The 72,089-nt window shown below is 40.0% G+C and overlaps 1 protein-coding gene across 1 annotated transcript; it reads left to right on the top strand.

Annotated features, from left to right (window-relative positions):
• Positions 1-17,095: 17,095 nt before the first annotated feature.
• ankrd50 (ankyrin repeat domain 50) lies at positions 17,096-57,817 on the top strand. The gene is made up of 5 exons (XM_086258946.1): positions 17,096-17,353; positions 18,640-19,753; positions 36,271-36,503; positions 52,244-55,788; positions 56,077-57,817. The coding sequence occupies exons 2-4, from the start codon at positions 19,248-19,250 to the stop codon at positions 55,783-55,785; spliced, it is 4,281 nt and encodes a 1,426-aa protein (XP_086115072.1). The 5' UTR covers positions 17,096-17,353; positions 18,640-19,247; the 3' UTR covers positions 55,786-55,788; positions 56,077-57,817.
• The last annotated feature ends 14,272 nt before the right edge of the window (positions 57,818-72,089 follow it).

Genomic DNA, 72,089 nt, shown 5'->3' on the forward strand with positions numbered 1-72,089 from the left:
TTTTGTTTGTCTAAATGTTTTTTTAATTTCCTAGCGTGACTTGCACTCTCTGAAAATAATTGTAGAAGGGTAATTGTACCTGTAAGGATTCAGGAACTAGTCCCTCAGGTAACCCTCTAACGTATTGTGATTGTACTGTTTAGGGAGTGAAACTTATTTGTGGTTTGTAAAAAACTTTAAGCTCTCTGGTGATAATTTTGTAATGGAAAAAAATCAATCATGTTTTTAAATGTGTAAAATGAGGTTTGCATTTGATTTATTTTGTATATTATAATCACTAGTCATTCATACGTCTCAAGGGGGACTGACATTTATATAGCATATTTATAGCCACACTGATGACTCAGAGCTTTAGCTGTTTAACATTGCCAGCAGTGCCTAACTTACCAGTTACTCTAAAATGCAAATCTTTGGACTGTTTGAAAGAGGCCCCACAAAGTTTTGACTTTTTTGCTGTGAGTTAAGCGTGCTAACTGAGTAAATCTCAAAAAAAAATGGTGCTAACATGTTCCTCCTGCTGCTCGGAAACATCTTATTGTTCCTCAAGGATGTACACATAATTACTTTGAGGTTCACTCGTAAGTCCTATGCGCTACGTTCATTTGCACTGCTCTTGGAACTAAAAGTTTATTGTATTGTGACTTTAAAGGTGGAATTAGCATAACAATGAACCGTTTATGATAAAGTGAGGTGTATTGCCAATAGAAAACACATTATTCACAAAAAACTGCAGGGCAACCAGGAATGATCAAAGTGTTGTGAGAAAAAGATCAGAAGAAATCGTGAAAGAGAGACAGGCCGGGGGGATTTTTTTAACAGCAACTGCATTTGTGATTGATTTTCATTTCACGTTCCATCTCACACTCTCTTCTTGCAGGACTTTTGAAAGAGATTTTGGTTTACCCACAGTTTGATGACAGTCGTCACTGTCCCTGACTGTCACAGAATAAAGACCAGCTTCCATATAAAGAAGTCCTCGTTTCACCCAAGCTTTCTTTTCTATTTTCTTTTTCAAGCGGTGAGCATTTATGATGCATTTTATGGCTTCTATACACTTATTCATTTATGAGAAGTTTTACTGCAGCACCACTTTTAGCTTTATGCAAGTCAACTCTTTCTGCAAGGCACTGGTCATTAAGTCACCAAATTAGTCCATGTGGAAGAGAGAGAAGAAAAGTTCAGAGCCTCTGCTCAGAGTGCAGTGACCTTTGAACCTTGGCCATTGCACACTTGAGTGAGTGTGACTGTGTGTGACAGCGCGGGGTTAACCAGAGAATGCATGAAGTCTGCTGGTACCTTGGATAATTGAGCCATTTGTTGCAAGGTCACTGCAGAGCATATGCCCCTCCCACCAAAAAAAACAACCATGTGTTATTTGTAGCCATGACCAAAGCAACCAAGCCAGGGTTTGATGGCATGTGTACAAAAATGATTTGTTTAAGTTATTTTTCATCTTTGACACAGAGTAAAAAAATTTTTGGAACAACACAGATGTTTTATATTTGTAGTGAAAGATTTATTGTCAACTTAGAATTATCATTTGGCCTAACATGCATACCTTTGACCGCAGGCCCAGGACCGTCTGGCTGTGAGACAACAGTGCTAACCACTGTGACACCACGAATGCTTTTCATTCAATTTTAATAAATGAGGAAACAGTAAAACCTCAAAATTCAGGAGTAAAATTCCTATTTTACCTTACTCTGTTTTGTATTTGATGACATATAGACTCTCCACTGTTTTCTGGAAGAAAACCCACTATAGCTAGATATATATTTATTATAAGAAATATATATAGGAAATGTTACTTTTACAAATACACTTACCTACAGTTTGTTGTAGAAATCAAATAATCCCTTTTAATCTTATCAAAATGGGCACATTTGTAGTCACACAACCTTAAAAATGTGTTTTGTTTTGTTTTTTAGTGTCCTGTCCTTACATTGCAGGACTGATCTCTAGGCCTCTGTGACCGACATCCTAGTCACAGTTTTCATATTCCTGTGTCACACCCCTCTCCACTTTAGATTCATCTATTTAAAGATGTGTTCTGCAGTTATGTAAAAGATCAGACAAACAGGAAAGTGTAAAGAGGAAAGCCTAGAGAAGCTTTGCTGTAATTGTCTTTATGGCGTCTGCAAACATAAACTGCATTTTGAACAACCACTGTTAGGGTCATAAAATCCCACAGCGCAGCTCCTCTCTAAATACAGAAGGAAACTCTGAGTGAAAGTCAACAAATCCAAGGCAAACTTTGTTTAATTTCTTTAATTTCACAAAATCCTTTTTAATTAAGCTTTTTTTCCCCCAATTGACAGTCACAAACAAACAAACTGCGCTGTCTGTTTGCATTTACTTACAAAGGAATACAGTTTGCGCACAGATTTGGGCGTAAAGTGCCCATTGCACAAACCTGGCTCGTGTATTTGTCCGACTCGCAACTGCTCTCCAAGACTGCACCTAATGGCATTGAAGAAAGCTGCAGGAAACACCCAACAACGCGGTTTTCTGTTAAAACTGTTCAGTTTTGCTGCTGTAGAGCCTCTGTGCTTCATTAGGTTTCCCCTTTTTGTAAACATCCTCAATCGCTGGAGCGAGTATTTCTCCGATATCTGCAACGTGGAGTTCCCTCACCAGCCAATCCACAGTGCCCCGCCCGTCCCAGGACCTGTCCCGCCAATCACCATCAAGGAAGTGGAAACAGCCGTTAAAAATATGAAGAATGGCAAAGCGACCGGACCAGACGACATACCAGCCGAAGTCTGGAAGCTGCTCGGGCGCCAAGGCGCCTTAGTCCTCGCCAGCCTGTTCAATAGCATCATCAGAGACGGGACCGTCCCAGCAGCCTGGTCAACCAGCATAACGGTGCCCATCTGGAAAGGGAAAGGCGATGTGGCTGAATGCTCCAACTACCGCCCGATCCGACTCCTAAGCCATACCATGAAGGTTTTCGAACGGATCATCGACGCCAGGATGCGAGAAATCGTCAACTTAACGCCCAACCAATGTGGCTTCATCAGGGGGCGTGGCACGACGGACGCCATCCATGCTGCCCGCCTGCTTTTGGAGAAGCACCGAGAGAAGTCCAAGACCATCCACATGGCCTTCCTCGACTTGGAAAAGGCGTTTGACCGTGTCCCACACGACCTCATCTGGCACTCCCTGTGATCACATGGAGTTCCTGAAGCCTGCGTCAACTGGACAAAGCTCCTCTACCGACAAGTCACCAGCGTGGTCAGAAGCCCAGTGGGAACATCGCCGCCCTTTAACATCAATGTGGGCGTCCACCAAGGCTCGGCACTCTCCCCGCTGCTCTTCATCCTTTGCATGGACACTGCGACGGCGGATCTCCAGTCACCCCATCCCTGGACACTTCTCTACGCCGACGATGTCTTCCTGGCCGATGAATCGCGAATAGAACTGCAATACCAAACGCAGCAGTGGAAGACTCGCCTAGCTGACTTCGGCCTGAGGCTCAACACCAACAAGACCGAATACTTAGAGGCTGGCCCCCAGACCGACGGCACGATCAGCGTCGATGGAGAAGATCTGGCGAAAGTACCTCATTTCAAATACCTCGGATCGATGATCAGCAATGACGGCGATATCCTACTAGATGTACGAGCCAGGATCAACGCAGCGTGGATGAAATGGCGCCAAGTCACCGGCGTCCTGTGTGACCGAAGAATCCCCAATCGCCTCAAGTCAAAGATCTACAAGAGTGTAGTGCGCCCCGTCGCCCTCTATGGATCCGAGTGCTGGCCAGCCACCGCAAAGCACGAACAAGCCCTTCACACGATGGAAATGCGGATGCTGCGATGGTGCCTAGGCCTGACACGATGGGACCACGTCATGAACACCGACGTTAGAAAGAGGATGGGAATCGCGCCAATCACAGATTAGATGCAAGAAGCGAGGCTGCGGTGGTACTGACATGTGGTACGGAGCGATGGGAACTCAGTAGTGAGAACAGCACTGCGGCTCAGCCCCCAAGGACGTCGACCTAGAGGCAGACCAAAGCGGAGATGGATGGACCGAATCAAGGACGACGTGAAGAAGATCGAAGCCGATCTGACCGACGCCCTTGACCGACCCAAGTGGAGACGACTTTGCAGAAAAGCGGACCCTGCAACCGAGCGGGAAAAACGCTAGGAGGAAGAAAAAGTAAACATGATGGTATTCTAACCACCACTGAAATAAATATCAAATATCAAAAGTAAGCGTTTGAAATTAACATTTTACATTTCCACCATTTTTTTTTACGCAGCCTCTTAATTTGAAGTCTTCTTTTGTGTTTCCTGGCATGACTGCAAAAAGAGGAAACAAATAGGCATTTCATTACTCAGGGCTGCATTGGATTCAGCTACTTGTTAACATAAACACTACAGCAATGACACTTCTGAGACCACATTGCTCCGAGCTCTCCTTAAGGAATGGGTAGACACTATGGAGTTTAATTTGAATGCCTCCTGTTCCATCTGCAGGGAGAAAACTGCCATTCTAGAGGAATGCAATCTCAAGCAGCATGACTCCACTAAATATGCAGTGAAGAAACGATGGAATGACTTCAATGTCTTCAGTATATTTGAGTCATTTATTCTATTTTCTACTCATATTTTGTACATAAAAAAAACATTTATTATTAAATGAATCATTTAATAACCGTCTTTAGCTCACCGAGTGCTCGGCGGTCATATTTAGAGCTAACGCCTCAGAATTCAGAACTGAGGAGGGGAAAAAAAGGATGGCTGTTGCTGTGGTAGTGGTTATGTAACAGAAGCACAACCAGATGATATTTTTAAACCCAGTCCTGTGCAGAGGTAGAGAAACAAACATCACACAGCTCACCCACCTCTATTGTCTCCTTCATCATATTTGTCATTAATGATGCACAAACTGTATGAGCTGTTTTACAGTGTTCGCAAGTCGATTTCCATGTCCCAGATTTCAGGAAATAACATGTAGGTACGTATTCCTGTTGTTTTGGAATAAATTAAGAATGAGGAGTTATGAATTTACAATGAAACGGAAACTGCAGTAATATCATCACCTCAGAGCAGCCAAGGTCCTTTTGGCAGGTTGGTGAAGACGGCGGTTAAATTAATTTATTCATTTTGATTAGCACCCTCCTTCTTTATATAATTAAATTGATTGGCTTCGTCATTTAGTTGTTTTGTTTAATTATTTGTTAGCATCATCCCAAATAGTCACAATAAGGCATAACAAACACAACATTAGAGATGACTTTATAAGGAAGCATTGCATGGTGCTCTTAGCTGCTATTATGCTAGCATGCTAACATGCTTCCAGTGGCAATGTTAAACACCTCTAATGTTTATCATGGTAATTACTCACATTTAATGTCACCACACCATTGTTTTCCATTTAAAGCTTCAAAAGGTCATGGTTTGGAATGAAATTCCCCCTAGTTTTCAATGAATCAAAGATTTTAGCCTGCTGGCAATTAGGGGATCAACAGAGTTATTACAGCTTGTGCATTTTCTGGAAACAATAAACATCAACAGAATAATATTTGGTGCTAATGTATATTTCCAGTCTGTGTTTACTGAATCACTCGAGCTGCTAATTATAAGCATCATTCAGACCTTACAAATTGATATCCATGTTAAGCTCTTCTGTACTAACATCACCTGTCGTGTCAGATTTCTTGTCTATTGTGGGATTTTTCAGGGCCTTTAATTCTTACAAAGTGGATCTGGTAATCAGAGCCAAACTGCTTGTGTTTCTAGGTCAACTGTGAAGCATTGTTGAAGAAGCTATGTTCAGATAGCAGCCATCATTCTGGAGAATTTGATGAAAATTATATACTAATATGGAAATATCTAAAAAAAAAAAAAAAAAAAAAGTAACAAAAGAAAAAACTTCCGAATGCATTTTGTTTTTCTTATTTAAAATAACCCCTAAACTACAAACACTAAAGGTTTTTTTTGAATGCCTGTGACAAAATGGTATAAGGACTGATTTATGTACCTGACAACCTTAATAACTGTGTGAATTTGAGGTAATGCTGACAGTGACAAAGAAGGAAACAGCCTGCAGGCAAAGGGAAAAAACAAGGAAAAACCTTTTCTTTTATGCAGGGTACACAGAGCTGGGAAGTTTATTGTGCCACTTCTAAACACACACACACACAGACCCACACAGACACACACACACCCTTAGATAGTCTCTGGAGACATAAATATTTCAGAGAGTTGTTGTTAGTTTCAGTCTGCTGGGCTGGACAAGCCCGTAGCAAAGGAGCATAAACCAGAGTAGATGCACACGAGTTCATGACCCATATAGATGAAATAAAGTCAATAAAAGCAATCTGGCTTAATGGTTTTATGTTTTCTTGCATCAAAGGGAAGTCTTTTGGTGTAATGTTAAAATTTAGAAAATAAACACGAAAGCTTAATATATCAGGACAGGTTGGTTTCTTTGCGTGCCAACTTTTCCTTTTGCTATCTTCTGTGCTGAAGGTAGATTTTTCTCAGCTCTGCTTCAGTTTGACCTTTGACTCCAATTAAATCAATTAGCTTCATTAGCTTGGTGAAGATGCCAGATGTTCAGTCACAACAGCTTCAGTAATTATTCAGCTCAGTCTGTCCTTTACTTAAATACATTTTGCAGTAATTATTTTATCTTGGGGTTTTTTTCTTATAAAAGCATATCCTTCTCATTGTTGTATGGTGTGAATATAAACTGAGGTTAAAAAACTTTCCACAAAATGTCAAAAATTTAATGCGAAGAACAAGAAAGATTTTAAGATGAGCTTAATAAATGTAAGATGGATGTTTCTGCAATGCAATCTGCAAGCCCTAAAGCATTACAACTGGAAAAGATTCAAAAGATGACATTTTAATTTTGATCTCCTCTTCTTAGCAGACATACCGCAATTTCCACCTCAAAAAAATACCTAAGTATGCTACCAAGCTACTGACATATTTATCACCATATCCCTCTGATCTGAGGAACGCTGTGCTGTGAAACATAACATAATTTTCCGCTTTCAAATGTCATGCAGCTCAGTAGCCTTGAAACTGCTATGTGTGCTCTCTCGTTTTCTGAGGGGTCACTCATCTGAATCATGCAGTTTGCCTGTCAGCTGTTTGTGTATAAGCCTGAGGACAGTGAGCATGGACGACTTGTCCAATCTGACAGAGAAAAAAGAAAAACTATATTCACCCCAAAAAGCTTTGGGCTCTTCTTTTTGTAATGTACCATCTTCACCATGTTTGCAGCAACCAAAGCAAGACACAAAGAACATGTTGGATTTACTTAATTCAATAGTGGACAGTGGTGCACACAATTGTTTTGCTTTGGCAGGAAATTAATCAACTGAGTAAAATCAACACAACTTATTCATATTCAATAAACCTGTGCATTTCAATAAAACATGATTGAAACATGTTTAGATGAAGTAAGCTGAGCTCTTGGAATATTTTAGTCCTACACGAATGTGTCACTTTAGTCCAACACTATTCAATAACTTTTACCCCAAAACTACTTGGTCACTTAAATACTACATGTTGTCTACATATTACATAATGTTCAACAAGTCTAGAGTCTGGTTAACATAAAAATTGAATGGATTTACAACAACTTCCATCCTCATATTTTTATCTGGCTCGCAGGGGGGTTGGGGCAAAACCAAGAAGTGATAGGGTAAGAAGCACGGTACACCCTGGACAGCTCACCAGTCTATCACATAGAGACAAACAACCATTTACACTTATGGGTAATTTAGACTCACCAATTAACCTAACTTTAATAACTGCATGACTTTTAACTGTAGAAGGAAACCAGAGTACTCAGGGGAACCCACTGCAAACTAGCCAGATTGTGGATTTGAACCCAGGACTTTGTTGCTGTGTGTGTGTAGTTGTCTGCCTCTTATAACTCCAGTGATTTTCCTACAGTTTGAAATCTCGTCTGATCGTGGGAATTTCATGAGTCCAGGCAACTAACCACTCTTACTAGATCCTATTATGTCATCTCAACAAGAACAAATTAAGTTGTTGAATTTCATACAATGTAACAACCACCCAATTTCTTTTTTTCAGTGTGAATCCATTATTTGAAAGCAAGAACGTAGTCTGATAAAAAAAAAAAAACTTTTTTTGGAGGCTAAAAGCAGCAAAACTAAAAGAAAAAAGAGTTATTACATCTTATGCATTTTCTGGAAACAACAAACATCAACAGTATCAGATTTGGTGCTAATGCATAAGCATATTTCCAGTCTGTGTTTGCTATATCACTCAAGCTGCTAATTATCAACATCATTCAGACCTTACAAACGGATATCCATGTTAAGCTCTTCTGTACTAACATTACCTGTCGGTGTCAGATTTCTTGTCTATTGTGAGATTATTCAGGGCCTTTCAGGGAAACTCACCTTTTGGATTTATTTCTTGCAAAGTGGATGTAGCAGCACACCTGTGCTGGTGGTTACTATTAATGTAATAGTACTGCAGTAATGTACTGTATTAAAGTCAGTTATTTCATTACAGTCACAGTTATGCTCTTAGTTCTTACAATGGTTCTTCAGTTATCTCGACACTGTGCACATAGCTGCTTGTTTTCACTTTGTGTGCCAGGAAGAGGAAAATTGTGGCTTTGTACATCACTTCTGACGAGTGGAGATATGAACATTATTGATGGTTTTTTGTGCACAGACACACAGGAAGCCTAAATATGTTTTCCGATTCTGTTCATAATTTTTATGGATAGAATTTCTGGGCGTAGCCAAGTGACGGAGTGGAAGAGTCTAAGTATCTCTGGGTCTTGTTCATGAGTGAGGGGAGATCAACAGATGGATTGTTGCTGCTGCTGCAGTGATGCCGGACGTTGTAACAGTCCGTTGTGGTGAAGAGAGAGCTGAGCGTAAAACCACAGCTGTCGATTCACTGGTCGATCTATGTCCCTACCCTGAGCTATTGTCATGAGTTTTCGGTAGTGAACGAAAGAACGAGATCGTACAAGCAAAAGAAACGAGCTTTCTCCGAAGGGTGGTTGGCCTTTCCCTTATAGATAAGGTGAGGAGTTGTTCCATCCAGGACCAGCTCAGAGTAGAGCTGCTACTGCTCCACATTGCCAGTTGATGAGCCAGTTGAGGTTGTTTGGGCATCTCACAAGGATGCCTGCACAGTGCCTCCTAGGTAAGGTGTCCGGGAATGTCTCACTCATGGACAATCTGGAGGAAGTGGCTGGGGAGAGGGAGGTCTGGGCTTAAGCTGCTGTCTCCACGACACAGCCCTAGATAAACGGAAGGAAAGGGATGGAACAATAACAATAACAATAATAATAATAATAATAATAATAATAATAATAATAATAATAATAATAATAATAATAATAATAATAATAACACCTCAATTGGCCAGGTGGATGAGTTAAACAAACATCACATTCAGAGTTGTTATGAAGAGGGAAACTGTCTATAGAGAACAACCATTTTGTCACAGGGTTTATATATACTTTTTAATTACGCAGACTTGGTATTTTAACCCTTTCATGCATGAATTATGACAACCTAAATCTGGGTTTTTTCTCAAGTGTTTTTATTCATCTTTAGCATGAAAAAAAAACATTTGAACTTTTAAAACATGTACTTTTCAAAGAGTTTTTTTTACATGTCCACTTAGGTGGACAGCTGGCTGACCAGTGGGTGGCAGGGTATGGAGTGACACATCAGTGTCCAGTGTAGTGGTTTATGTGCAACACTGACACAAATACAAGAAAACAGCTTTTGAATAGTGTGTGAAAGGGTTGACAAGGAGTCTACGTGGACTGATTCACTTTTGGAGCCAACCCAAGTGTACAATAGAGGAACTGCAGGTATTTTCACATACGTGTCAGCTTCATTTTCCAGCTTTGAAGGATGTTCCTTGTCTTTGACCTGCAGAGGGAAGATGGTAACAGACTGATATCAAATGCTGTTTGCTAGATGCTGCATCAGGTAATTCAAGTGACTGAAATAAACCTCTCAACCCAATTGTGATGTTGGTACAGCATTTGTAATAACATTATTTGACAAATAACACAGGTTACTGTGCAGTTTTTTATTCTGAAAGCTGCATTTTGAAGAGTATCATTTGGGGTTTTTTTAGCTTGGTGTAATATTTTGTATCTGTAGCATTTTGCTTGGCGCTAACTAGCAGGGACTGTCCCTGCTAGTTAGCGCTAGCGGTTTATCTGATAACTTTGGACTCCATCATCTTTTCCAAAGTTTGGTGTGTTTTGGATGAATTTTCAAGCAAATGAGTGATCTTCTCAAACTAAACAAGATATCAACAGGAATTGGCAAAACAATCCAGTGAACACATGTTGAAACAACTTTTGGATGTAACACAAACCAGATGTAACACAATGCTGGAGCTTTGTGAAAAACAGAATCCGACATGCAATAATTGCAAAATGCATTTAGAACACATTTCAGTGAATGTATGATGAATTTGTATTTCTCCTCCAAACAGCCTGCTGATCTGAGGTCAGTAAGGCAAGTCTATATTCAAAAACAATTCTAAAACCTTTTTGTACCCACAGTCTTACACTTAATAGCCCTGTTAGTGTGTATGTATCTTAACTTATTTATTTGTACAAATTAATCTTGTACTTCATATTAATTTAAGTCACATTTTTATGTTTTTATCTTTTAAGTTAAGCACATTCAGTTTACGTGAACTATAAAAATAAAATTGCCACTGAGGGCCGATATCAAAGACTGACAAAGGATTCTTTTTTTGTCAAAGTTGAGGCGAGCTGAGAATAATGCTGTTTCTTTTCTTCTTTTCACTCTTTATCGATAAGCCATTTTAGGGACTCGTATTACCAACAAAAATGGTTTAAGTTAGATTGATTTTTCCCACTGAATTTTCTTGTCTGGTGCTACACAAAGACGTATTGTATAAAAGGAAAGATGAACACTCTTTTATGAATCGAGTGTGTGCCACCACCAATCATTTAAATGAAATATTATTCTATAAATAAATGGACACACTAATTGGCTGCGAATGCTACCAAGGTACATGCCAGGTTTAATCTTTCCTCGTACAGCTTATTATCGCTCAAAGTAACAGAAATTGATCATGCATTCAAATTATTTCAGCAGTTTGTGACTCATGAGCACACACACACAAACGCACACACCCCGAATACTCTTGGAGTACCAGCGTTGCCCCATTCTGTGATTGCAAATTAGCGCTTACAGGCCTGTAGCTTCGGGTTCCATGATTGCCAATTATGTTTTACTCAGCCTCTATTCAGAGACTGAGTGGAGTGCTGTTGCATGAGTTATCACGGTCAGCATCCTCATTGTTCATTATTGCCACATTATCATTCTGGGTGGTGAAGTATTGATTTTGCTTGTCATTGTGTAGAAATCATGGCCATAAATATTACACAGTATTTGTTCTGCAGGGACGTGTACGGGCATTTTTAAAAAGGGCCCCCTGCCCCAGTAGTAATTTCTATTGTCCTCATTGCGGTGTCAGTTATAAGTCAGCAAACAAAATACCCTGCCAGGGCACACACATTTATCTCTCATATGTATGCACACACACATTCGCATTTTTCTGCTGTAGTACTGATGTATTTAAATATTTTACACTGCAGACATTTTGTAATTGTGATGCTTACATTTTCAGGCACATCTGGTGGAGTTTTTCTCTCTGTTTAACATTGTTTAATATTTAAAGAATCATTAAATAGCCTTTAACCTGCCTGTTCCCTAGTATAGAATCCAATTGTGTGTATTCAGGGCTAGTGAGTGGTTAAACCAAAGAGAGCATTGCTATTTCCATTAGTGAGAACCCATTTGAATTGGATAATCTCCTGTTGTGTACCGCATATGAGAAAGGACAGGTTCTGACAATATCTAGGCCAGATTCTCCTGACATCCTCCCCCTGACACCATTTCGGTCAAACATGCAAAACACCACAATAACCAGAATTTATAGATAAGTTGTTTCTCCAGAGAGGAAAAGACACAAAAACAGAAAATCAACGGACCACTCCAACTCAATTTTCTAAAGCAAACCTAACGCTCTCTAGCCAAGCCCCAATCACCAAACATGCGTCATCGTGTTCTTAATAACAAGGTGGAGAATAATCGTGAGTATACACAAAAGTGGGAACAATTATGGCAGCTCAAGTTGGTCTGGCCTCCTGAGGACTATGACTTGGACTGGTTGATATTTAGTTGACAGAAAGACAAAAAATAGCCGTAATTATCTGAATTTGGCAGATTGGGGAGTGTGGATAGGAGCACAGTGTGAAAAAAAAACTGAATAAACGGCATGCAGCTTTGCAGTTTTCCTAAGGGTAGGAGTGAGCTTGTAACTTGGCTCCTGCTGATCCTGGAATGGCAGGCAGATTGGAGAGTACTAGTGTTTTGCACTCTTAGAACTACACACATTATCCTGACACTCACTGTGCATAAGAAAATATGTCTAAGCTACTTCAGGGCTAAGGTTTACTTTGTAATATCTAAGGTGTGTAACAAATTCTAGTGCCAGGTGACAATATGCATTCCAAATTTTGACACAAACAAGTCTCTAGCTTTGAGGTACATCCTAAAGTTAGCATGCTAAAATATTCACAATGACAATGTCCTGTTGATATTTAGTGCATAATGTTAACCATTGTCACTATCTAACATGATGTTGTTGGCTTCATCATTCTGTCAAAGTATTAAAGGCGTAGATTGTGCACAATTGGCACCTATTGTACTTTTGTGTTTTTCTCAGGGCATCAAGTTGTTCATATACTTTATTCTTCCAAGCTGTGTTTTTTTTCTTTGTTTTTTCAGACTCGTAGAGGAGCCCCCTGTCCACTGTCACTCTCAAGCTGAGATGAATCAGATCTTTCAGTATGACATTACAGGAGTTGATGTGGAACGCGTCCCAGTCAGCTTGGCTTTATTTGCAGCTTTATAATCTACAGGGTGTTTCACAATATCCAGTTCACCTGCTTTTGCTGTACAGTATTTTATACAAGAATCCATTTAATATATAAGTGACCTTAAAGAATATGACAAATGTTTGGTGCTTCAGTATACATAAATATAAGATATATCTTTAACCTACTTTAGTGTGTGTAATTAAACTTTTTATAATCATGCTAAACTGCTGATTATTGTCATGCAAGAGTTTTGCATGTACATTATAATGCAACCACATGCAGAGTTATTAAAACCAAAGCAGAGATTTACTGAGTGCTGAATTTCAATTCCAATGAATTTCAGGTTGAAAAAATAATTAATTGTTTCATTTTTCTTTTGAAAAAAAGTGAAAACGGGTCTCACAGACCCGAACACCATACAAGGGTTAAATGATTTTTCCTTGGAATTAACAACTTAAAAGAAGCGGTGAACAAAAAGACTTAAAAGAAAAAGATAAATGGGCCGGAGTTCAGAAAAAATACAGCTTTTCTGTTATGCAACAACAAAAAAGGTTTTTACTATGGATTATAGCCGTTGTGCTGAACAATTCTGATGAAATATTTATTTAATTACTGTGTTTGAAGTGACTACCTTTGAATTTTGGACAGTGATGAACAATTTTTTTTTTTAAAAAGTTGTTTATAGATTAATGGAAAGCATCATTAGTTTCAGCCCTATAATCGCCCAAAGTAAGATGTAAAATGGAAAACCTGAGTCATTTATCTGCCTCCTGTCTTCTTCTTGTTTATTTGCTGAGGGGCAGCATTAGCAGACTGAGTATCATGTAAGGTAGATGAGTGTTTGTGATTACTCTGGAGGGGAGTTCAATATATGGATTTGCTTATCTCCTCTCTGCATCCAAAGGGGGCACGTCCATGTTTCCTGCTCTGGGTGGTAACACCAACAACAGGCTATCTGAAAGAACAAAAAACTGAAGCAGCTGGTAGATGTAGAGAAAGTGTTTTGTTTCTCTAAAGATGGGATATTTCCTATACTTGTTAAGTATTTTTTTCCAAAACTGCCTTTATCTGGATGGAATAATCATTTTGTGTAAGAGATAAAGCTATGACAAAGATCATTTTCCAACAATATTCCAGTGGATGCAGCTAATGTATTTGTGGAACTTTGTGCTTTGTAGTTTTAGAGAACCTTTTCAGAGTTAAGCCTATTAATGTTTTTAGTTATTCTTTAATAGTATACCTTCTAAGATGCTATCCATATGGCATCATGATCTCATCACTCTGTTTGTGTGCAATGTAGTCTGTTCAGATTAATCATTAATTCATCTGATTAATTAATTATTAGTTAATCATTCACTTTTTTGGTTTTTGTTGGGAGAAAGCAATTGTTAAGACATTAAAGCCTTGAACCTGCAAAGCCCAAGCGGTGTCACTGTGAGAATAGCACAGGTATACTCAGTGGATTCACAATGTCATGCCTCCTGCATTCACTAGTGAGTACAGTATTTCCAGTAGTGACAACAGAATTATTACCTATTTTGCGCATCATTTGAAAACTGTCAAGTGTGAACAATGTCCTGACTTGATTGCCCCAACATCGTTTGGAGTTTCCCATCATACTGAGTCTACAGTTTTGACATCATCGCACGAATCATCAGTCCTCTTCTGCTTATCTGGTTCAGGGTTGCAAGGGTGCTGGAGCCTATGTTAGCTGCCACTGGGCAGCGCATAGCTTAGACAGGTCGCCCTAATTCACTAGAAGTCAGCCAAAATGCACGTCTTTGGACTGCAGGAGGAAACCAGCATTTCCGGAGAGAAACTGCACAGGAAGAACATGCTAACTCCACACAGGCAGATGGACTTAAACCCAGGAACTTCTGGGTTACACTGGGTTACCTAGAACCAGGTAACACTGGTGACCACCAAACCACTGTGCTGCTGTGCCACCCACATCATCACACTTTGCTTAATTTAATTATATAAGGTTTGGGACAGTGTAGAGGTTACACCTTTCAAACTTTTTCTATTATTGCGTATCCTCAGACTTTTTTTTAATTTTTACTTGTTTTGTGTCTGAATCTATATCATGTCTTGTTTTGCTTTATTTTAACCACCAATCCTAGCTCCTGTCTTTTTCTTCCTGTCTGTCTTGAACCCAGCCTTGAGCCTATCCCCAAGCAATCATTTCTGTAATACCTTACCATGAAGAAAAAGGCTGTTATGCGAGTATAGAAAATTTGATCTGAAGTGGAACTTCACTTTAGCACAAGACTGAATTATCTTCATTTGAGCACAGTCAGCTTCAGCCGGCAACACACTGTCAGCTATTACAACCTACTGCAGCTACACCTCACAGTAAAAGTCCCTGAAGTTATTCTTCAGGGAGTGATAAATAAGTTGTGAGATCAGCAGCCTCCAGTTAGATGAAAAAGTATCAGCGTGAAAGCCCCGTGTGCATCCCTGCTGGAAGGAAGAAAAAAAACTTTTGGGAAACTCATTTCTGCTGCATCTTGATCGCTTACGGATTTCATTTCTAAAGTGGCTTATGTAACAAACAGAATTTCTTTGTGCAGCTTTGGTCGAAACACACACAAATCAGCTGGTGTTGCTCATCAGTGAATTTCTCATGAATTATAAAACACATGCAGCCATTTAGTTGGTTTGTTCACAAATCAAAAACAATCACTCAGAGACTAAAATGGGGAAGGTCTGCACACAGGTGAACTACAATTTAATCATCGGAGAATTCAGTCATTAAATTGTTTATTGTGTAGCCCTTTTCCATTTTGTCACATGCAGTGACTGAATATTTTGTCTTTGGTGTGAGCACACTCAGTCTTTTTTCCTGTCATTACTCTGGTGCTGCCAAATTTAGATGCCTCATCAGAGTCAAAAGGAAGACCTAATTCTAAAGCACGCACCTGCCTTCTGCTCTCTAACAATGACAGCATCTGGTGTGTCAGCCATGAAGCAGGAAGTACATCACAGTTAATAGCTTTCTAATGAAAGGAAAAACCTGAGATTGATTATATATAGACGGTATAATGTAATTATAAAGACATTCTCATATACTCCCCAGATAAAGACCTTGGAGCCATAATTCAGCCAGGTATAAGGCATCGTTGATTTACTGTGAGTTCACAGCTAATCTTCTGCTCAACATCAGTGGCTGCACTTCATTCATAAAAAGTATGCAAATGTTGCAGTGTCCTTAATTAAAAAGCCTTAGGCAGAATCAAAGCAGGGCCATTTTTCTCATGTTCAAGTAATGAAATATTTTCAGACATCATCATGTGCATGTACAACTTTGCTGCTATCGGTTGCAATGGTGATAGTGTGAGTGAAAAGCAAACTATAAATCTTAGTCAATGTTATGTCATTCATGATTGACAGTTCCTCCATCCCATGCATCTATCTATCTATCTATCTATCTATCTATCTATCTATCTATCTATCTATCTATCTATCTATCTATCTATCTATCTATCTATCTATCTATCTATCTATCTATGTACAAACAAAATTCAGTTATTCATTTTTTTCAAGTAAGGTGCATATTTTATCTCTTTATAATTAAAACAACTTGGTGATCAACACAGTTAAATAAAAGTACCACAGGCACTCGGTGAGGGCCTTATACAATGTGAGAGATTTTTTTTATATTTAAAACAATGATTAAAAACAAATAAAAGTAAACACTAAAGTTAGTTAAAAACAGTAAATGTAAGATTGACATTGTGTAAGAGAAGAGATAAGTGGAGATTGAATGAACAAATAAGATATAAACTATAAATCAAAGAAAAACATTGGGATCTTAACCTGACAGGTGTGCTCACCTGTCATAAAATGAAAGTGTTCATACCTGTCTAGTATAATTAGCATCTCCACAACAGGAAGTACATTATATTGAAAAACTGGATTGGATATGAGCAGAACCAGTCTTTGTAATGACATTATTGTACCGGTTTGTACCGTTCGTTTTGGCCCCCGGGCCACATGTTTGACACCCTGGCTTTAAAGCGAAATAACTGTTCCATGAGAAAATAATTCATCTGCAGTTGTTATTCCGCTTTTATATTGAACCACCTGTTTGTACACAATGAAGAGCGACCAAAGGTTGAAAACTACAAATCCCAAAAAGCTTTGCGCCACTCATTAGCGTGTGTTCTGCATGCAGTGGGGAGAAATGTAGAGTGTTAGGAGGCGGAGAGTCAGTCTGCTCACTGTGGAGCTGTGTAGGGGCAGCAGGAGGAGCCGACACCGACAGAAAGGAGCGATTCAAAGAAAGACGTAAACGTTGCTCAAATGCACAAAATTGGGCTTTGAATTACGCCGGGAGCAACGGTCGTGTGGTTTATTCGGAGCCTTTGGTTTGGACAGAAAGGGTGTAGACTACGGACACGGCAATCCCCTTTACCCCCCCTAAAACAGCGAGAGGAATCGGAAAGAGGTGAGAGGAAAACCGTTTGGGACTGTGAGACATTTAAAACTAGCGAAGACAGAGAAACGCTCCACAATTGGCTCAATTGAAGTTGAAGGAACAGTTCTGGTGGGCTGTAGGAACATGACCGTCTTCAGTTAGCCTTTATATGATTTTTTTCCTTCTTAATAAATGCAGTTGTTCGCCGGTCTAGTCATTTTTTAAAAGCCCCCATAGGTGTAAATTGTATCCCATTAGAAATGGGTGAGGTTTGTCTGCTATACAAAAGACTTGCGCTTCCTTTCCAGTCAGCTGAAGTGAATTTATGTCGTTTTCTCTGATGGATGTATTTTTTGTTTGTTTTTTTGGTCGCCTTCCGTCTTAAGACAGCTAAGGTTTGATTTATTGAACACTTATTTGGAAGGCTTTGTGTTGACGGCGGGGAGCGCCTTAGAAAAACAGAAATGTGGAAATGCATAGCAGCCCGTGTAAACCCTTGTTATTTGGCAGTGTTACAAAGTAACCAGCAAGACTACGTGTGTGCGCGCGCACGTGTGCGTGTAAGCCTCTGGGTGTGTGTAAGCGTGTGATTTCTTGGCTGGGGAGACTGGGGAATATTTGCATTTGGTCCAGTATAGAAACAACAGCGATGATGAACAACTAAATAGGAAGATGGTTAAAGTGCAGCTGACCACCAAAGTGCCAGAATCTTCTCGGTGAGAGCTTCAATGGGCCTTTTTGCCCTCTAAAGTTTAATCATTGCTGCAAAACCTTAGAAAAAAGCGGTTATGTTACATTTACGCCCATGTTAACGACCTTTGTACGTGCAGGAAAGGGGGTCCTGTTACTTGGACTTTATTCCCCCTCACAGTTCAGGACGGATGTGGACTGTTTGGGATTTAAAGCCACATAGGAAGGAAGAGGGGATCAGTGGATAGACTAGAGAAACTGGACGAACCCCTGCCAAGAATTTAGTTGCAGGGCAGGCAGGCAGTGATGTGGGATGTGGAGGATGAAAGCACCGAAAAACCAGCTTGCCCACCTCTTGTAGCTCACTAAATAGAGTTCACTCTTCTTTGTAGGCTGGAAAATATCTGTAAAAGTACTGTGCATGATGATAAATGGTGTCAAACTGCTTCAGCTTATATGGAGACTCTTTAGGGCAGTAGATGTGTAAATAAATTACGCACTTGTGTTTTCCACTGCCTGCTTCTAGGAGAGTAAACTATGTCTCATCAACTGCTTACTTGACCAATTAGGACATATTGATGATTTTTTTTAAATTTGTGTCTTCTCATTTTGTTTCTGTTTTCCAGGGAAGGAGGCAGGCTTAGTGTGTTATTGGAGAAAGCCATTCAGCACTGGCAGTCTATTCCATGTTAATGTAATGGAAACACCCTTTTGGTCGGTGGCATCTGAAATGCATCAGTGGAAATATATCAGTAACTTCCATGGCTAATTCTATCAAGCAGCGGTGGCTTGAGTTTGCCAGTGGATGCACTCAAGAGCCGAGTGCCCTGCCATGCCCAGCGCCATGCTAAGGCAACACATTCATAATAACAAGGAGCACTTAGTTCAACCAGTGGGGAAGCTATGGAAAAAGTTGGTGGAAAATCTATGGTTTAAACCTCAATTTTAAACTTCCTTTTTTCAGTTTGACCTACATTTTCTCTAACGCTTCATAGCTCAGTTGCTTTTCCTGCCATCCACAGCGACTCTGCTTTTTTCTCTACTTTTCACCCAGCTTGCCTTCACTCTCGCTGCTTCTTAAAACCAAGGACATCTAAAGTGCATCCTTCTTTTGCACCTGACAAAATGGATGTTCGAATTTAAAGCCAGCCTTTGTTGGAGATGAAAATGTGAAGGGGCGTAATGAAGGGAACCTGAAGAGGAGGAATAGGTGGAACAGCAGCACTAGATCAAAATGGCCCAAACCAGTTTGCTGAAAGGGAAGCGCTTTTACTGCCGGGAGTGGGTATTCCATAAGATCCAGCATTGCCTCCAGGAGAAAACCAACAACCTCAGTGGAGTAATCAGCACTCCCAGTAAACAGCCCCCGTTGGCACCTGGTGGTAGTGCGTCCAACCCTGGCACCCTCACAGCAGGATCTGCAAAGTCGGGTAGCTCCTGGGGTGTGTTGCTGGTGGGAGGGCCAGGGAGTGGGAAAACTGCACTGTGTACAGAGCTGTTATGGCCCACATCAGCCCAGGGAACCCACCGCGGTCTACACCAGCAAAGCCTGGCTTTCCACTTCTGCCGGGCAGATGACTCGGACACGCTGTGCGTCGGCGGTTTCATCCGAGGTCTGGTGGCTCAGATTTGCTGCAGCGGGCTACTGCCAGGATATGAGGAAAAGGTGCGCGATCCGGCTGTGCAGAACACTTTGCAGCCTGGAGAGTGCGAGAGGAACCCCACAGAGGCTTTCAAGAGGTAAAGACACACACACTCACACAGTTAAAGTATGACTGCAAGCAGATGATTTCACAGATTAGCACCTCTTTATAGTGAGACGGATAACTAATCCATGTCGACAGGACCTCATTCTTTGCTTAATCAATTAGTCAACATTGATAATAAAAGGAAATTTTGCAGCTTGCCCAATGTGACTATTATCTGTTTTTGTCAGCTTTTATCTCATTGTTAAATACTGGATGATTAGACATGTACACCACCATCCTGTTTTTCAGTCTCTATCAGTTTTTTCCTGTTGATTCATTAAAAAAAATAAACTGATGCAGTTATATATCTTACTGAAACAGCTACCTATTGCAGCACTGCACAAAATTACCTGAATTATGATTCCTTTTTGGAAAATATAAATCTGCCTATTAAGTGTTTCTTCATATCTTCTTGCAACTTTAAGTTTAAAAAAAAAAGAAATGGTTAAAAAAACGGTGTTTCAGGTAGTAACGGAAATCTAGGAATTTGGTTTGACTAGAAATGTAAAGTGCAGTCAGCCCATCCCCCCCAAACCTACCCTCTCCACCTCCTGACCCTGATGCACCTCCCCCCGTTTATTTTTTTTTCCCTGCACACACTCATGACATAGCTCCGCCCCAGTAGCCTCTCCAGTTATTTCTTGTCATGGTTTTGTCTGTCCCCCCCGTGCGACATGCTGGGTGGGACTGTCCCTGCTTGGCTTCGGATTCAGGAAAGGTCAGATATTTTTAAGTTGTAGCTTAGCTCACGAGGTGAGAGACTCATGAGAAAGAAGCTTTGAAGTAGCACTGACTCACTGACCTGGGTGAACTGAACTGTGATTGTTAGGTTCACCTGGGTCAGTCCAACACTGTGCAAGATGATGAAGTGCACATGTAAGGCTGAAGTACAGTAGGCTTGTGGGATTCGAGCACCCTGCCCGGACATGTAATACGATCAAGATGGACTGTTATTGCAGACGGGGGCTTTAAACGGAGCTGCGTGTGTGCGTTACTTGCACGACTTGTCTACACAGTATAGGTCAGGCCGTCTATGCAACACAGGCTGGAATGCAGCACTGTACACACACGCTCACGTTTCTCATCTGGCCATCTGGTGATGCTTATTGTACCATCTCAGCATCACACACAGGAAGAAAAGTAGGTCAAATGTTCAGTAAGGTAAATCATTTTTCAATTACTCACCAGAGTCAACCTAACCCACTTTTTTTTTTTTTTTTTTTTAAAACCCACTCATTCCTAAGGGAATGCTTGTCTTGTCATCGTCTTGTAATCACAAGGCTTCCACCAATGATTCAGACTTCAGTTTGCCCCTCTGAGGTAAAACACAGGTTATCATAGAAACATTGAAAAATAGACTGAACCCAACAGGGACAGATTTTTCACTTCAGCTCTGCTCTGTGTCACTCTGAATGTTGAGGGCCTTTTGCGGACACTTCACTGAACCCAGCCTCGTTAAGCAAATATTCTGTAACACTCGAGACCTCAGGCTTTAAATCTGCAGACAACAAAGGCACAAGGCTTATTATCTCTGACTGTTGTGTTCGTCAGCCACATAAACAGTTGAGTAAATGCCTTATCGCCATCTCAGGTGTAAAAGCATCCCAGGCGCTGTTGTACACAAAAATCTGAACAGATCCCCTGCTGATCGAGATGCTATCTGGATTCAGGAAGTCAAGATTGCATCTGGCAGTGGCATTTAGAAAAGTACAAAACAAAGAAGGACGTGGAACAGTGTTATTCTATGAGTAGTAATTTACATCAGGACTAACGTTTACACAGGGATTCACATCTTGTTTTGATTCAACTACCTTTGGGTTCACATTTATTGCAATAAAAGTCACACAAGTTTCATTTAGTTAAGGGTCTTGTTTAACACGTTTTTTTTTTTTTTTTTTTTTTTTTTTTTGAGGAGCTGTTGACCCCCTCCTCCTCCTCCCCTGCCTTCCAGCTGTGATTTTAAACATTACCTAGTGAGTGAGTGCAAGAGGCCCTGCAAAATTCTTTGGCCTAGTCAAAGACAAACAAGTCAGTTTTGGTAGTAATCACCAGCACTGTGTTAATACAATGGGTTTACATGGGTTTACGTCCACTTACTTCCACTCCGATACCACAACTAACCAAAATTTGGACATTTTAATAAATCCCTGCACATTTTTATGTTGTAATCCTTAATTTCAGTGTTTTATTGCTGACAGGTTACAAACAGATGTAGCATGAGCAGTGACTTTAATAATAAGAAGCAAATGTACTATTTAAATGAAGAATATCTTCAAAGTAGAGTTAATTTTTAAGTATCACTAGAACAATCTTGCATTTTAAGATGGGTCCTGTGGACATGATGATTAAATTAACAATAAATGGCAATCAAGTGAATAAACAGAATTAAAGCAAGTTCTTAAAATTTACCTGATTATCTACTCATTGATTCATTGATTGGATACTTATCTGTCGGTCCAGTATCTCTGTTAAAGGACAGATCAGTTCAGTTTTGATGTTAGTTCATGTTTACTAGATCAGATGTCAGCAGTGCATCCGTAAACCTGCGTGTGGAGCTAGTGCTAATGACGAAAGGTCAGGACTTTGGAGGCATTTCACGCTGGCACACAACAAGTTTTGTTCATTTCTTTGCAGTTATTTGTAACTTTACCGATTCAACAGCAAACGGTGATTCGACGATGACGGAAAAGAGCAGTCGATGGAGGTTTTCCTTGTTTCCCCCGCTCTTAAGTCCAATTTGCTCAATCGGATGAATTTCCATCTTAACTCATTCACTGCCATTGACGTCTATAGACGTCAATTACGTTTTTCAATGGGAGGGGCTAGAATACGTATGTACATTTTATTTTTTCATATATTTGTAAATAAATTGTTTTGATAAAACATAACCTTTCTCAGTGTTATTTCTGTTTTATAGAAGTGAAAAACTATTTTATATGTTAGAGGTGTCACAAAGCAAGAAATATTAGTGTCAAAGGCACTTTTCTGCTTGAAATGTATTTTTCACAAAAAGCACGTTTTCTCCCTTTTTTTGGTCAAAACAGCCATTTTTGGTGGAACCCACCTCTCTTCTACAGCTGATTACTAAAGAATGGAAAATGGTAGAAACAAGCTTTTTTTTTTTTTTGGATGAAAGAAGAGAGTCTGTTCTTCATTTTGGTAGGTTCAGCGTTTATATGATCATAACACACAGTTTTCTGTGGCTCTTCAAAAATGAGTAAAAATGCTCAAAAACCCTGGCAGTGGGGAGTTACCTGATTTGAAAATGGCTGGCAGTGAATGAGTTAACCTGTCTGTCAACTGCTCTGTAAAGTTTGCAAAGGAGCAAGTGGTGAAACAGAGAGCAGTGGAGGCAATACAGGAAAGAGGCACAGAAAAGCAATAATTCAGAAATCTACATGGGAATTTATGCTTTCAAGTTTCTCAAATCCTGTTTTTTTTATTTTTAATTTTTTGTATGTTGGATAGACAAAAACATCTGAAATGCTTTTTCTGAGTTTTTTTGGCCTAAAATAATAGAAAGGAAATAATCCGAAGGTCAGTAAAAAAAAGAAAAATCTGTGGCCTTAATCGTAACATTAACAAAAAAATCCTTTAATAGATTATTATCATGACTTTAGTTCTTTTAGCCAGACTTTCTATAAAGTCTTTTTTAATTCATGCCTGCATCAAAAGGCAGTTTCACCTTTTAATTTGCCCTTTGTGTGCTTCAAGTCTGCCAGTGCCAGCGTGTGTCTTGTTCAGACAATAAACTTCATAAAATAAACTTTGGTACATTCACTGCTTGCCGTCAGAGCTATCTAAAGGCTTTGACACTTGAGTTGCAGTGTATCATCAAAGATTCGACTTCCAGACAAAGCCAAAGCACATTCCTCTGTCTTTATCGCTTCTTCTGTAGTCTGTGTCTTAGCGCTATCAAAGGCCACTGCCATGTTTTGACTGGAGTCCTCCCGTTTGAATCCGTTTGTGATTTTTAAACAACCAGTCAGCCTCCTGTCATCCAACATGCGTCACTTTCTCCCTTCAGGACAAAAGAGCTGGCTTCGAATAGGTGGAATTAACTCAGTCGCGTTGGTCAAATGACAGGCAACAGTTGCTTTTTTTTTTTTTTTTTTCCCTGATGGGACAAAGCAGGCTTTTAGTGTAGGTGTGACTTATATGTGGATCTGTTGTAAGGCTATTATCCAGTAAGCAGGAGTTAAGTTTGAATTGCAGCTGGATGAGTTTCTATTTTTATAGAAAGGGCACAGACTTCAGAAATGATGAATGACTGTGGCTTTAACTGGTGAAAAAGATTTGAACTTTCTTGGCAATGTTTTATTCCCTGAAGAATTGTCTGTGGAAGAAATTGATGATGCAGTTTTGAGATTTTCCTAAAAGATAGTTAGAAATGTTGATTTTCTGGCAGCTTCATCAGACGGTTCTTTGTAAAAGATTTTGCTTGTTGCTTTGTTCCAAACAACTGTTGATACTCTGGAAAAATAGTCACATCAGTCAAAGCTAAAGAAAAATTAGATCAGCTGTTCTTGCCTCCAGTGAGATCATGAATATTGTTAAACCTTTTTTTCCCTAGTCATTTTTTTTAGACAGTATTGCAACAATGGGATTTCCTTTTTAAGCATCTTGACATGTGACCGATTATGCCAGAGAGATAAATGTAGTGACGTTTGCGAAGGCCTCTGATCTGATTGTTACCTAAACAAGAGAAAGCTTTAAATAATATAAAATTAACGTAAAACTGTGACCTCACCCATATTGGCTGCCCGAGTCTGAAGTAAAACTAACCAAGCGGGAGCTCTGCGGTGTTTTTTTCTCTTTGTGTTGACTTTTTGACTGTTACACGTTGGGCGGCCGTGCTTATTGGGGTTAAGGGACCTTAAATGAAAGCAGCTCGCTGGCTTTCATGTGGTGCACGGCTGTGGAAAACTCGCTGCAGATTAGGCCCACATTTTAGAAACCAAAAAAAGACTCCCAGTGTGACGCATCAGCTCCAGTAGAGCAGATGAGGAGAAATGGCAGCACTGGTGTGGCTGCACCGATGACTCAGCAATCTAATGCCAACGTCTGTCTCCACACCACCGGCTATGTGTGTACTTTTTGTTAGAGCTTATTTGTTTGTGGATATGTCTGCCTACATGCTGCATGTGGATATACAAAACTGATTCATGTAATTGTTACCCTCACACACTCACAGTCAGCATTGCTGCAAGTTTATACTCATTCATGAAGTGGAGCTCCTTTCTGATTGTTCATTTAGTCTACAGAATATTGGATAATTGTGGAAAATGTAAATCATGTTTGTAGAACCCAAGATTAAATCTCCATATGATCTCACAGTCTAAATAAAAGTCTCTAATTTATTAGGGCTTGGAACAGAGGAAAACAGCAAATCCTAGCTTTTTTCAAAGCTAGACTTGCTGAATGTTTGCCTGACATATTACTTAAATGGTTAAAGCCCCTGAAAACTTGATGAAAACTTGATGAGTCAGTTACAATTTGAAACTTTCAAATTAAATACAAGCAAACTTCTAAGACTTTCTAGTGTTTGAATGGTTTAAAGAAAAGGGTTAAAAACAAACTGGACAAGTCTTCTGTGGCTCATCCGGATTGTGTGGGTGTGTTTTAAACCCGTTTGATTGATAATGGTCTGGAAACCTAAGCAAACAATCCCACAACTGTCATCGCATTTTGCTGCAGAACCCTGATTGGTAGAGATGAATATGAGATCACCTTTTTCCACCAGAGTTCCACCCACTTGAATTCTAAGGAGCTTGGAAGAAAAGTGTCTGGACTTCTTTAAGTCTCCTTGAAGATGTTTCACCTCTCATCCGAGAAGCTTCTTCAGTTCTAAGAGCAGTTGGTGGAGAGTCCCAGTTTTTAAGCCCTACCACATGTGGGACCACCACATGTCCCAGTGGATACTGGACTACCTCACAGAACGTCCACAGTATGTGAGGACACAGGGCTGTGTCTCTGACATGCTGGTCTGCAGTACTGGGGCCCCACAGGGAACTGTGCTGGCACCGTTCCTCTTCACCCTCTACACTGCACACTTCTCCATCAACTCCCCACGCTGCCACCTACAGAAGTTCTCTGACGACTCTGCCATAGTCTGCCTCATCACAGGTGAGGACGACTCAGAGTACAGACAGTGGACTCTGGACTTTGTTGACTGGTATCAGCAGAACCACCTGCTGATCAACGCCGGGAAAACCAAGGAGTTGGTGGTGGACCTCTGGAGACGCAGACCCACCACACTGACACTGGTGAACATCCAGGGAGTGGACATTGAGATAGTGGACTCTTATAGGTACCTGGGTGTTCACCTGAATAATAAACTGGACTGGAGCCACAACACTGATGCTCTTTACAGGAAGGGTCAGAGCAGACTCCACATGCTGAGGCGGCTCAGGTCATTTGGAGTACAGGGAGCGCTTTTAAAGACCTTCTATGACTCTGTGGTGGCATCTGTCATTTTTTTACAGTGTTGTATGTTGGAGCAGCGGTTTATCGGCAGCTGAGAGGAAGAGGTTGGATAAACTCATCAGGAAGGCCAGCTCTGTTCTGGGATGCACCCTGGACCCAGTGCAGGTGGTGGGAGACAGATGGACTCTGGCCAAAATAACATCTCTGATGGACAGAGTCTCCCACCCCATGCATGTAAATGTTGCTGAACTGCAGAGCTGCTTCAGTGACAGACTGCTGCATCCTCGATGCATGAAGGAGTGTTTCCGCAGGTCCTTCCTCCCTGCAGCTGTCAGACTGTACAATCAGAACTGCTCCCAACAAACATAGATGTTTACATCTGTGCTGAAACTGCAATAAGTTAATTAACCGATTCGGACTACAACCTGGTTTACCTCTTATCTGTAGTTATCTTTATTTAATTTAATAACTGTACAGTACTCTCTGTATATAGTAACCATTGTCCTTAATGTAAATATGTAAGAAAAATTGTGTATCTTTCTGTTCTGTGTCCTGTGTACTGTTTGTTTGTATATGTGTCTTTTTGGCTGCTGTTACAACCAAATTTCCCCTTGTGGGACAATTAAAGGATTATTCTATTCTATTGAAGTGTATTCGAGAAACTTAAAGAAGTCCAGATGCTTGTCTTTCCAAGCTCCTTAGCTTACGATGACCTTGACGGACACCCACTTTCAACCCATCGAAACAACTAAGGACCAAAAACAAAGACAAATTTTGCTCATTGGAGCACTTCTCGGGGGCTTTAATCGAATATTGAGATTATTTTTAGAAAGCAGAAAGCTTCAGCATCACTCTGCTGCCCTTTGTTACCAGAAATCTGTGAATCCAGGTAAAACCTCTGCTTGAAGGTTTACCTGTCAGTGCTGAAATCCTTCCCATTGTGTGTATTTGTGTGCTTAAGCTGCATGGACCCAGCTGTGGGTCTGTGTACATCTGTGTGTGAAGAGAGCAGGAGCACAGCAGAGTACTGGATGAGGACAAGAGGGAGGGGAGGGGGGCCCAAAAAGGATAAAATTTCAGATTCCTTTGACGGTATTGGATAGCTGGCCAGGAATGCACACCTCGTCTGGGTTGGGAAGAGCTCGGGGGGATTTGGAATAGTTATGGTATGAGGAGGTATGCATGGTGGCAATGAAAGAAGTGTGTTTACACTTTGTCAAATCATTAAAGAGCATCATTATATAGATGCATAACGTTGAATGAGGAGATCCCGTTTTATTATAATTTATCAAGAAATTGGTCCATTTTGAACAACTACAATTGGAATTACTTTGGGTAATAAGTTGACTATAATACTCTCACACAGTGAACAGTGTAGTCATTGTGTGTGATCAGTCTCGTGAGATGCTTTCAAATAAAAAAATAAAAGTCATGAGACTCACATTTTAGTTAATCTAATCTTTATCACTTTAGCAATGGTCTATTAAGAAGATTCTTTTCGGACTTGCCTTTGAAAGCTGTAGCTGTTTTTGCATGAAAGCAACTTGGATCTCTTTTCATATGCTTCTCACTTCCCCCTGACCAAGCAGTCTCCAACACACCATTTCTCGGTCAAGCAGGAGGCATTTGTCTGCTGAGGGATTCAGCGCAGAATTGATCGTGCAAATCCATTAAGAAGAGATCAGATTCTTGCATTGTCCAGCAGGTTTAAAGAACCGCTGAAGAGAACACTTTTCAAATACTTACAGGGCTTTTCTAAAATGATTTTTGTTTTGTTACTTTTGTGTTATGTCAGATAATCTGCCTTCAAGGTTTATACACCTGTTTTGATGCCACAGGCTAAAGCGTGGCCTGAAGTGGAGCATGGCTGAGATGTCGGAGCCCTTTTCCCAAATCCTCGGATACTTAAGACGTCAATATAGTAATTCATTTTTCTACCAATGGCACAAGTAGGTGCAGCTTTTCATGCTGTATGCCCACATTATAGCCTGACATAAACCCCCACCTATTGCAAATGTGGTGAACACTATACAATGTTCAAAAAATAATGCTGTCTCAAATTACTCTAAATAAAAGAAGAAATACACCAGATCAGCTACGGTCTTAGAGTTGTCATTAAGCTGTCAAAAATGATACTCACATATTTTGTCATACTTTTTCTGTTATTGTTTTATGGTTGTCCATAAACTGCCTTTAAAAAATCTTTTTTTATAGGGAATCTTTTAAAAAATATATAATTCAATTGAAAAATTAATAAATTAAGATGTAAAGGGTGGTGGTGGACACAAGTTCATCAAGAAGAGGAGTTGGGCCCTAACTAGGCTTTGTTTTGACTCTAAAGTCTGCCTCGCAAGGGCAGCCGCCGGTCGTTGGCAGTCTGCTTCCACCTGGGAATGTCTGCGGGGGCAGATGAGGCGAAGAGAGAGCCCCAGGAGGCAGTGGACTCAGATGCCTGCTTGAGACATGCTCAGCAGCCAGTGGGTGAATATTAGAGAGCTGGTGCAGACATCTGAAAGTTGGATTGGGTAAGAGACCCTGAACAGTTTGGAGACACTAAGGAACCAATAACCCACCTACAGCTTTAACTGTGAAACTTTGAGAGATTTACATCCTGTAGATGCGTCTTGTTGACCGAAGGCTTTCCGTCATCCTGGCTGAAGCTGCTCTAAGCAGCAAGTGAGTTTAGTGTGGGTTTGAATTTCTCTGCTGTAAAGGAAAGGTGTGCGCTTGATTTGCTGCAAGTGCTTCATAGCAAAATTTAATGCAAGACAGTAATAATTTTCGCATTATTCCCACTTCCATAATCATTCAAAGCAGAACTGATACTTAAATTATTTGGTCACCCAGCCCCAGGTCTACCTGCAGTTCTGGCAGTAGTCATATGTCTGTCTGGTTGTGGATGGAAATATTTGTCAGAAGTTGATCCCTTTTAGTTGTGATGGTTGGAGCCTTTGTGGATTGGGGTTTTCAGTTAAGATGCTAGTTACCCTTAGATTTAGACAAGGTCACACTTCCACAGTTAGCTCATTCCTCCACCTGACAAAAATAATGTCTCTCTTCTGAAAGGCTGTTGAACTCTCACCTTTTTCCTTCTGAAAGTAACACTGGAAATTGAATGCTCACTAAGAATTTGTTGGGATGAGTGAATTCACATGAATGCCAAGGTTTTCTAGCTGAATACTGGATTGTGAGGCGATAAGGTTGTTTGCTTTTCTTGACAGTGGTTTATTTGCTGTGGCTGATGAGTGTAAAATTTCAGTTTCTGTTATTTGATGTGGTATTTTTTTCTATTTTAGATAAATTAGTCCTGAACACATTGATATTTTGTAAGAAATCTGTTTAATATATTTACAGGATGTAAACACAATCTTAGAGGCTTTACAGTTGGGTATCTCTATTTAGATTACACGTTTACTGTTTTTTCTAAGAGACAACTCGAATGTCTTTTTGCTGATTAGGCAGCACTAAATGTACCATACTGGTGCACTTAGTGCAACATACTGGTGGCTTTGTCAGGCTAGACATGAACAGAGTGGTGCGTTTTAAGCAAAATGTTTGTGTGGGTGTGCTAATGTGGTTCACGATGACATTATTTGAAAAGTCAAAGGATCACCGAAGTTAATAGCAGCCATCTTAGTTGGCTTTTTACTCCAAACGGGAAATGTCAACCTCAAAGTGGTGTTGGAATAAAAGTGAAGGGATCACCGAAGTCAACAGACTGTGTCCTTTGGGGACCTGGAATGGCAATCCATCAAGAAGTAATTTAAATACCCAAGTCAGGAGTAAAGTGGTGGGATAAATAATAAATTGTCATAATTTTTTTTTTTTTAAATCGAAATTATAAATCTATTATAATTCAGCCCTGTCCATGAAACAACATACAGTCCTGCAGAGTCTTGTGAAAACTAAATATATCCTTACTCTCTTAATTCCTATAGAATCAGTAAGTAGTAGCCATGTGCTGATAATCAAATGGACTTGATTACTTGATCATCAGCGTGTGTGATATTGTGCCATTTACAGGTCAGGAGAGTTCAGATGTGTCTTAACACAATTCCACAATCTTCCCAAGAGGGGATGTCCCCAACAGATTTATCTAAAGGTTGGACTATGCAGTCCAAACTTTAGGTAAACCCCAAAAGCATCGGGTCTCACAGACTACAGGCCTCAATTGGCATATTAAAAGTTGATCACGGCACAATTAAAAATTGAGTCAACAAGGATGGCTTGCTTGTAAAGGTTGTCAAGCGAAGGCCTCTTTTCTCAAAAAACAGCATAGCAGCACATTTTAAGGCTTGCCAACCTGGATCTGAATAAACTAATAGACCGCTGTGTCCTTTGGAGAGATGAGACCAAAGTGGAGATGTCTGAATTTAAGGCAAAGCACCACTTTGGCAAAAACCAAACGCTTACTGTCATCTCGGTTGTTGGCAACTGCAATTGACAAAGGCTACCTCATGTCATCATTATTGGCTTAAACTTCTCATACCACCTGTCAAGCAAGGTGGCCGAGGGGCAGCGAAATTGGTCATGAACTGTCTCGTAGCTAAAAAGAACTATGATTAAATGCCTGTGAACCTCAACGGACAGAAGTAATGTTGAAATGAAGAGAATTCATCCACCACGACATAAGAGACTGATAAGTCATTCAGAAAATGAGGAGAATAAGTTATTGATGCGAAATGAGGTTCTGCAAGCTATTGAATCATGGGCCGTACTTGCTTCTTACAAGCTCACATAGAGAACGAGAAGTGTGTGCAGAGTAGCTTTATGTCAGGGGGGATGTTAATAAAATGGTGCCGTTAATCAGAAAAATGTCATGACATGTTTTAAGCTCATATTCCACTCCAACAAAATACAGTTGTTTGAGTTTAATAGGGATTTTTTTTTTAACATCACCTAATTCTCCGCTCAGTCATTTTGAACAAATGATTATCATGCCCATTTCAGTATTTTTGAAAAGCAACTAGTTTTCTGCTGCAAGGTTGACATCCTCAGAGGATTATCTGTCTAATAACTCAAATTAATGTAAATATGCCAGTCCAAAGCTTACATAAGTGCTGTTCTGCTCCTGTGTAACCACTCTGGATCAGACAACATTTTTTTGTTTTTGTTAAAGCTTAAAAGTCCAGCTTTTTTCAGTGCATAAATGTTTTCCCCAAGTCTGTAATAAACCCATAGAATTGCAATTTATGTCCAATCAGATGAAACTGGAGTTGGATGATAACAGATTGAGCAGGAAACAAGACCATATGGTCGATCCCAACATAATGGGAAGAATACAGTTAAAGTGTGTGAGCCTCTTTGTTCAGAACATTTTGCCCACAGCACCAGTCACTCTTATTGTTCTTGTCAGTGTGATTACTTTCGACGGGATGATTGCAGTAATATAATTCATAATGTACGAATCGCAAAGGAAACTGTGAGCAAACGATCTGCAAGCTAGTCGTCCCTTTCAGTTTGGATGAGCCGGTGTATGAGTCAGCTGATGTCATTGAGCTCTGTGGTATTAAATTGTCTTGACTTTGCAAAGATGCTAAGCAGGCTTCCTCCAAATTGACTCAATACTAAATGAAGAGAGAGAGGGGTTTTTTTTTTTTGCTTTGTTTTTTAAAAGCAAAGGCCTCGCTTCAACTTTTGTCTTTTTAAGCCATTATGGAGGAAAGCTTTGTCGGTATCTCTCCGTGTTGTGATCTGTCTGAAGCTAAGAGCTAAACTCCGCTGCTGGTTATTCTTCAATTAACAGAGCAGTGTCAAGGCCATGCATGGATCTTATTTTCTAATCATAGTTTTGGTGTGCATACAGTGTGTGGGTATGGGCTAGCTCTCTAAAATGAGCTGCGTAAATTTACAAGGCACTGGCTCGGTGCCCAGCGCTGCCTTGTCGCCCCAGACATCTTCACTGGAAGCTTCGCTTTGACCATTGTGGTGGGAGTGACGGCTGCCGCAGTCGCGAATACAACATGACAGATGGTGACTGTGTTAGGTGCATTTCACATCCCCCTCTTCTACTTTTTCTTTTCCTTTTTGCTCTAGACTTAAATGGCAATTGGCATTGGGTTGGGCATATGTTAAGGATTTGAACAAGAACTAAAAGGTTGGTAAAAAAGTCAGAGACCACCATGTGAAGCTTAAATACTTTTGGTTTTCTGGTCCAGGTATGCTGCAGGTTTGTCTGGCAAACTAAATCAGCTTTTCCTGAGCTCATTTTCTCTCCATGTCCCACATCCCGCTAAGTTTCCTTTGTCTGCAGTCCTTGTCTTTTGACTCTTTGACAGCCCGAAAGTAGCTGAATAGTGAGAGAAGAATGGCTCTTTGTTTCGACCGCTTGCTGTCGCTGTGGATTTGATTGTCTCAGTAGGCAACATGGCCTCAAACATGACTATTCACACACTGACACACACAGTCACCCCTGTGGATGGACATTCCTTTTGGCAGGGCTCCCAGATGGCACTGCAGGTTCTGTGCGGGCTGCGACCATAAGAAGGAGTGATTGACTGTGTTTCTCAAAGGCTGAGCAGCATCACACTGGAGTGTGAAGGTTATAAAACCATAACTCTGTTTTGTTTTGTTTTTTTGTTTTTTTTTTTGTTGTTTTTTTGTTTTTTTGCTGTTGAGAGTTCAGATTTCTCTGTAAAGTCTTCAACAAAAGTTGAAGATTCACAGAAACATGTATAACTATTGATTGTTGACTTTGGACGGATTTCATCTGGTACTGAAATGACCAATTAAAAGAGAACAAACTTTTAATTCCAGCTTTTTAATTATGATTGATTGCTACTTTTCCAATTATAACATCAGTAATTTGGAGGTTATGTCTGTTTAGAAAAAAGAACATATTTTGAAGAGATTGCCTTGGGCTATCGAAACAACAATAGAATAGAATAGACATTGGATTTGCTTTTAATTTCCTGAATACTAGAAGTTAGGGTGTTATACGAGTCCCATATTGTCAGATTTCTGTATAACATAAAAGTACCGTAATTGTCGGGCTATAAGCCGCTACTTTTTGCACCAGCTTTGAACCCTGCGGCTTTTAGTCAGGTGCGGCTTTTCTATGGATTTTCCATGATTTTTGTGATATCGTAAGACGATTTGTTTTGTTTGTTCCGCTGTTGTACGGCACTACGTTGCCTGGCGGAAGGATCGGGGTTCAAGAGTGGTATGTTAGTCACATGTCCGTCCGCCAGGCAACGTAGTGCCGTACGAAGTAGCACGAAAAACAAACTTCAAAGTAGCGCTACGCATTCAGCGGGAGGCGTGGATGACGAGCGGCGATAAACTTGCGAAAAGCAAGTTATGCCCAACTCCACCGGTGGATTCTGACAGTGTGGAAAAGTGCGAAAACATCCACGATCACCAACGGATTTTGAAGGGCTGGACTGCTGCATGATGGAGAGGAGGACACCGCCACGGCCCTTCTGAGGGTGTTCGACTCTGACACTGACAACGAGGATTTCTTTGGTTTTGAAAGTGACAACGAAGGAGAGAAGCGGAGAGTGGATGACGAAGCCATCCTGAGCCAGTTCGTTTCCGACATTGGAGAAGAGGACTTTGGTGGTTTTAGAGCGCAGGAAGAAGAGAAAGATGGTGAATGACTGACTTTTCTTCTTGTTAAAGCTGTGTCACTGCACCTGAGCCTAAAAGGTAGTCCGAATCTATTTTTCTGGTGTGCTGTAGGTTACTGTTATGTACTACATGTGCAAATATGTACCCATAACTTGTTTTTCAAAATATTAATAAAAGGGGTGTGTCTCCAAACAGCCATCTCTTTCCTGACAATTCCCTTTGTGCATATTCTCTTACATATGATAAGTCAACATTGAAACACCTGCGGCTTTTAGTCAGGTGCGGCTAATGTATGTACAAAACAGGATTTTCCCCTGATTTTAGCTTGTGCGGCTAATATTCAGGTGCGCTTTGTAGTCCGGGAAATACGGTATTTATTTTATTCTATCAGAGTTTTGGGGATTTTTTTTTTTTAGTCGAAGTTCTTTTAGTATTCAAGAAGAATTAATTGTAGAAGTGGCGTCTTTTGTATTTTAGACTGAAATTGCATCCCAAATAACATGGCTTTTCCTGCACTCATGTTCATTACGGACAATAAATTGAAGTAAAATTTAGGTCTTGAATGGTAGAACCTCAAAAAGGGAATGTCTTTGCAGCCGCAGGGTTAGTAACAGGCTGTTGAACATCCAAAAAACATCTTGTTAAAATTGCGTCTTGGTGTTTTATGACAACGCTTACAAGCAATGTCAGTTCCATTAAAGAAGAGTGGTAGTTAAAGAGACCATCCCATCATCCGGAAGGTGACTGATTTTTATCTGCGCGGCAGCTACCCTAAAAGATCCTCAAATGCCCCGCAGCCACGTCTACTCTTGAGTCAAGTTTTTATGTTGAGTAATCAATTTGTTCAACCTCCTTTAAATGTTTAATTAACCTAGACCCAGAGTAAAATGTCACTAATATGAAATCCTCAGATCCTTTATCACAGCCAGCTGAGCTGGAAGCAATTTTGTGAGTATTAGGAGATGACATTTTCCCCAGGCAGACATCTTATGGGGGATTCAAACTAGTTGCAGTCACAGTGGAACAGAAGTCCTGCGAACAAAAATTAGTTCAGTGTACATTTACGTGTGATCTGCATATTAGCCTTGAAGCAGAATCATGCCTCACTTACATTTGGACTTTCATAAACAGTTAATGTGGCATATGCTTAAAATACACATTTGCTTTCTTACTGAATGCTACAGTTTTTTGTTTTTTTTTTAATGGATGTTAATGTTCAGGCATCAATTTTAATGTTATTGGGAGATCAGTTGAGATTCGACTTGAAGAAAATATCCATGTTTAGTTGTGGTTAAAGTTGCAAAACACTTTTCTCCTTCCGCATCTTTGGCATAATCTCAAAGCTGAAAATCTAGTTGTCGGGCAAAGTTTTTTCACTGGGGGGGGTGGTAGGCGGACGAATTATAGTGATTGTATCATCTGTAAATCTCTCTTTGAGCGCAGATCATCGGTAGCAGGCCTGTTAATGGATCCAATTTGAGCTGGATGGAGATGTACTTAAACACCTTTGCTCTCCCTATTTAAACAGTTTAACTGAAATTGGTTGTGTTGTGACTCTTGTGTCCTTGTAAAGCCACTGTTTCACTGTATTAGACCAACTGTTTGTATTCATCTTGAAGCGAAGCACTTGCTGTGCAGAGAATGTCAATAGTATGTTTATTACTATTACTAACAGTTTTTATTTCATAAGCATGAATATCTGAGCTCATTAGAAGGGGAAATAAAAACATGCATCACTTTCTGGGTAAATAAGAGTGAATATAGAATTTAGCTAGCTAAACCAACATAAAAAAATAAAAGTGACAATGCACTGACCTATCAAGGTTTAGGTAGTTTTTTTTGTTTGTTTTTTTTGTTTTTTTTTTACTCTTTATGTCAAGATAGGTTGACAGATGATGTCAGGACAGAGTCTACATGGATTAGGATGTTTGTAGATGACCCTGATCTGCAGTCAGAGTAGGGAGCAGGTGGAAGATGGTCTGGAGTGTTGGAGGTATGCTCTAGTGAGAAGTGGAATGAAAGCCGGTGGAGGCAAGACAGAATATGTGTGTGTGAATGAGAGGGAGACAGTTGTAACAGGGAAGATGCAAAGAGTGGAGGTACATGACTTTAAATACATGCTACAAAAAGACAGGAGGCCGAACTGGAGGTGGCAGAACTGAAGATTTTAAGACTTTTACTGGGAGTGGCCAACAACATTACATTAGTGTACATTGGAGGGACACCACAGGTGTAGCTGGTAAAGACGCAAGCTTAACATGGTTTGGACATATGTAGAGTACCAAGGCTGTTTGATATGAAGCTGCTAGGCAGGAGAAGAAGCAGAAAATTAGAAGATTCATGGAAGTAGTGAAAGGGAACATGCAGATGAGTATGCTAGAGACCAGAATCTGCAGTGGCAACCCCTGAAAGAAGATGATTTATGTCATCAATTGAACAAAATCAAAAAGATGAAAACATTGTAACAGATTTTTTTTTTTCTTTCTCCTTCCATGTCTCATCCTTTTTCATCAGGTGTGTACTCCTGCCTCTCTTGAGTGTGAAGCCTCCTCAGCAGGCACTCTTCCTGCTTGTGGACTCCATTGATGAAGGCAGTCAGCTGGGTGAGGGGGAACAGAGGTCCTCCCCAGGTTCTCCCAGGACCATTGCAGAGCTCCTGGCCAGTCACCATGAGTTTCTGCCTCCTTGGCTGCTGCTCATCTGCTCCGCACGACGACAGAACAAAGCCATTACCAAACTGTTCACAGGTAAATGGTTCAACTTTTCTCGTTGCTCAGTTAAGATAACTGTTCTCCAAGTGTAGAGGCAATTTTCCAAAAGCTTTAGGGTGTTACATGTAGTTTTTTAAAAATCAATACATCATTGTCAAAATCACTATGATACCATTATTACAACTGAGCTGAGCTGCTGAAAAGAGACAGTTTGATGTATGAGAAAGTACTTGCAATTGTCAGTACTGCTGTATGCTTGTTCCGCTTGATGGCAACCATTTTTCAGATTTAATAATACACATTTTGACAAAAAAAATACAGCAGTTACAAACAAAGCCTGCAGCATCATTCTTTTTTTTTTTTCCTTTTTTTTTGTCACTGCTTCGAATGCTTTCTAACATTATGACATGCCTGAAGGGATTAGTCACCACTGCAGACTTCTGTAAGAGATGCAGCTTTTCCTTGTCTTGTGACACTGTACCATACCCACTGCTATTATCTCCTTGTCAGGCCAGCAGCCTACTCTGTGGCGATGAGCTGGCATAACATTAATCAAAAACCTAACTGTGTGGGAGGAAGTTGCCTCTGCAGACTCACATTGCTGCGTGTCCCCCGTCTACCTTTCCAAAGCCATTGAATGTGGGAGCTTCTAGTGCCCTCACTTTACCTTTTTTACTGTTACACAACATCCCAGCAGTCTGAATAGTTGTGCTGCTCCCTCCTCAGGAGGTGCTTGCGGTCAGATTTGGGGATGAACAAGCTACATGCGTTCTTCCTTTTGTTCCTGCATAAATTATGAAATGCCTATGTTTGTATGATCAAATTCTCCAAAAGCAGTTCTATTTGTAGTGCTGATATTTCTATTGATTTTATATTGGATCGGGTATGATCGCGATTAGGTCTCTGTGCATAGTATGTACAGAAATGCATGGTAACAATATAATGTGCGCCTAAAATCCTATAAAATTAATAGGACCGGTAACAAGCATCCTTCTTTAATATCTAGTCCCAGCAGCAAATTAATTTGCTTGGCAGTCTGTTCATGTTCTGGCTTGTCTTCAGTGGATTATGTTGCTTGCCTCTTATCATTTTAGATAATACAAATAGTATTCCTGTATATATTCCAAATTAAATGCAACAGTGTAATTAGAATTAAGAGGTCACGCTCAAAGTTGTTTTCAGGACTCTTAAAATATGCTTTTCATATATACAGCAGGTAAAGTAAATCATGAACGCGTCACCAGTTTTCTTAGTAACTATATTTCTAAAGGTGCTATTGACATGAAATTTTCACCAGATGTTGGTAACCCCTCAATCCAATTCACACATGCAAAGTAATCAAACTATAACTGTCCATATTTTAAGTTGTTTGCAATAATGAGACATGACACAGGGAAAAGCTGTTGAACACATGAAGAAATGGAGGTGCAAAAAGACCTAGAAAGTCATGACAGCAGCTGAAATCTATCAGTAATTAGAAAGCAATCCTGCCACTTAATGCTAATGAATAACAGCTGGTTCAGTCCCTATAAAAAGGTATCTCATTACCAAAGATATACAACCCATGATGGGTAAAACCAGTGAGCTCTTGCAAGACCTTGCAACCTTATTTTTGCAACAGATACTGATGGCATTGGTTGCAGAAGAATTTCAAAACCACTTGAAGATTCCAGTGAGCGCTGCTGGAGCCATAATCCAGGAGTGGAAAGAATATCATTTCACCATAAACTGGCCACGACCAGGTTCTCCCAGCATGATTTCAGACAGAGGAGTGAAAAGAATTATCAGATGAGCTTTCCAGGAGCCAAGGACCACTTGTGGAGAGCTACACAAAGAGTTGGAATCAGCAGGAACAATTGTTTTAAAGAAAACAATAAGAAATGCAGTCAACCACCATGGCCTGTATGCACGCTCGCTACACAAGACTGTTGCTAAAGAAAAAGCATGTTGGAGCAAGTTTAAAGTTTGCTGAGAAGCTCAAAAGGCACTGCATAACATCCCAAAAGTAAATAAGTTTGGAGGTGGGACCATCATGGTGTGGGGCTGTTTTCCAGCATACGACAATGGCACGCGTCATATAATTAAAGGAAGGATAAATAGAAAACATATACAGAGACATTCCTAATAGGAAACTGCTGTCGTCAGGAGGGTGAAGACTAAACGAGGATGGATGTTTCACCAAAACAATGATCCCAAACACAGCTGAGGAAACTGTGTTGGTTTCAGAGAAAGACAATAAAGCTGCTAGAATGGCCGAGTCAAACACCTGCTCTCAATCCAATTGAAAATCTATGGAAAGAACAAAAGTTCATAGAAGGGGTCAAGGAAACCTTCAGGTATGTGTGTAAGAATGGGCCAAAATCACCCCTGAGCAATGCATGAGAAGAATTTCTCTATACAGGAGGCATCACCAAAGGCTTCTGTACAAAGTATTAAATACATTTCAGTAAGTGTGTTCAATACTGTGTCATTTCTCATTATTACACTTAATTTTATGGACATCTATGGTTTGATTTCTTTGCTTGTGGGGCTTGGATGGGACATCTGGTGAGAATTTCATCTCAATAGCACATTTTGTATTAACTTAGAAAACTGGTAACACATTTAGTACTTATTTAACCCGCTGTAGGTCTCCTGCAAGAAAATGAATTGTCAGCTATTTTGATCATTATTTCCGTGCAAAAGTTCCAACCACTCCATGGGTCTAGTTTCTCCATTGTGAGTTTGTTTCTTAGTCATTGTTTGTATAAGAGTGGAAACAGGAATTCAGGACACTAGAGTCTCACTTTGAGTCGTTCGTGGGCATCGTGCATGTAATTCAACAAACCAACCGTGATGCAGGCTGCCCACTTCATAATTTCAAAGACACGCCCACCCACGCTTTCCTCTAACTTAAAAGGTTCTGTGTAGGAACCCGTGTGGATTGGTATCAGTTTAGTTTAAAGCGTTTTCCAAAACTTTGTGTCCACAGACAACACAGATGGAAGAAGTTTTATATTTGATTTTCTTTCGGCAGCAGTTTGTGTCTGGCCCAAATCATTAATTTCAATAGTGAGATTTTATCTGGTGTGCACTTCATGTTCAGAGCGGACTCAGCAGGGGAACATAGTCTTAAAAAACATTTTCGTCTTTGGTATATGTTTTTTTTTTTGTTTTGTTTTGTTTTTTACTTGTTAGTTCTATTTCTGCTTGTTGCACCTCTTTTGTTTGTACTTGTCTGTTGTTTTTGGTTTTTGGTTTTGTTTTTTTTTTTAATATATGGTTTGAGGTGAGTTTCATCGTGGAACAATCTGATAAGTGGCAGTTATCTTCTTTTTCTCCATTTTTGAAGCTCATTCTCTCTTTACTGCCTCTTTGATGATGGCCAAGCTTTTGTTGAGCTCTTACTCCAATTGCCAAGCAATTGGTTCAAAAAGATTAATCTACTTTTGAAAAGAGTGCCAACCTCACATATGAGATGTGATGTCCCTGCTTGAAGGGAGTGAAGGACATATTTGGTTTTGTTTTTCCTTTCTGTTTAGACTTGCTGATGTCTTTTTATTTCTATGAACATATTCCACAGTTAAAGAACTGAAATAAAAGGTATTATCTAGTCTATGCACTGAAATCCTCCTGCAGAACTACAGTAAGCCTTGATCTAATGCTTTTAGCAGTGTCTTTGTTTTGTCTGGATCCAGTCTTCCGCTTTTAGTCCAGTGCTGGAAATTCTTCTACAAGACTGACTTTTTCTTTTTTTCCCATCACACTTAGACGGATGTGGACTTGCACACACACACTCACTCACAGTGTATTCTATTGCCTTTTGTACCTTATTATTAATATGGCACTATGAATGCTCCTTATTCATGCAGCAGTGGACTGAAAATAGACCAAAGAACTTTAGAGTATCAGACTGAGGCCAAGTGTCCCCTAAAAATATCTTGCATATTGTTTACAATTTAGAGATGGCAGTGACCTGCCAAAAGCGTCCACTTTCATGCTTGCTGCAAAGCAAACTACTATTTTATATGAGCGTCCGTTTTAGTCGCAGTGGAGGTTGTCAGTTTCCCAGTATACTCTGGTTTGTGGTAATGCGAACTTTGTGGTTTTGTAAATACAGTGCTGATAAAGTTTGAGGAATGACCTTTAACCACAAGGTTTTGAAGGGAGCTCACTGGACCTGAATTTTGGTCCTGTATTTCTAAAATGACTAAAAGAATTCAGACTCCTTTTATGTGAGTAACTCAAAGCTTTCTGTTACCTTTGATTTTTGCAAAATTTGCTTCAGTCTGACTCACAGCAAGTGCATTCAGCTGGAATTTCTCATTTAATCTTTTTTTAAGGAGATGACTTTATTCCCCAGGAGCAAAACTCAGAGTTCCTTGTCTCTTGCTCAACTGTTATTCCTTGTGTCTATCTCTGAGTGGAATGTGCTTTGGGAAGTTTTCAGCACCTCAGAGACCGAACAGGAAGGAGGCATACTGACTTCTGCTGCAGAATGCCTCACTCACATCCGCTTGGCTAATGCCTCACAAACAAAGAGTGGTCAGTTTGTGAGGAGTACAAGAATTTTGCACAGTATCCCTCTGGCAGACCCGTGTTATGTGATCATTCCGATTCGAATAAGCGTCGGACTTGTTACCTTTGACTTGGACTAAAATTTCACTCTTGAGATGCAAATTGTAGCGAAAAAAAATCCTGCTTTTTCTGACTTTACCTTCTCTTTGAGCTGTGCTACTGTAAGGGCATTGTAGCGGTAGTGCAGTGGAAACACTTAGGCAGCGATTTTGGTTGGGAGCCGGGTAGAATCTGTGCCAATTTATCAAGGCCATCCAGCAGAAGGTGGAGCAGGGACAGAGAAAAGAGGGCTGTATGAAGGTGCAAGGTGGGGGTTGGCTGTTTAAATTACCCCCCCCCCCCCCCCCCCGTTGTGTGTGTGTGTGTGTGTGTGTGTGTGTATTTATTTTTTTCAGCTCAAACCTCAATCTCTTGCCATCTTTTTTTCTTCCTACTTTGCTATTGGTCTCATCGAAATACTTACAGCCCATTTTTAAATCATAGTTCCAACTAGAGCTGGGCGATATGAGATTTTTTCATATCACGATATGTTTTTTCATTTCAGGCGATAACGATATCTATCACGATATAAGCCAAATAACTATATTTGTAAGATTTAAATGTGCCGTTGCTCACAAGTAAAATGTGAAATAATCAGCAGCTTGTTTTTATTTAAATATTTATTTCCCATAATAAGTTCAACAGGGTAGATGTACTTAAGGAACATGAGACTTTTTCAGATAGATAAAGGCAAATATTGCAAACTACACAAAAGGCAGCCGCTAAAGCGTTTAAGTTTCAAAATAGAACAAACGAAACAGACTAAATTGTCAATTCCACTTAGAAACAAAATATTAATTCTAAAAATAAATCTTAGTTTGTTTTACAGAAGAACAGACAAAACTGACTAACTTTTGTCAATATCCAATAAACTGAGAACTAAAAGGAAATTCTCAATCTCTCCTTGTTGTATAGCTGAGCTTTTCAAACAGTTTTAACAGTTACTTTAGTCTGACAAAAGCCGAATGACGAATTAGCGCTTCCAGTCAGAGACTGAGGCTACGTCCACACGTACACGGGTATTTTTGAAAACGGAGATTTTCCGTTTTCGTTTTAAAAAATAATCCCGTCCACACATAAAGGGAGAAATGAAAGAAAACGCTGCTATGAACATGCCAAAGCAGCAGGTGGCGCTAGATTCCTAACCGTGCAGAAATGTTGGCCAATCAGAAGTCTAGAAGCCTCGGTGGGAAAAAGTAAACAAAGCTGGGGCATAGAAGCAGAACCGAGTCGTATGTGTGGAGGGACAGTAACTGTGTGTATATGTAAGCATTTAAACACTGCAGAGAGTAGAATTAACAGTATTGTAGAAATTCATTTCACCGAAACAATAACGTGGCGCACAGTGTGACGCATGCACCAGTTTATTGTATTTCCAGACTTGCTTTCGGCACAATTTACAGTGCACGCTACTCTGTTTTTTGTCAGACTTGAAATAGCCGAAATACCTTCACACTACGGAACTTCTATGGCTCTTCCGTTCGACAATCTCTCCGGCGTTGGAACCATCATCTGTTTTCTCTTCGGTCACGCTCGGTTGATTTTTCTAGTCGGCACACTCATTTCCTCCATTAGGCGCTGGCTCCATTACCCGCTGGCTGCTTCCCAAACAAACACACGTGCGGCTTGGCACTTGTGCTGTACGTAACAAGTCACGCGACGTGACGCTGCGGCTGTGATTGGTTCGGCTCTGCGCTACTTAATTTGGATTGGCTGACCTTTTTTTTTTTTTTAAAGAGGACAAGAGCGGCGAGGTCTATCGCGATAGCTTAATTTCTCTATCGAGTAAAAGTTATATCGCGATACATATCGTTATCGTTCTATCGCCCAGCTCTAGTTCCAACATAGCATTTGAATCAGACTCATGTGATTTTTTTTTTTTTTTTTTTTTTTTTTTTTCCCCCGTCTGTCACATGAAAGCATCACTGGACTGTAAGGGCTCCTATCCGAACAATACTGTTTGATTCATACTTGTTAAAGTCACTGTTTCTCAACAGGCATGTATGTGTGGGGGCTCAAGAGAGTACTGCACGGACTACATGAAGGTGTCTGATCAGCTGATGAATATTTTTTTTTTTTTTTTTTTTTTTTTTTTTTTTTTTTTTTATTAGGGAATGGCTCATATTGACATTTACTTCTGGAAAAGCAAGGCTTCATTTTTCATTTCTTTAAGTAAAAATCCCTTCTTCTTCCCAGTCAGAAAGTGTGACATCCAGCCAACAAGTCATTTAAGGTCACAGTTGTAGCACGGTGACGACATTCCTGACAGTGACACAAAAATGCAGACAGGGTTGACTCATCAGATCAAAGTGTAAATCCAGTCTGGTGCTATAAATAGAAAAAATATATACAACTGGACTAAGGTAATAATCACTGCCATCTCTTACTTGTAAACGATATGGGGGGGTATTTTTAGCAGACACTTTGCCTCAGTCTGATAATCTAAAGTCTTGGTTTGTTCTCTAGGTACAAAGTGCTTAAAATTATGTTTTATAATTTATCAGAAATGAACTGCATCATTAACTTTTTGCTAATAACTTTAAAAAATTTAGATAAAACATTTTTGGTTAAGAACCAAACAAAAAATTTTAAGATTAACAGGCCACAGCGTCTCAGATACATGTGTATCTGGGTCCTGTATACTGTCACTTCAATTCACTCTGTTTACCTTTCTTTTGCCAACCTTGGCACAAACATATATGGGCAGTACTTGTGGATGGAAGTCTTGCTGTCCTGCAAGACTCCCACTGGAACAGTGAGGCAAACCTCTCCACCAATTAGCATCCAGAAAGGGCTGTGCAATGTTCGAGCTGTACGCTGAATATTTCATTTGCTGATGATTACTGCTGAAGCTTCTGCACTCAAAAATCATAACTCCTACCTAATGTCCATATTTTAGCTTATTTTTTTTATTTAATTCAAGTATTACCGGCTAACAGCCAACCTTATGGAGAGCTCAAGGCATGTGTTTTTAAGATCTGAGATAATCAGAGTGAGGAGAGAATTGCTACCGAAATCTTTTCTTCTGTCTGCAAGCATCTTCTGAATAATCCTCGAGTACAGAAGGAGGAAGGTAACTGTGATAGAGCCTGTTTTAAAGGAAACGCAAAACAAAACCTCGTGCAAGCTGTATTTAGGATTTTGAGTGAAAAGCCAACATGAGCGAGGGATGAGGAAGGATGGAGAAGGCATGGAGTGCCAGTAGTTATAATAATATAGTATCAGTGTGCTCCTGAAGCTGTGAAACATAATGACTCCCCTTAAACAAGCACATTCCTGCTCAGGAGTGTTACAGCAACTTCAATTAGATTGATTTCCACTGTAATAAAATACATAATTATTTTAACTCCTTTCCCGATTTTACTTCTTCAAGTGGGTGAAAAGGAGCAACGTTGCCAGCGTTAAGGGGGGCCTACCAGTCAAAACTTGGAAAGTAGCCACCACAAAACTTCACATAAAAGCTTGTCTTGGTTATGAATCACAGCTTTAATTAATACGGTTATACCCCAGCTTAGTCTTAGGAATGTTACAGGAGTGTGTGGCTGCTTTAAAAAGACACTCATCCTTTGAGACATTTTGATGGTGGGTTTACTCATTTCCTTCCCAACGTGACACATTTGCTCATGCTCGTGAGGATTTTTGTTTAAAAAAAAAACCAAGAGTAATTTGCAGGACTGCTTGCATATAGATAAGTCATTAGATTTCACAGCTATTGTGTAGTAAAAGCTACACTTTCAGGAAATTGTGCTACTCTGGGGTGGGACTGTGTTTCTGTTTCCTGTATTTGTGTCTTTTTCGGGTGAGGGTAGACCACCCTAGCAAGGGCTTGAACCACATCTTCCACCTTCGTTCTGTCCACCATGAATGGAGCTTTCTTAACCCAACATGCCAAGAAGCTGAACTAATTTACCACTAGTGACCACAAAAGAAAAGAGCAGCTCTGTTTTAAAGTGCATGCACTTCTTCAAGAAGCCCTTTGTCTGGAGGCCTATGGTTGAATCCCTTCACAGAAAGGTCAGCAAAACTCTTAACATCGCACTAGATGTGTTTTTTTTTGGTAAGGTTTCTTTTTGGTCAAATGTAAGACCTCTCTGGAGGGACCGCAAGATCTTACTGGCCAACTGACAAGACAAACACAGTCATAAAGCAGCGAGGACAGTTTATTTCTTTTCTGCTGTGGAATGCTCCCCGAAGAGAGGCAAAAACGGCTTTGCTTACTGACTCCACAGTAAAATGCCATTTTGTGGCACAGTTTGGACAACTGGATATATGGTTGCACAAACAACAGATGAATTTGGAGCTTAACAATGCCAAGACTTTTCAGCAGTGAAAGAAGAAGCACTTCCACAGTTAATAGTCAAAAGAATTTAATAATTGATTCCAACATATTATGGTCATGCTGCGGCCTTCACCAGAGACTAAATTGCTCAACACTAAACCAAAATCACGTTCAGCAAATGCCTCCTACTATTAAAACACAAAGTTCACTCTGTTCTCTTTTTAGTTTTCGTTATAGATTCTCTGTCACCATGGCTAACAAAAGCAAGCAAGATGCTATTAATAAGCTTACCCCTCTTTTTTTTTTTTTTCTTCTTCTTTAGTTGGCTTACACGGACAAACTGATTTATGTCCGTATTCATGTATAAGTTGTCGTCTGTGAGGCTGCATGTTGAGCCTCACTTTGGATGAGCTGGAGACCATAATCCCTGTTGAATACTGTAATTTTACCACCATGCCGTCTGTCAGCCGGGCAAATTACAGGTCTACCATGTCTGTATCTATAACACCTTGGGTGCTGCAGTGCAGTCACATGACTGTGAGCACGGCGAACAAAACTGGCTGGCCTCTTCCTACCTGAGGTGATGCCCTTTGGTATGTGGCATGCCTCTGCCAGATTTTAATGAACCTGTGATTTTATTTCATTTTTTCACATTTCTTTTGGTGGCACAGAGCAAGACTTGTTGGTTTTTGATTTAATTGAAGGGTTTTTACATTAAGCCTTAATTAAAATACCCTTCAAGAATTCCTGGGATGGTTTTCAGTGTGTTGCTGCAACTAAAGACATATTTTATCTTTTAAATATACCACACTGTCTCTTCACTTGTGTGCCAAGAATGACTTTGCAAGTGCCTGATTCCGCAGCAAGCCGTCAAAGCTTTCCTCATGCTGAATCTGTAATCTGTACATGCGAAGTCTTCCCAAAATGCTTCCAGGCCTACCTGGCAACACTTGTTGATCTTAGATAATGGATTATTTGACTTGATTGCTGTCAAGCTAGTCTGAGCAGTTTTTATGCAGGTGAATGGAAACATGTGGCGGTAGAGCCAAATGAGGTTACTCATAGGTCAACCCGTGTAATGATGAACAAAAACATGGTCAGAAGGTCAGTTGCAGAAGCTTACCATTATTGCAAAGCTACAACGTTGCATCTTCAGAAAGAATCAGTTCTATTTGATGATTCAGTGACAGTTAGTCTGGAACAGATTCCATGGGAATTCCATATCCACTTCCAAACAGCCCTTATTTATGTTGGGGGCCAAGGTATATTCATAACCGCCAATGTATACTTGGCAACTTATTTTAAAATTTTTAAATATTTGAGAGAATTGTATGACATCCAAAACTAGTAAAGAATTCCCACAGTTAGTTTACACCTCGCTCATATTGTCTGATGTGCTCCGATCATCACCCTATTCCCTAAAACTCGAAAACACTAGCATTTGACTCACAGTGGACACTGTGACAGTCTGAACGTTTAATGGAGTAATGGATAAATGTGCACTTGGAACAAATGTCATGCTACTTTTTATGATTTATGTCTGTTGTTTGGGGTTTCTGTTAGAATCTTTGGCATGAATGAAATTTGCAGCCATCTGTGCAGCTGCAAGAAGCTAGCTGTAATAGCAGTGACAAGTCTCTTAGAGTAGATATCTCATATGGGGTAGACAGGTGCTCTGCTTTGAGTCAGCCTCTTGTCACCATCTTAATGAGCTTCTGCCATTCAAAATAATAACTAAGCTCTTTGTGGGTTAGTGGAAAAAAACCTAGTATTTCTACTGTGTTTTGCATAGATTTTTATATGATTGATGTAGTATTCTTTGCACAGGTGGCCTTGTTGTGAATATGTTCCTGTTAACCCAACCCCCAACACATCAGCCCTCTTCAGCTGCCCTACAACAGGTTTGACTGGAACTCTTTCACATCCCGTTTGAAAGTCAGCAGAGGCATGTTCGGGCGGGAGTGTTTTCATGTGCCTCGCCTCAAGCAAACCTAAATTAATTGTTAAGTGTAATCATTTCTGCGTCTCGCCTGGTGGTCGCGTAGCATGGCAACTGTTTGCATCTTTGCGCTGTTAAATCAGCTCCAGATTTGAGCCGAAACCTCTCAGATCTCAGCTCCTCAGTCTGTTCTCACTTGTGAATAAGCCACATTTATCCAAAATAAAACAGAAAGAGTTGTTGCCTTTTGACTGTTAAACTCCAAATTGGAGTCTGTAAACAATCAAACAAAGAATTCAGCAGTATTTTTCAAAGATTGAAGAGTAGCACACTTGCATAGGACTCGAGTTTGCAGACCATTGGAGCTCACTCTCTTCCACATACTTGTGTTTAGGAGGTTGGCTCTCTCGTGTTTTTTGGAGCTGGGAACGCTGCAGCTGTTGAACAGACGTTTGGTTGAGCGCGGGTTTACTGGAGAGCCTGAGGAGAGGGCAGTGAGGCTTGGATTTCTGTTTTCTTTATGGATCCAGTGACTTAAGATGGGGTCTCGCGAAAGATCGTGCTGAATCTGAGAAGCTGCCGTTCCACAGTCCCAGTTGATGAGCTTAGACCTCAAGTTTTTTTGACAGACATGCGCGCACACACGCTGGCTCATTCGTCATTTGAAAAATTAATCTAGAAAGCAAACAGTCACTCTTTTGTACGCGAGACCCTGTCTCTTGTGGCTGGTATCCAGCTCTGTAACGAGCAGCAGCTGGCTCAGAGGCCTGCACTCAGGAGCTGCATCCCTCACCCTGATGAATGTGTCATTTGTTGCTTGTTTAGCAGTCGCTTTTGTTCTGGGTCTGAACCATCCCCACACACACACACACACACACACAATGCTCAGCTACAGTTTGTGTAACCTACTTAAAATGGTGCAAAATCTAGGCCTTCATGACTGCTGGGTTTTGGAAAGAAAGAAAATGGTTCTTGGAAGGCGTCTGGGTATTTGTAGCCAATGAGAGTTCATGCATTCTTGTGTAGTACTTAATAGTAGTTCCTGTTACACCGCAGTCATCAAATGCAGGTTGGATGACATTCCCCCTGCGGTTGTTTTATTGCTTTATCGGCAGGAGTAGGGCAATAATATTGCCATGACTTCACAGTTGAAGTGATGTCTGCTGATGACTTAAGTAGAAGCTGTAGGCTATCTTTCAGTATGTGACTGAAGGGAGATGTAATTTTGGTGAGCAAAGGCACTTAAGTAGGTCTATTGTTTTATTTCTTGTTGTAGGTTTTTTTTGTCTTATCTGAGCAAGTGCTTTATTTCATGGTGGCTGCAGTCAAATTTCGATCTCTTCCCTCCTCCAGCTTTCCTATTCACTGTATCTTCATAATTGGTGTGTCAGCGACCGTGGAATGTAGAAGAAACAGTTTATCATAAACTACGGCACAGAAGCATTTTTCTTCTGTTCCCCAGAGAAAATATTCATGATAGAGCAGCATCTCCAGAATTGGGCTGTAATGCATACTGAATGTTTTTCTTAGTCCCACTGTGAATAGAAGAAATCATCACGGGGAGGAGATAGATAGATAGATAGATAGAGATATATCTCTATCTATCTATCTATCTATCTATCTATAGATAGATATAGAGATATATCGATGGATATAAAAAAACAAAAAAAACAAATGCATTTTGAGGTCTCTTAAAGCATGAAGCATTTTTTGTCTTATTTTTCCCTTTCATGGCCTCTTTCCCCCTTCCAAGCTAGTGGGTTTCCTGTTCCAGCTGGAGCAAACCCAGAATGCCCAAAGAAGGATTTGGTCCAGAAGAAGTAGGAGGACCCATCACTGACATCCGAGCATCAGAAAGTCGCAAGACATAAGCTCTCTGTCGTTAGCGAGAGAGACTGTAAATGTAAATTTGAAACTGTGTGCTTGTGTCAAGTGGAGCACTTGTGATTGTGCACTGGCCTGCAAAGCAGAACAGTAGAAGAGAAAGGAAGCATGTACACCAGTTAGATTAGCTTTCAAGCTGAGGGAAAAAGAAAACAAACCCCCCACACACTGGACACCTGACATGAAACAAGAGGCTAGACAAAATGAGATATAAGGATGAGTGAGAGATCCTCTGATGATAACATGATGGGCTGAAATTTGATCTTTACTGCTTGAAGTTTCAGCCAGGGGAGTTGTGAGCACACAGAGAGACCAGGAATGCGAATTAGGATCGTGTGGTGCCTTCAGTCAAGTCTGTATCTTTTTGATATAAACCCTGAAGTAACCCCAGAGTCATGATAACAAAGGCCTTTTTAAATGAGTACTTAGCCAAGGTTTGTAAACAAAGAATGAAATAAAGACATCACAACTGCTCTAAGTACTCAGAAACAGAAGTGATTTTTACATGGCTACATCACATGCTTGCCATGAATTTGGCTCTTGTAATGTCAGTGACTCCTCCAGGACTGAAGTAGTGGGAGTTGATACGGGAGGTCATGGAGCTGGAGAGAAGAGGCTGAAGGGAGTGTGGAAAATGTGCACAGTTACTGAAAACAGTGGCATACTAGAAGTGGGTTAGGGCCTTTCAGTGGCTGTAATGATGGGGAATATTACTTTAAAGCTTGTTAAAGTGTAAAGAATTCCCATAACCGCCCCATACATAAACCTGTGTTTACATGTTCATATTTAATATTTTCATAATATTTATTATTTTTTTATATGGGAGTTTGGTTTTTTCCTTACTCAGGTTTTCATTCTGTCCCAGATTGTAGACTTAATACTACATAATGCTGTATGCAGACAGATGTGGGGAGTGTGTGATTGGCTGTTGAGTCTCTTAGATGTATATATTTTTTTTTTGTTGTAGTTAAGAAGCATTCTTAGTCTCCTCTTTTTCATTTAGATCTACCACAGGCCACCACATCACTAAAGAAATAAAACGATACAGACAAATGTAAAGAACAATGGAACGTGATTTTTTTGTATAATAGATCTCTGGGTGAAATCTTACATGAATCCTATTTCATCCTGTCCTGTCTTAATCCCAGTAACTGTTCACTCCTTAGCATCTCAGTCATAAGATGTTTCATGACACTTAAGTAGTGCCTTTTAAAAAGTAAATACAAAGTAAATATTTGTCTTGTATCACAGATTAAATTCTTTCATTCAGTTTTATTTATACAGTACTGATTAAAACACTCTTCTCAGTGGGCTTTAGGTTGTACAGTAAAGACCTTACAATAAAGTGTAACCATTATCCGAAGTGTGAGTGTTTTAATTTCACCAAGTAACCAGTTTTTCACAGGCTGAAATGTGACGAAGGGCCTCAAGGACAGAGTAAAAGGGAATTATTGTGAGATACTGTTTGAAGGAACCTGCTTATCTTAAACCAACACAGAAGCCAGCGATAAAGGGAACCTGTTGCTCCTTCTGTTTACCAGGATCTGTTCAAACTATCAGTGCCTGCTTGGGAATTCTTGTTAAAGTCATTAGGTTTGCTATTTGGCCTGGAAGTGTGTGGTTACCGTTGGGCCTATGTGGAATAAGATTTCACTGTCTTTTCTACCCACACAATAGCAGTCGGATGAAGAGAGGACTGCTCCAGGCCTGGTGACAGAATCTGATTCATACTGAGGAGAGATGTTATATAACCAAAGCAATCACATTTCACTATGGAGAATAAAAGTTTTGAACTTGTTAGTAAACCTTTCTAAATGCTCTCTTCTTTTAAGCTGTTTTATCTGAAGATAAAATATCTTTATTTTAATGAATTGATGCTCAGGCTGGCAAAGAAGCACATCAGTTTAGGGAGCGAAAGTGCCAGATAGTTGTTCCCATAGTAGGAGGCTTGTTAGATGTTGGGGAAAAAACAGTATGTCAACAACACTGAGACAGACCCTGGTGACTTTCTTTCCTGTCCTAGTAACCCTGAGAAGCATGGGAACTGTAAATAAAAGTATGCAAAAATGCTCCTACTGCCCTCAAGGCTGCAGACTACACAGACCATGAACAGATTGTTTAAGCATGAAGGAAAGTTCACTTTATGCCCATTAGCAGAGGCCATTATGGAGCCATTTTTCCACATCTCAGAGAGGATTTCCCATTAAAGATCATTCATTAAGTGATTGTGATTATTTTTCCCCCCAGTAGGATTTCTAAAGGTCAATGTGGGAGCATGTTGCATGATAAGTAAGGCATTGGAGAAATGTTTTACAGACCATTGATGTGTTACAGTCATGCAAATAACGTGTCCCTTGCTCTCTTCCATTTTACAGCAGATATGCTTTAGCTGATTAGTCTCTGCAATTAATGAATGGGCTGAATCACCAATGTAGTGGATTCCAGTGTTGAAATAAATTATGTTTTCTCTCAGGATGTGAGATTTGTTTCTTAAATGGTTATCTGCATTGTTACTTCAAGGCTTTCTAGCTTGTTTTTATTATTATTATTATTATTATTATTACGCTGTATTCATTGTTTCAGCCATGTTTATACTTAAATTATTATACATTTTTCCCTAATGCTGGCACTCTCTATCTAAGCTGAAATAGCTGTTTTAGCCAATACACTAAAGCCACTAATTGACATGATTTTGTTTTTGTTGGTATTTCATGGGCTAAGCTGAGAGTGGACACTCACTGATTGTCTCCGTTTCCAGCAGTTAGAGGGGTTATGCTCTCAATTCCTCTGAAAGGATTTTCTTTAACAACCTGGCTTTACTATTAATTATCTTAAGAACCTTGGGAAATAAGATTGACTTAACCTAATTATCCAAAGGTACATGATCAGTGACTAAGTACAGGGCAGGATCTCAAGGTCAGACATGACCAGTGTGGGGAGAATAACTCTACTCATCATTAGCAAATAATGCAGCAAAGGTCATTCTTGAATTAATCTTTTGGATCTTTTAATATACTGAGTAAGTTATTAGCTCAATTTGCCATCAGTCTCATCTTATGTCCTTCCCTTCTGTTTCAGGATTCCGCAAAATCAGCCTTGATGATCTGCGTAAGGCCTACATCGTCAAGGACGTGCAACAGTACATCCTTCACAGGCTGGATCAGGAGGAGGCCCTGAGGCAGCATCTAACCAAGGAGACAGCAGAGATGCTTAACCAACTTCACATCAAGAGCAGTGGTTGTTTCCTTTACCTGGAACGTGTCCTGGATGGTGTGGTGGAAAACTTTATCATGCTTCGTGAGATCCGCGACATCCCGGGCACTCTTAATGGCCTCTACCTGTGGCTCTGCCAGAGACTGTTTGTCAGAAAACAGTTTGCCAAAGTACAACCAATTCTTAATGTAATCCTTGCAACTTGTAGGCCACTCACAGTCAAAGAACTGTACCATGCAGTCTGGACCAAAAACATGACACTGACCATGGAAGAGTTTCAGAAAAAGATGGACATTCTCTCCAAATTATTGGTCGATGGCCTTGGGAGCACTAAAATCCTCTTTCACTACAGTTTTGCAGAGTGGCTACTAGATGTTAAGCACTGCACCCAAAAGTACTTGTGCAATGCAGCAGAGGGACATAGGATGTTGGCAATGAGTTATACTTGCCGGGCAAAGCAGCTCAAGCCGCTTGAGGTGCAGGAATTTGCATTGCATCTTGTGAACTCCAATCTACAGATTGAAGCATTTAATCTGGCTCTTTGGATGGTTTGGAATGGAACTCCTGCTAAAGACTCTTTGAGCACCTCCATACCAAAGGAACAGGAGGTTCTGCAGCTACTGGTCAAAGCTGGTGCACACGTAAACAATGAGGATGATCATGCTTCATGTATTGTACAACAGGCCCTAGAAAGAGAGGATTCGATAAGGACACTACTTGACAATGGGGCATCTGTAAACCAGTGTGACTCCGGTGGAAAAACTCTGCTGAGTAATGCTGCATACAGCGGAAACCTTGATGTTGTCAACTTGCTTATATCTAGAGGGGCAAACATGGAGCTAGAAGATAACAATGGACAGACGGCACTTACCCTTGCTGCAAGGCAGGGCCATACTAAAGTGGTCAACTGCCTTATTGGCTGTGAGGCCAACATAAACCATACAGATCACGATGGGTGGACTGCTCTCCGTTCAGCAGCATGGGGTGGACATTCAGAAGTTGTGTCTGCTCTGCTTTATGCTGGTGCCAAAGTGGACTGTGCTGATGCCGATGGCAGAACTGCTTTAAGAGCTGCTGCTTGGGGAGGTCATGAAGACATTGTGTTGAACCTTCTTCAACATGGCGCTGAGGTCAACAAAGCAGACAATGAAGGAAGAACAGCTCTTATTGCTGCAGCCTATATGGGACACAGAGAAATTGTTGAGCACCTGTTGGACCATGGAGCTGAAGTTAATCATGAAGACGTTGATGGAAGGACTGCCCTTTCAGTCGCTGCTCTCTGTGTTCCTGCAAGTAAAGGCCATGCATCTGTTGTGAGCCTTTTGATCGACAGGGGTGCAGAGGTCGACCACTGTGACAAAGACTGCATGACTCCTCTCCTCGTGGCTGGCTATGAAGGACATGTAGATGTAGTTGACTTGCTTTTAGAAGGCGGGGCTGATGTGGATCATACAGACAACAATGGCCGCACCCCTCTTCTGGCTGCTGCATCAATGGGCCATGCATCTGTAGTCAACACACTACTTTTTTGGGGGGCTGCTGTTGATAGTATTGACAGTGAGGGAAGGACTGTGCTGAGCATTGCATCTGCTCAGGGTAATGTGGAGGTGGTCAGAACTCTGCTGGACAGAGGTCTTGATGAGAATCACAGGGATGATGCAGGCTGGACCCCGCTTCACATGGCTTCATTTGAGGGCCACCGGCAAGTTTGCGATGCCCTTATTGAACAAGGTGCTCGTTGCACAGAGGTAGATAATGATGGTCGAATACCGCTGATATTAGCTGCACAAGAGGGACATTATGACTGTGTGCAAATTCTTCTGGAACACAAGTCATGCAGTGACCAGAGGGGATATGATGGGAGGAATGCTCTCAGGGTAGCTGCATTAGAAGGTCACAGGGAGATTGTTGAACTGCTGCTGAGCCACGGTGCTGATATAGATTACAAAGATGCAGACGGACGCCCGACGCTTTACATACTAGCACTTGAAAATCAGCTGGCCATGACAGAATATTTCCTTGAAAATGGCGCAAATGTGGAAGCTTGTGACACTGAGGGCAGAACGGCCCTGCATGTATCCTGCTGGCAAGGGCATATTGAAATGGTGAGGCTGCTGATTAACTACCATGCTGATGTGAATGCCTGTGACAATGAAAAAAGATCTGCCCTCCAGTCTGCTGCATGGCAAGGCCATACAAAAGTCGTGCAGTTTTTGATAGAGAATGGCACACATGTAGATCACACATGCAATCAGGGAGCAACGGCACTAGGCATAGCTGCCCAGGAGGGTCACATCGATGTTGTACAAATACTTCTTGAAAACGGTGCTGACCCCAACCACGCTGATCAGTTTGGAAGAACGGCAATGAGAGTAGCAGCAAAAGGTGGCCATTCAATGATTATAAAACTTCTAGAAAAATATGGAGCTACAACTCTAAATGGCTGCAACCCCTCCCCAGTGCATACCATGGAAGAAAAAACACCATTGGCAGTGACTGGTAAAATGCAGTCCCTCACCATCAAATCAAGTAGTTCTGGCAGCACTGGGGCAGGAGATGTGCAGTCATCTGGACGAGGTCTACAGAACGGGCCTGTTCATGCCTTCAGTTCACCGTCAGAGTCTCCTGATTCCACTGTAGATAGACAGAAATCCTCCCTGTCAAATAATTCTCTCAAGAGTTCAAAAAACTCCTCTTTGAGAACCACATCATCTACAGCCACAGCACAGACAGTGCCCATTGACAGTTTTCACGGACTGACATTTACAGAACAGATTCAGCAGCACTCACTGCCCCGCAGCCGGAGCAGACAGTCTATTGTATCTCCGTCCTCTACGACAAAGTCCATTAGTCAGCAGCCATCATCCCCATCCAGTGACTTTGACTGGTCTCAGCTGAAATCCGGTCTTAAATCAACAAAGGGAACTAAAACTGGAAATAGCACAGCAAACAGCAAAACAACACTGGGAGACAAGAAGAAAATCAAGAACAGTGGCTCAACCCAAGGTCAGGTTCTGGAGTATGAGATGACCCAGTTTGACAAGAGAATTGCCATTAATAAATCGGTAGCTAACATCGCAGTGAAAGATCCTCATTGTAAGATCATGATTGGTGGTTCAGTTCAGCAGGAAAGGGGACAGTGCCAGGATCAGTTTTTCATACAGCAGCAAAGCTGTTCTGAGAAGAAGAGGAATGGGATAATGACAAACCCCAACTATCATCTACAGGGTAATCAGGTTTTCTTGGGTAGGGTATCAGTTCCACGGACTGTTCAAAACAGGGGCCACCAGGATGTTCTAGAGAACTATCCCATAGGGGAAACGGAGCTAAGCCTTAAACAAGCCCTGAAACTGCAGATTGAAGGATCAGACCATGGGTTTAACTACAAAAAGGAGACTCCATTATAGCTGGTAAGAGAGAGTTTGTTTTTGTTTTGTTTTTTTAATATTCCAGCATGTGATTTTAATGTAATACAGCAACCATGTGTTTATATGTTGAAATCAAGAAAAGGTGAGGGCACATAGCAAACAACACATGCTTTTGGCTTGTCTAAGGACTAATAAAGGAGCAAAAAATGGGCACATAGATGATACCGGAATGCACTGAATAGAACCACCATTAGTTTTATTTAATCAGACTTGCGTGAAGAAAGCCTCCCAAGCAAAACATTAACCCAAATCATTCCTGTGCCATTTCAGATGTCTTGAATGCCATTCGTCATGCAGACGGCGGAGGGAATGTGCCAAAGCAACTGTTTTCATCTGCATTTAAAAAAAAAAAAAAAAAAACACTTCTTTTTTTTTAAACTTTTCATCAGTGGGAGACCTCAAAATGTTACCTAGGGAAGATTGTTTTCTGCCTAAGGCTTATGTGAACTGATACTTCAATGTGCCTACATCTGTTACAGCCTTCTCCATGTATCCATGCAAACTATCATCTTAATTTAATGTAATGCTATTTAATAAACAGTGTATGCACTTTTAAGAGTAAAATGACAGACATGCATTTGTTCTAGTCACTCGTATCCCATCCATGTTTTATCTAAGTAACTGTTTGAGAAAACGTACCAATGCTTTTTCCTGTTATTTTATATTAATGTTTGTTCTACTTTTTAAACACTGACAACAATGTACTGCGAGTACAATGTAACAAACCAGAGGACATAACAGTAACTGATGCCATGGTATGAAGTAAGCGCATTGATAGTCTGCCTTTCTAGAGACCCCAAATAATCTGTGTTAACTTTGAGCAGCGTGTTAAACTTACTTTGTGTGTGATGTGTCAATAGCTATTTTCATCACAAGTATATAAAAGTGTATTTATTTTTGGGGGAAAAAAAGCCACTTTTTGGTTTTGCATTACATTCTATCATGGTGCTGTGTTTTCAGACGTTGCCTGCAGTCATTTTGAACTCCCAATTTGTTGGCTATGTAAGTTTGTGCATTATTAAAATATCTAAGAAAGAGGGAGGTTCATCGAAAATGTAAACAAAAATAATAATAATTTTGTCCCTATGGGATTTTATTTTTTTTTTTTGGTTGTTGTTGTTGTGAGTCCTGTTTTGTGTGCATTTAAAAAAAATATTTAAATAATCCATTTTGGTGCTAAAAGCAGCAATGTCAAGTGATTAAAAATACATTTGTCAGCACAGTTACATGTATAACCTACTGCATCGCAAGAAACAAAATCCAAGCTTTGTTTCCGTATCGTCATGTGGTTCATTTTCAGTTAATTCCTGGCTGGATTTTTCAGGGGCATGACACAGACTCAGAAAGGCTTCAGCCATTAAGACAACTACTAGCTGTTAGTGACATTGTCTGTAATGCAAAGTTGTAAAGCCAAAGTTGAATGGGTATATTCTAACCCGCCTCCTCCCTGTGAGACACTGAGGATCAGTTGGACACGACTTACCCCTGTGGGAGACTGAGGGGAGGAGGTGCTCAGCTGTGACACTGAGGGAACTGAAACATCTGTTTCTTATGAATTCTATAGAGCTGCGTTAGTGTTTACAGGCTGTGTCATATTTTTTTGCAGGCTTTTCATAATGTTAACGGTGAGATATATTGCCAAGAACTGGGATCGAGGAGTAGAAGCCTATCGCATGCACGAACACTTATAAGCCCTAGTGAAAGCTCTCAGCTCTTCAGTACTACAGTAGCTCAAATGTATGCCATGAAGGGACGGTAGAAGGATTCTAAGCAGGACCGGGTTTAGAAACAGTGTTGGAAAAACATACTGTATAGTCTTATTAAGCAGTTATCTTGTTTGTCTTGACTGTGTTTTGTCTGCCATCTTTGATTTGACTGTCAGTGATTGGATTGTAAATAGCTTCCAATGTACATTCAACTTTCATTTAAAAAGAATTCCTGTATTCTATGAAGTGGAATTTTCTGATGTATATTAAAGTGCTTAATAAACATATTTGCTTTACTGCTGAAACAGACATTTTTGCTTATTTCATTTCGCATCCTTTTATAGTAACAGTGCCAGATAGTTGAGGCCAGTATGCTGACAGAAATGATTGTGTTGGCCGTTAATGGTCCAAAACAAGATGGATAATAAAAAAGCCACCAAAGGAAAGAGATTTGATTTATGGGGATGTACCAAAACCTGAAAAATCTGCACCATGCGTATATTTTTGTACTTGTATTCTTTTGACAGCTTTTTCCTCTCTCCCTTTCTCTCTCTCTCTTGTATTGGAGCTGTGAAACTACAGCATGTGCTGTTAATACCTACTTCACTGTTGGTCATTTGATATAGAGGGCCAAACCAGGACACTGCAGGCATTGCAACACATGGATCACGCTGAAGTGGAGCAGACAAGTGTGCCAAGTGCTATCGCGGCCTCCCCCTCTCCTGCATTTCACTCTGTTCATTTGAGTTAAAAGCAAACTGAAAGAGAGCTCTAACAGAAGTAGCTGAAAGATTTGATTTAATAGCATTTTTATTTAATCTTACGCAGTTTCACAATAAAGAAACTGGGTGCTTTTACTGGATTTTGGCTGTGATTGTGAATTATCTCCTATTCAAATTCCAAATCGATGCAAAGTATACAGTGAAAACATTCAGCTGTGTTTCAAAAAGACAACTTTGAACCAAAGAGTTAAATCTGAACAAAGTGGTTCTATTGAATAATTAGGTTTAACTGCCACCACCCAAAATGTCATGAAAAAATGCACCAAATAGCCGTTCAAGTGCCATTTAGACTTTTGGACCTTCAGCACAGGCTTCTCTGTATGTTTTGAGAGGGTGGGTGTTAATGAATGAACCATCTGGTACTGATGTCATGCAGTGTGCACTGTCCAAGCTTGGAGGATCTCCTCATGAACCGTCTGCCAGTGGCCACATCTGGTTGCTCTCCACCCATGCCCTTGTTTTGGATACAGCGCTAACAAGTTCCCTCACAATATACACAACATGGAGACAGTTGTGGCTGGCTTGTTCCAGAGGTATTTTAAACCCAATGGCCTTCAACTAGTGCATGCCTTTGAGAGCCACGTGTGTGCTGAATTCACATTTAAGTAAATGTGATCTCTGTTTAGCACTTTAGCTACAAGCTTTCTTGTTTGGCTTCACAGAAACCTGCGTGTACTTCGATCTAAGCTGGCTCAAGGTGACTGTCGAATCACAAAATGCTGTTAATTCTCGTGTCCTTGTGGGGAACATATTTCCCAGCTTGTCTTGAAATCAGCAATCCTCACAAGAATGCAAACACTGAAAAGATTTCTTTTTGGCAGGTGTGTGTGTGTGTGTGTGTGTGTGTGTGTGTGTGTGTGTGTGTGCGCGCGCGGCTGGTGTCTTACTTCCAAGTTTCTTTGTGATCACATATGTTGAGCTTTAATCTGTGTATTTTCCAACTTCTGCATACAATTTTCAAAAATATACACTTTGAAGAGGGTTTTCAAGATAAAGCCTTTTCAGTTGATCGAAGCTTAGTGAGACAAAACAAATAAAGGCTGCATTTTCAGATGTATTCTCGATTATGAGACTTTAGCCAGAGCAAAGCTTTGTTGGAAAAGAAAATACTGTATGCATTCAACAAATCCTCTTTTTGTGCAGAGATGAATGAGTATGTGCCAGATTTTGCTTCGTGGATTACATTACTAATTACATGCTAAATTACAATTTGTAAACATCACCAAACAGTCATTCTTACTAATCAATTAACTTGAGTAAACACATCGAAGAATTTGCGTTGACTCTTGGACAGAATGTGTAAGTTCAAATCTATAGCTGAACAATTTAAATCAGACTTCAAGCACGACTCTACATCATGTCAGACCAGTTTTATTCTCCAAATGTTAACTGTTGTTCTGGGAAACTGGCATCTGTACAAGTATAAATAGTCAGCATCTTGGGATGAGTACCAGAAATGATTTGGTGAAGAAGCAGCCAAGTGGCAGACTTGTGGAGAAATTTTACAATGGGGTATTTAAATATGTCCCTCCAGTTTTATAATGACACGAGTGCAGCCATGCAGAGCCATTCATCTCAGTGGCGTTCAAATTAGATTGACTGGAACTACTAGCCTGCGAGCTTTGTTAAAACTGTGACCTGAAATAAAGGTGAATTTCTCCAAACTCACAGCGAAGAGGAAATGGCTGCAATTTGGTTGGAGAGAGAGACTTTAAATCCATTAACTGCTACATTTATGTGTTATGTTGTTCTGAAGAAGTTTGTGTAGATCTTGTTTTTTACATATAGTATGTTTAATTTTTAGATTATCTGGGAAATATTTTTATTAATTATTAATTAATAATTAACTGATTAATAATAATAATTATTATTATTATTTATTTTTACAAAATCCTGCTTTAAAGCGATTTTTTGTTTGTTTGTTTAAAAAACAATTTGCCCTGAAAGTGACACTATACAAAGAAAAAATGTGTTATAATTGACTCATCAATAAAATCTTACACTCAGTGTTCTATTGTAAACTAATTTTTTTTTTAAGCTGCATACACACAGGAAGTAATTTGCTCTATGAATTGCTTTGAAGTTGACCTCTGATCGCTAGTCTAGATAACCCCTAATAGATTAACTTTCCTGTCATATGTTAGTCACCGGTATCACTCGTTATCCTGCGCTCTCATTGGTTATCGCTTGCCTCAAAAGTGAGTTCATCTCAGGACCTGCCCACTTCCTGTCACCAACTATTTTATTGCAGGTTTTGTGCCAAAAAGTGATTGCAGATGTTTCTATGTGAATTTTGTTTTAATACTATGTGTAATATTCTTTCTTATATTGGCAAACAGGCTGCAATCAACAGGATTTGCTAATAAAATAAACAAATGACCAATTTTGCAAGAAACGTCATGACTGCATTATTGTACCTACATTATAATCATGTGACATAGCAACAGTGCATGAAATTTAATTTACAAAAAAAAGTTTCCTTTCGGTCAGTTGCAGACCAAAGAATAGCAACACACAGATGGGCAGTAGATAATGAAACCCTTGTGCAAACATGAGCGTTAGTTTAAATGTGTCATTTCAGTCACAAAGGAAGCTGAGTTAGATCAAATGGGTATCTTTTTTTTTTTTTGGCAGGGAAACATTAGCTCTAATCCCAGAATTTATCACATGAACAAACCTACATGTTATTGCCAGCAGTGGCTATGGAAACAAATATAGAGAATGATAAATAGACCATAACTTTGGAAAGCAGATTCTTCTTGATTTAATATTTGAACTCAAACAAGCTTAATACTTCTTTGTGGGTCAGAGCCAGTCTGCAGAGGTGAAATTATCCCAATTCTCAACTTGTATACATTGCATATTATAAAAATGCCATATTACTACTGTGCTACAAACACCTAAAACACATCCGAACCCATCCTTTAATGTCTAGTTGCTGGCAGCCATGTATGCAATGGAAACTCAACAACAGGCTGTGTAAGCCCATTTCACACTCCTCTTTCCTACAAACATCACGTGATCAGCCATAATTCATAGAAGCACACTTAAATTTGCAAGATTTTTAGCTCCAACAACCCCACAAGTGGGTTTGAAAGACAGACATCTCTAAACCCCGGAAAGTAGTATTTGAGCCAGAGATATGGATCTAAAATCCCATCATCCTCCTGCACGTACATTATGATCATACTGTGCACTACTATGTTAGTATAATATCTCACTCATACTCCCACAAAGCTAACAAACAGTAATCGCAAAGCCGGTTTCGGACGCTGTTGTGACAAGGAAGCCTGCTGAATTTCATACTGTTTACTGGCAACAGTTCATTCACGAAGAGTTTCAGTTAAAAAAAAGACCATTCCAGTTTGGATTTGTGTCAGCACAGTCCAGCAGCAGGTGGGCAACGAATACATTCATCAAGCTTTCACAACTGAGGCATTTAAAACATGCATACAGTATACTGCTCTCAGATCCAGCAAAGCACTAAATGCATTTTTTATGAATGCACGTCTTATACAAGGTACAATTTCAAAATGGGTTTATTTGAAAAAAATAAGTGTGCTCCTTTATGTGTCACAGCGCAGTATCAACCGAAAAGTCGAATTCATATTTTAGATAAAAGCCTGTGCTTAAAAACAGGCAGCTTTCAAAGCAGCCTCCGCTCAACAACAATGCACCAACTCATGGCCAACAAAGCTGCAGAATGAGAGATTACTGACATACTGTATTCCTCTTTGTTGCCTGTTTACATAATCCCCACAGTCTCTCATCAAGGATCGTGGATGAAAAGCTTTCATCAACTCTCGCCGGAAAACCTGTTTTCTTCTTTGAAACTCAACCCACTGGTCCAGCGTGAACACAGGTGTTCCACTTTCACTAAACTCTGAACAGGATAAGTAACACACCTGATGGTACAATCTAAAGTTGAAATGTCTGGCTGTGAGGACAAAAAACCCTAAAGAACCTGTCTTTTGAGCTTGGGTGAGTTTACAATAGTGTACCACCATACTAAGCATCATTAATCATTATGGTTGAAGCCAAGGACAATAAATGGACCCAAGCTCTACATAATAAAAAGACTATAGCTTCACAGACTGAGATACTCAGGTATGAGACAAAAGCAGCTGTCTGTTAAGCAGAGAACTCAGGATTTCACAGCTCTGTGGTCTCTTTCCATCATAGTCACTTTCAGATGCAAACCGTGTATCTCCAAAATGTCAGCTTTTGAGGAAGTAGGAAAAATGACATTGTTTACATCATGAAGACGAGACATTTTTGAGAACAGTTGGTGCTTTTGTGAGGGTTTCATAAACCCAGGAGGTCGGTGAACTTTCCCAGGCCACGCGGGGCATGTAATGTTACAATTCATCCCTATTGGAGTTAAGAGGTTTGCATCAGGCAGTGGTGATATGTGGGAACGTGGAATCTGTAAGAAACAGCTGGGAATTGTAAGACCAAAATATCTACCCTGTGACACAGTGAAACAATATATGAAACAATATTTAGTAAAACAAGGCGTCGTTATGAGAGCTACAAAAAAATTTACAAAGTAAATAGTGAATACAGTATAAATGTTAAACAATCAAAAGGAAAAGTTGAAACTAAAGTAGGGATTTAAACATGTATTCAGCCACATTTAGCTTGTGGCTGTGTTTCATTAGTCAAAGACAAACTGTGAGAAACCAAGTTTGCCAAGTTCAACAGGTTGCAGATTGTTATTTCATTTCTAAGAGACAAAGTAACTAAAGGCTTATTTTCTGAGTGCAGAGTGTGCAGTGCTAAGCAGAATCACATTTGATTTTTAGAACAAAGTACAGTAAATAGGTTTTTCTTAGGAATATTTATAAAGATTGCAGCAAGAAATATGATTTTTTTTTTTTACATATGTTAACAGCAAGATTTTCTATAAAAGGCAGTGCCAATGAGCTGATGCATCTTCGTTGTCTACAATTGTTTCAAATTTTCCACAGTTTATAGTACCCATTTGATGAACCCTAACAACTCTGGTGATCCTCTTACTTTTTTTCCCTATTTCTTTAGGAAATGAACATTTCTGCTGTTACGTTAGTTACACTAGAGAAAACAGGGTTTGGAGGCTGCAGCATGAACAAAACTTTTTGCAACCCTCTTCTTGTTGTGTCTGTCAGTTGCTGTCTTCAATGCAACTTTGGTATTTCAAGATGCAATAAAATGGGATTCAGTCTGCTACCAGTTTGCATTTGAATGGGGTCAAGTTGATATTTACATGCAATCTGATTATAATGTGATGATGGTAATCAGGGCTGGACTATTAATCTGGCATACTGGGAATTTCCCAGGTGGGCTGACACACTTTTGGGCTGATGGGTCAATAGAAGGGCTGCTGTGCACGGCCCATTTTCATTACATCTACTATTGCCCAATCAAATCTCTTTAACACAACAGGTCTTCCCCTATATTTGCTGTGCACTCATGCACCTCGTAGAACAGAGTTTAGTGTGGAAGAAGTGGTGAAAAGGTGAAGCTGCAAAGCTGAGACAGAAAAAGAAATAAATGCAGCAGATGTGTCAAATTAACTGACATGTTAGCTGTTGGGACTGCTGCTGCACCGTCACCTGCAGTATCAGCAACAACTAGTAACAAGCCCTCTGAGTCACAGGAGGCTGCTGGTAGCGCCAGCCGTGGAGAAGCGCAGGAGGAAGGACCGCAGTCCCAACAAGAGAGCGAGGAAGAGACACCGGAAGGTGAAATTACCATGGTAAGAAAAAACAGGGACAAAATTAGGAAGCGAGAGAGTCAATGATTAAAGTAAAATAAATGACTGCTTTGATCACGGGTCACTCCTAACAGCTAAAGTGTAATTTGTTACACGCTGTAGTGCAGTGCAACTAAGAACTAACCTTACAACAACTGTACCAACCTGATTAAAAAGAAAAACTGTTTCAATATCAATAATCAAACAAAATGAAACATATACATAATGCATGTATGCATGATATTGGCCAGGGTTGTTTTGTTGTCCCAGTCCAGTCCTGATGGTGATGACTACTTGCATTCACTCCAGAACCTCATACATTAGAAAATAAATTCTCTCCAAATAATGAGGTAGATGCTACAGGATAGAAATGTATCTGTAAAAATGTAACCAGAGTACAAGCCTTTGGCGACTAATTGACTTGAGTCCGCTATTGCAAAGAGAAGAACAGAGCTCATCAGCGCAGACTGACTCGGATCGAATGTGTCAACAATCTGTCTGCTTATAAATTTATATAAAGTTTATAAATTAGATGAGAATTCTTTGTAGACCTTTTACGATATATCTGAAAGTATTTGCAGTCATTCCCAGTCAGACTGTGATTGTTTGGAGATATGATGCCTCCCACCAGAAGTTGAGAGCATTGCGCACTGAACCTCTGTGCAACCACGTAGTCTCTACAACCACTGACTCCAAATAAATTCAGCGCAGTCACCAAGCAAACTCGGATTTTTCCCAGTTACAAGCAGGATCCGGTTCTACTTTTACTCTAAGCCTCTACTGAGCCTGCAGCTGTTGGACGAATTGTTCAGAAAAAACTTGATGTCTTGATAACTTTTTATCTCCTGCCACCAGTAAGTCAAAATTTCTATTTCCATTAAGCATGAACTAGATGCAGTGTCACAATACTGTGCACATACATCAGTGCTTTCCAATCAGTTCACTGCTGTCTTAATGTTACTGGTGATTGTCTGCCTCATTTAGGCTAACCACAAAGTAAAACTATTTATAGATTTAATGTCTCAACAATTATGGGAAAACACTGAAAATTAGTACACGTTCATGCTGATCTCAAAAATGATTACTATCATTTCATCGGACTCCATCATTAGCTAATAGCTATGGTTTGTTTCCCAATTATGTTAGCTTGCTAGCATGCTAAACTAACATGGAAAACTATTATACTTGCCAAACATTAGCATGTCACTGTATGCATGTCTAGCTGTCCCCTCCCCTTACAACAGAAGTGAAATCTTTAAGAATCTCAAAAAGGTGTTTTATCCAGTTCATATACAGAAAGATTACCATACATGAAAAAACAAAAATGAGCATTCATAAATGATAATGCTAATGGAATAAAAGTAGGAGATTTAGAGTTGCTGACATTAAAAAGTACCACATAAATTTATGTTAAAAGTCCATTCTAACCAGCAGTGTCCTACCTATTTCAAGCACGCAGGCCAATAAACGCAGCACGACAATGTAATCTTTATCTACTCTACAAAAATCACTGACACCATGTGACCCTAAACTAAAGCGCCTTTTTCTTCAGTTTTACAGCAGCTGAACATTACGAGCATAGCACGAATAGAACAATGAGAAGCAGATTTGCTTGAAACACAGCATTTGTCCGTCAAGCTGAGAAAAGTGAGCACCACCTGGGTGTTTTATTGGTACTGAGCTGCTAAATCAGCTTATTATGCAGAGCTATTATCGCCAGGAGTTGAGGAAATTTCACAGTTGGCAAGGGTTCTCTCTTTCTCTCCCTCTGGGTACCTGGCTCTCTCTCTCTTCTTTGGCTCTGTTTCCTTCATTTTATTAAATTTTTTATATTTATTTTGTAGCTGTTTTTGATGCCTTGCTCACTTGCTTTCGGTTTGAATTTTCTTCTGCCATTCTCTCCCAGACCATTGTATTTCCCCTACCCCCATCCTTTTGTTTAGCTTTATCTTTCTTAGTCTTGGCCATTCTCCTTTGAGATTTTTCATGTCTTTGCTTGCAACATCCCCTTTCTCTTGCCTGTCCCTATCTGTATTTTCTTCTTCCTCCTGTCTTTGCCCCATTGCTTTTTCTCATTTTCCTGTCTTGTTTTTGTGCCTACATACAATTTTTCCATTGTTCTTCTTTTTCGTGGCTCATTCTCTCCCCTCGTGTCACTCACTCACGTGCTGTTTATTCTGTTTTTGGTTTTTCTGTCTTTGGCTCTCGTAGACTTTTCTTCTCTCTCTTATTTGTCATGTCCGCCTTCTGTGTCACTCTTCTTTTCTTTCAGGCAGATTTTTACCCTCCCCTGTCTTTTGCTCTCCCTCCCTCTGTCTCTTCCCTCCGTCCCTCCCTCTCTCTGTTTCTTCCCTCCGTCAGCAGCAGCAGCCCTCACCACGGCTGCTGCAGAGTTCAACTCAGGACAAAAACCCTGCTCTGCTGCTGCACATACACACCGTTTGTCGACTGAATCAAAGTCTTGGGTGTAACGGGGCCCGGGGACAGATGGAGAACGGTGACGGTAAAACAAAGACATTCTCTGGGTTTCACTAGCGTATAGGAGAGAAATATTGAAATGACAACATGGGCTAAGACTCTAATGGCACATGATTTCAAAAATGGTTCCTGCTCAACAATGTTTTGCACATGAACACATGAAAAAAAACTGGCACAGCCGTGGACTCATGGCTTCAATTTTACGATCAGTTTGCTCCCTCTCGCTTTTGCCAGGATTCACATTTGTTTTGTGAAGAGTGCTAGGGAGATTTGACCTGATTTGACTTTTGCTGCAGATGTTAATCAGCTGTCTCAAGACTTTGATGGATGGTGTTTTTTGCGGTGTACACAGCAAAACAAAGATGAAAAATTAGGAAAGTGATTTTCTTGTTGGCATCTTTGGGACAAACACGTCAATGGTGTATTTCTGTCATGGCAATAATGCAATAAAATGAATAGAAGTCACTCCGTAGTGGGGATATCTGTTTCTAGAATGGCTATTGTTCTTTGGTTCCAAATGGTAACACCAGTGATTAGCTATACCAGATCTGTTTCTCTTGGGACAGTAATGGGAGCCAATTTATCGTTTTCCCCAAATTATGATGGGAGTACCTCAATGTCTAGGGATGCATTTAGATGAAATATACTGGAGTAAAGTAGTGAACAATGAATGTCAAGGATTTTGTTACTAATGATCCACCTATGCAATCTCCCCTCAGACTTGATAGGGGTCAAAATAGAGGTAAGAAGAAGAAGAAGGTTCATTAGACTTAATGGACCCAGTGTTCATATGAGAAGTGTTGGTTTCCAATGCATTTTAAACATCATTTTTGTTTACACTCCAAACACATTGTTTATGTATGTGTCTAAAGGCTTATTAGTCGATAGCACTGCGACTTTGAATAGATTCAAAATGGAAACCAGAAAGCTTTGGGTACCAAAGCTGTTGTCCACTGCCTAAACATTCTTCACAAAAATCTCCATAGATTAAAAAAAAAAAAAGTACAAAAAGAAAGATTATTGCAAGTCTCCTTTAATGCAATATTTAAACTGGCTATCTTAGCACTGACACTACTGTCTAAACTTGCCTAATGTTTTGTGGCTAGCTCAAGTTACCAGCTGTTTACTGTGACAGTGAGATTAAAAACGTCATCCAACAGTTACAGTATTACAGGAAAGTACGTCTTGCATCAATAAGCAGTATCAGTACTGACACAATACACATCCCTGGTGAAAAGGATCCAGTAATAGCAACATGTTGTCAAGATGCACACACAAACTCTGCATTTTTGTTGCAGAAGCGCATCTGTAACCGGAAGGTCGCCGGTTCAATCCCCGGCCAATGGCGCGATATGGCAGCCTCGCTTATGTCAGTCTGCCCCAGGGCAGCTGTGGCAACCGTAGCTTGCCTCCACCAGTGTGTGAATGCGAGAGTGAATGAATAGTGGCATTGTAAAGCACTTTGGGTGCCTTGAAAAGCGCTATATAAATCCAATCCATTATTATTATTATTACTGTAATACCTGCACTACAAGAGCACCAGCTGTTTCCTCCAATCAGACTTGAACATAATATAATAAAAACTACTTCTTCTTGGTGTTCACAGCAGCCTGTGTGTGCATTACAGTCCAAGCTTTAGTTGTGGTAGCTGCTAGGGTACTTCCCCTTAGACATTCACTTACCGCCTTCAAATCACTGGCCAAGCTTTTGTGTGTGACACCAGACCTTGAAAGCAACTTCTATTCAGCACAACCAGTGCATGACATTTCAAATCAGGACTGACCTGGCAACCCTGAACTTCTCTGCCGCTCTCTCCCTCTCCTCATTAGCACGAACCCTATTCAAGGTCATTACCTATGGCACAGAAAGCACACCGTGTCAGATATACATAGTTACATAAATTCTTTATCCCAGGGTTTCTCTGCCACAAAACAAAAACACACACAAAAGGCTTTCTACTTGCTTTCTCTCCCATACACCCTCACATAATGGCACACATATTGCAGATCAGGGCAGATGAGCAGGCAGGAGTCTGACCTCATTAGGAACCATGGCGGTTCGCCAAGAGAGAGTCTGTCGATGAATGACCAAGAAGAACTGGTGCGAGTGCAGGATGGACTCATTTATAGAGCAACAGGAAGAGATCTAAGAGTTTCTCCAGTAAAGCTAATGATAATCCCATATTTCTAAGAATTCTTTCCATTCCCTTTTTCATTTGTACTGCACATATGCCATTTATGTATTCCTTAAAACATATGCAATTTACCAAAAGCTGATGATGTGATGCATGTTAAAGTGATGAAATGCATGATCCAGTAAAACATCTCAGCTAAAGGATCAGTTTAGTGCAAATGTTCCTAGAAGAGTTTTTAAAAAGGCATTCAAGAGTCACTGACTTTTTATCAAGTATGTCAAAATTTCTGTTTGTCTTGTGAAATTTCATCATCTACTATAGATGATTAAATTTAAGTCAGCCAGTGACTTCCATCAGATGGTAAGATAATTATACTAAAAAAGCTTAATTTTTATAGGCTCAGGTATAACTGGAAAAACTACCATAATTTTAAACACCTGAATAAAAATCCTTTGCAGTCATTGACTGCCCGAAGTCTAAAACCCATGGACATCATGATATACTATGTTTTCTCCCTCAAGATGCTCTGCTAGGGCTTTACTGCAGTCACCTTCACTTGCTTCTTGGTTGTGGGTCTCAACATTCAGATTTATATTTAATAACTTAAAAGCCTTCTGTTGGATTGAGATCATATGACTGCCATCGCCATTGAAGAATATCCCATTTCTCTGACATGGGAAGCTCTTGGGTTGCTTTTGCAGTATATTTTGGATCATTTGCACTGTGATGTGCAGTCCAGTAAGTTTTGCAGCATTTGGTTGAATCTAAGTAGAGTACAGCACTGTACATTTTGTCCTGCTACTTCTAGCAGCAGTCACAAAATCACAAAACATCAGTGATTTGGTACTATTGCCTGCACCACAACACTGTCTCCAGATGACAGATGTGTCATGTGTAAATGTGTACTTTTCTCTTCTGATCATTTTAGTACATGTTCACCTTTCACTTGAGTGTAGCCAATGGTTTGCACTTTGTTGGAAATCTTCTCTATTTCCTTTAAAAATGTGTCTCTAGGCTTTTGACAATAATACATCTCCCAAAAAGTGATACTGACTTTGTTAGAAGTTGTGAAGTTGTTTTTCTTAACCATGAAAATAATTCTGCGATCATGCACGTTAGGACTTTGGTGTTGCTGAATTAGCCATTCAATTCATTCTTATCAGACTGTTTATTTGGCCACCCCTAAAGTTTGTTTTTTTAGCCAAAAAAATGGTCTTCTTTAATTGCATAAACCCTTCTGTGTGTCTCATATTTAAAATTACAGTGAAAAACTACAAAATACAAATTTAAAACTTTAAAATTACTTTAGACTTTGGGTTTGCCTCATTTGTCAAGAAATCACAAGGGAACAGGCCTCACCTGGCCTAACTGCTAATGTGTCGATTTTCTTTTTTGTTAATTCATTGTTAATTTTGAGCTTCGATTTATAAAAATGGCTAATGGCTTAAAGATAAAAGTCTGAACTTACTCAAAGTTATGGATCTAACTGTATGTATCAATGCAATGCATCAAAGAGTTCAGCGACTAAAAAGTAAAACCATATTTCAATTAATTTAGCCATTCAAAGTATTCATATTTATAACAATAAATATACTTCTCCCAGCACTAATCAACTGGATTGTTACCTAGAAGGACTGTTATGTAGGTTTATCAAGCATTACCTTTGATGTACAGCAATACTGCAAAATCCTAACACGTTAAAATCATAATGCTACAGTGTCCACCATAAATTATGTCACACGTCAGACAGATTCTACCTTGTGTTCCAGATGAGACTTTCTTTTTTATTTTTTTTTTAATATGCAACCTTTTCAAAGAGTGACCAGCTCAATCCAAAGCCTTTATTTTTCCCATCAGACAATAGCGTCCATCCATCATATGACTACTTCCATGACTTTCAACAGGCATGTGTTTGCATTAGTGGCTATGAAAAATTGTTCCTCCGTTCCTGCCTACAGTTGGCACTTATGGTTTTCAATGGGAATGAATGGAAAGAAAGTGTTGTGAATTAAACATAGTCAAACTCTTACTTTTTCTTTTGGATTTATGACACAAGGTAACCTCAGCTTCCCTTACTATTCAATATTCAACTAACAATTTATTGCTAGTGGAACAGTTATGGAGAGTGGAAGGCGGACATGCAGCCAAACCTCACAAATGATAGATTGCTTCTGCACTACAAGGATGTATAGGCTTTCCACTGCTGTCAGAATATGTCCAGCTGAATACATTACCAAACGTTATGCTGGAATCACTCAAATCCCAACCAAGGTCCACAGATAGATTAACATATAAATGAAACTACAGGCAAGATCCTGCCCTTCATTTTCTATCTGTTTATGGGAATGATGTGCAGCAAAAGAGTCTTGGAGCAGGCAAGTCAGGTGGATGTCAAACCTCTGTATCATTAATAGTAGAAAACATTGCCCTAAAACCAGGGAATCCGATAAATAGATGCCCTGAAATGTTTCCACTTGTAAACTCATGATAGTTGAAATTGCAAAGCACATCAGTAACACAAATAATTCTGTTCCTCACTCATTACTTCTTGTTTTTTCTCTAAGTCCAGAAGAAGAAGAGGAACAATCTCTTTCGCTGCTTTTGCCAAATTATTAAACAGTACCTCTGAGCTTTTCTTGAGAGAGAAAAAATACCTAGGATTAATACTGTGCATGGCTTCCCCAAATAGCTTGAGGAATAATTTCTCAATATACTCTACAAGCTGACACTGTTGGCGGTATTTACTTTATTAAATTCAGTTTTGGCATTCGAGATATTACGCAAGACAAGGAGATAAATTTGCACTGTCTCAAAAAAGTGTCCCATCCACAAAGTTATTTAATAAGTTATTAAATATTAAAATCTATATCTCCTCTTTATGGAAAAAATGTCTTCTTTCCAAATTGATTTTCTCAGGGCCCAGAAATAGACAGAAAAAAAAGAGAAAAAAAAATGGATGATTGGTATATTGCTCATTTTAAAAAACATTTTCAACAACGTTTAGATTAAATAAGGGACTGACACTTAACAATGCAAATCAACCCTGATGTGTTTTCCTAGCAGCTTTCAGACTAATAAACCTTTATTCTTCTACAAAAAGCGAATCTTTAACTGGTTTGCTGCAAAGCCTTGCCAAGCCCTCCGTTTGTTGTAGCCTTCAAACATGCAGTGCAGTAAACAACCAGCACATCCAACAAAATCTCTGTATAATTGCATGTTACACTAAAAGAGCTGTTGCTATTTTCATCAGTATACTTGTGTAAGTAAACAGTGTTTAGCAGATCTGCACAGCGCAACAGTGTTGTGTTATGTGTTAAGTAAAATACGGGGTATTCAGCTGATTCTATTCTAATCCACAATCAGGATCACATTATTTACAAAATGTAATAAATGCACACTTGTCGGTCTTGTTTGCCTTGCTGCAGACAGTGATCAGCATAAGTGATGGT

The sequence above is a fragment of the Aulonocara sp. 'chitande type north' Nkhata Bay genome, linkage group LG2 (assembly GCF_057382095.1).
Source record: "Aulonocara sp. 'chitande type north' Nkhata Bay isolate Kocher_YH1m ecotype deep benthic linkage group LG2, A_spYH_male_GT1.1, whole genome shotgun sequence".
NCBI lineage: Eukaryota > Metazoa > Chordata > Actinopteri > Cichliformes > Cichlidae > Aulonocara > Aulonocara sp. 'chitande type north' Nkhata Bay.

Bases quoted from the DNA above. Each gene is read 5' to 3' on its own strand.
- ankrd50 (XM_086258946.1), top strand. From the start codon at position 19,248: ATGGCCCAAACCAGTTTGCTGAAAGGGAAGCGCTTTTACTGCCGGGAG. The intron at 19,754-36,270 runs GTAAAGACACAC...CTTTTTCATCAG, and splicing joins CCCACAGAGGCTTTCAAGAG to GTGTGTACTCCTGCCTCTCT. The intron at 36,504-52,243 runs GTAAATGGTTCA...CTTCTGTTTCAG, and splicing joins CATTACCAAACTGTTCACAG to GATTCCGCAAAATCAGCCTT.